This window comes from Triticum urartu, chromosome 2A, assembly GCF_056163025.1.
Source record: "Triticum urartu cultivar PI428250 chromosome 2A, HENAU_Tu73, whole genome shotgun sequence".
NCBI classification, from domain to species: Eukaryota; Viridiplantae; Streptophyta; class Magnoliopsida; order Poales; family Poaceae; genus Triticum; species Triticum urartu.
The window spans coordinates 396,468,348-396,540,436 of record NC_141874.1 but is presented as its reverse complement, the minus strand read 5'-3'; the positions used below and the strand labels follow the sequence as shown (position 1 = coordinate 396,540,436).

The 72,089-nt window shown below is 44.7% G+C and overlaps 1 pseudogene; it reads right to left on the bottom strand.

Moving 5' to 3' along the window:
* Window positions 1–20,864: 20,864 nt before the first annotated feature.
* LOC125536855 (putative carboxylesterase 7) lies at window positions 20,865–57,112 on the bottom strand (annotated as a pseudogene).
* Between the last annotated feature and the right edge of the window lie 14,977 nt (window positions 57,113–72,089).

Genomic DNA, 72,089 nt, shown 5'->3' with positions numbered 1-72,089 from the left:
GCTTCTACAACTGTCACTAACGCATAGTGATAAAGTAAAACAATTACATGGCGTTTGCATTTCATACAATAAAGTGACAATCATAAGGTTGCTGCCAGTTGCCGATAACTTTTACAAAACATGATCATCTCATACAATAACGTACTCCCTCCGTTCCTAAATATAAGTCTTTGTAGAGATTCTACTATGAATCATATACACATGTATATAGATGCATTTTAAGTGTAGATTCATTCATTTTGCTTCGTATGTAGTCCACCTAGTGGAATCTCTACAAAGACTTATATTTAGGAACGGAGGGAGTATATCACATCATGTCTTGACCATATCACATCACAACATGCCCTGCGAAAACAAGTTAGACGTCCTCTTCTTTGTTGTTGCAAGTTTTACGTGGCTGCTATGGGCTTCTAGTAAGAACCGTTCTTGCCTACGCATCAAAACCACAACGGTGATTTATCAAGTTTGCTGTTTTAACCTTCAACAAGGACCGGTCGTAGCCAAACTTGATTCAACTAAAGTTGGAGAAACACACACCTGCCAGCCACCTTTATGCAAAACTAGTTGCATGTCTGTCGGTGGAACCGGTCTCATGAACATGATCATGTAAGGTTGGTCCAGGCCGCTTCATCTAACAATACCGCCGAATCAAAATAAGACATTGGTGGTAAGCAGTATGACGATCACCTCCCACAACTCTTTGTGTTCTACTCGTGCATATCATCTACGCATAGACATGGCTCTGATACCACTGTTGGGGAACGTAGCTTGCAATTTCAAAAAAAATCCGATGCTCACGCAAGATCTATCTAGGAGATGCATGGCAACGAGAGGGGGATAGTGTGTCCACGTACCCTTGTAGTCCGAAAGCAGAAGCGTTTGACAACGCGGTTGATGTAGTCGAACTTCTCGTTCCGACCGATCAAGCACCGAACATATGGCACCTCCGAGTTCTGCACACATTCAGCTCGATGACGTCCCTTGAACTCTTGATTCAGCAAAGTGTCAAGGGAGAGTTTCATCGGCACAACGGCGTGGTGATGGTGATGGTGAAGCGATCCACGCAGGGCTTCGCCTAAGCACTACATGAATATGATCGGAGGCGTAAACTATGGAGGGGGTGTCGCACACGGCTAACAATCGTTGGTGTGTGTTCTAGCGGTGCCCCCCTCATATATATAGGTTGGAGGGGAGGAGAGGTAGCGAAGGGGGCGCCCCAAGTAGGAGGCCTACTTGGGGTCCTCCCAATTCGGCCTCCCCCTTTCCTATTTCTATTCGGAGTAGGAAGGCAAGAGGGGGAAGGGGGATCCTGTTCCCTTTTTCCATTCCTCCTTCCCCTTTTCTACTCCAATTTGGCCAGCTAATATGGGGGGCACACCAGCCCCTCTCTTGGCCCATTAGGCCCATATAGTTTGCCGGGGGTTGCCCGGAACCCCTTCCGGTGACCCGATACATACCCGGTATCCCCGGAACACTTTCGGTGTCCAAATACTATCGTCCTATATATGTATCTTTACCTCTCGGCCATTTCAAGACTCCTCGTTATGTTTGTGATCTCATCCAGGACTCCAAGAAACATTCAGTCACCAAATCACATAACTCATATAATACAAACCGTCATCGAACGTTAAGCGTGCGAACCCTACGGGTTCGAGAACTATGTAGACATGACCGAGACACCTCTCCGGTCAATAACCATTAGCGGAACCTGGATGCTCATATTGGTTCCCGAATATTCTACGAAGATCTTTATCAGTCAAACTGTAATGATAACATACGTCATTCCCTTTGTCATCGGTATGTTACTTGCCCGAGATTCGGTCGTCGGTATCTTCATACCTAGTTCAATCTCATTACTGGCAAGTCTATTTACTCGTTCCGTAATGCATCATCCCGCAACTAACTCATTAGTCACATTGCTTGCAAGGCTTATCATGATGTCCGTTACCAAGAGGGCCCAGAGATACCTGTCTGATACTCGGAGTGGCAAATCCTAATCTCGATCTATGCCAACCCAACAAACACCTTCGGAGATACCTGTAGAGAATCTTTATAATCACCTAGTTACGTTGTGACGTTTGATAGCATACAAGGTATTCCTCCGATATTCGGGAGTTGCATAATCTCATAGTCAAACGAATATGTATAAGTCATGAAGAAAGCAATAGCAATAAAACTTAATGATCATTATGCTAAGCTAACGGATGGGTCTTGTCCATCACATCATTCTGCTAATGATGTGATCCCGTTCATCAAATGACAACACATGTCTATGGCTAGAAAATTTAACCATCTTTGATTAACGAGCTAGTCTAGTAGAGGCTTACTAGGAACACTGAGTTTTGTCTATGTACATGTAACAAGTTTTCGATTAATACAATTCTGGCATGAATAATAAACATTTATCATGATATAAGAAAATATAAATAACCACTTTATTATTGCCTCTAGGGCATATTTCCTTCACATAGCGGCACATGGCTGCACATCCAAAGGCGGGTGAACGGGTACTCGCCTGTGGGTAGCCAGCGCGACTGGCTCGCCGTGAGCCACCCGCACAACAACACGTGGTTGCACCGCCGCAGTCGGCTCCTCCTAAGTCGAGTGGCGGGTCACCACCATCTGAGCCACCGGTGAAGTAGCTGGAGGATGCACGCTCGAGACCGGCTCCTCCTGAGCCGAGGGCCAGGTGGCCTCCACATGAGCCTCTGCCTGCTGCCACTCCAAAGATGCAATTGAGCGCTCCACCAGGCCGCCGGTGGCTTGTATCGCCGCGCGGGGCGGCAGTTGGCCAGAAAATGGCTTATTTTGCCCAAAGACAAGAATAAATTAGAAAGGATGTTGAGAGGGCATTTGGAGTTTCGCAGACCCATTTTGCAGTTTTTCGTGGACCTACTAAACAATGGGATCCGGGAATCTTCTGGGAGATGAGGACATGATGTGTCATCATGCACAACATGATCATTGAGGATGAGGGTGACGATGCTGCTACAGCTGTGGAATTTAGTCAAATGCATCAACAAATTTGGCATCGACCAAATCACAAGCAACTGAAAGGAAGATCTGATTGAGCATTACTGGGCAATGAAAGGGGGACAACAATGTTGGGATGTAATATTTGAATTTTTTAAAATTTGAACTAGTGTTGCATGCTGCTATTTGAACGTTTGTACCCTTCACATGCGGCCACTTGATCGTGCGGATTAGGAAAAAATTGAAAGACCAGATATATGTGACTATGATTGGATGACTGCCTCTCGCATGTGTCCATGGACTAGTCCCTCTATTCACGAATGGATACAGGAGTAAATATGCGGGTTGCGGTTGGAAATGCGTTTCGCATGAGTGCGTTGCATCCACGCTGTTTTGTGATGATTTATGACACACGCGGTAACCCTAAAAATGCTTATATATGTCCAAGTCCAAAACATGTGGAGAAAATCTATTGGATTCCAGAGCCAATGGATGGTACTAGTGCCAACATTATTGGTCTGAGCGAACCAACCTCTGGTTGAATGGTTAAAGGGACGGTGGTATCCCTAGCCCACCAGAGTTCAAATCCTGGATTTATTTCAGAATTTCTGGTGATGCGCATTCAGTGGGAGGAGACGTTCCCGTCGACAACAAGGCGCCTACGGTGACTTCATGATATGGCCAGTCCTAGCTCCAGTCGTAATGGCGTTGCACTTGTTCAAGAAATTGCTTTTGTGCATAATGAAATAAGATTTGAATACATGTGTGCTTGTTATCGCATGTTTGGCATGGACAAGGAGGCGCATGCATATGGTACTAACACATGCACGTACAAGTACTTGTTCAAAGAATTAACTGGTTCAGTACTATATACATCAGATTCGGGTCTTGTTTGGAACTCCATTAAAATAAAAGATAAGATGGATTCATTTGAGTTGCCGAGGCCACCAGAGTTAAATCTTATTTCGGATGGAAAAAGTAAAGAAGGAAATATTTGCTATTGCTTTGGAAGACCACGTACACAAGGAAATATTTGTTATTGCTTTGGAAGGCCACGTCCACTAGATCATGTTGATTCGAAGGAGCACTGCTTTGTTGGGATTAAAAGAATCTTAACCTGCTATTATTTCTCAAGATCAAGGCCGCCGGAAGAGCATAAGTTATCACGTATCAGGAGGGGTGCGCCATGGGACTTCCTATCCTTGTACGTGTCTGGCTGGGGGCCACCCAATCAAGTCATGTTGCACATGACCCACCAAATATTTGGGTTAGCTGTGTTCGATCTAATTATGAGGCGCGTTACTCTCTAGTATTTTTATTTCTATTATTTCAGCCGTGAGTTAGAGATAGATCAAAAGTTGAATTTATTCTTGTGAGTCAAGTTAGAAGGATCGGCTGCTACTATAAAGCCAAGCTGTGCGTCATGTAATAGATTAGGTTATTTTGTGATGAATTAGAGACCGTGTGTGTTTCGGCCATCGGCCATTATCGAGTTTAGAGAATTCTTTTCAAAATCTCTACTGGCGTGTGAGTTGCTGCGACGCGACGCGTAGGAGATTACAAGCTGAGCCTATACAGTTCGTCCATGTTATTCCTTCGGATTGAGGGGTTGGCGTGTTGTTTCCGTGGGATTTGCGAACATCTTCGTAAACCCGCGACTTGTTCTTGCTGCGATGGAGGTTTGTGTCGTGAAAGATCGGGCCAACAACGGATCGGCCGTCGTCTCGAGGTTCGCTCCTCGTCAAGTGGTATTCAGAGCAAGGTTGATCACGGTGCAATTTTTTTCTTGCTATTTGATTCAACTGTTTGAAAGATGGTGAACTCGCAGCATGACAAATCTGATCATGAGGAGGTCGATGAGCTTCCGGAGGGTCTGGAGATAAGTGATGATTTGCATATCCATCTGATGGCAATCAAGGGAGCCAACAAGAAGCTTGGGACAAGGGTTGAGGAATTGTCTGCAAATATTGTAGGCGTCGAGGACAGGTTGAACGAGCATTTGACTGCCAGCGACCGATAGCGCACTGATAATCTACAGGTGGTGACTGAGAGTCTTAATCGGCTCACGACGGCAGTTCAGCGCCTTTGGGCGAGAGATGTGGCACCCCGACAGTCCCACTCAACACGACAACATCGTGACCGCAACAACGACTATGATGATGATTTTTCTGAGGATTCTGATGCTCGTGGAGGCTTACCTCACTGAGCATGGCATGATGCTGGGGCTCACCACCATGCTGGGCGGCGCCATGACTATGGCGGCAATGGTGCCCACGAGGATGATGGTTTGGGTCGAATCAAGATAACCATACCTGAATTCTCTGGATGTTATGCTGATCCGGAAAAATATTTGGAGTGGGAGATGCGCGTAAATCAGATTTTTGACGGTCACAACTACTCCGAAGAGAAGAAGGTTCATGTTGCATCTATGGAATTTACAGAGTATGCTCTTGTATGGTGGGATAATAAGAACCGTACTCATGAGCGACCAGCGACATGGGCTGACATGAAGCGAATCATGAGGAAACGTTTTGTGCCTGCTTACTACAGTCGCCAGCTTCATAGTAGACTGCATCGTCTAGTGCAAGGTACAAAATCAGTTGATGAGTACTACAAGGAGATGCAAGTTTTGATGATCCGTACAGCTGTGCGTGAGTCTATGGAGGCGACTATGGTACGTTTCTTTGAGGGGTTAGAAGAAAAGATTCATGACCATGTTGATTTAATGCAATATAATGATATGCATGAGTTGCTTCATCAAGCGGAGCGTGCTGAACATTGGGTATTGGAGAAGCAAGCTTCAGAGACTCATCCAACTTACAACAGTGGGCGAGGTGGTTCTTCTCCTATTGATGGTAGGTTTAGTGCTAAACCGACTCCTTCTTATAAGTCGGGAAGCATTGAACAGAGCAAAGTGGCGGTTGCGCCTAAGAAGGTTTCTCAGGTTTCATCTAGTGCGACGTCATCTCATCATCGCAATATTATTTGCCACAAGTGTGGAGGACGTGGACACATGAAGCATGAATGTTCCAATCAACGAAGGTTTCTACTAGTTGATGCGGAATATATTTCAGAATCTGAAGATGAGACGCCTAAGTTAGAGGATGGAATTGAAAGAGGTCATGGTGATACCATATTATGTTATCCTCAAGATGATCCTGATATGGAGAGTTTGCTAGCACATAAGGTCCAGCGAGATGGCAAGACCATTGTTGAACAAGGACAACGACAGAGTATTTTTCAAACTGCATGTACCATCAAGGGAGAAGTTTGCAAACTGATAATTGATGGTGGCAGTGCTAGCAACATGATTAGCAAGGATGTGGTGGAGTCTCTTGTGTTGCCAACATGGGAGCACCCAAGGCCATACTATATGAAGTGGATAAATGATGTTGGTAAAGTGAAGGTAACTCACAGGGTGAAGGTTCCTTTTTCTGTTGATGGCTATGTTGATAAGGTGGAATGCGACGTTATGCCACTACATGTTTGTCACCTTATTTTGGGGCGTCCGTGGCAACATGATGTTAACGTTCTTCATCACGGGCGAACAAACATGTACACTTTTATGCATAAGGGTGAGTTCTATGCGATTCTTCCTAAGGATGCATAGAATATAAAGTGTTCGAGACGAGGGTCGATCTGTTGTTGGCCCGATCTTTCACGGCACAAACCTCCATCGCAGCAAGAACAAGTCGCGGGTTTACGAAGATGTTCGCAAATCCCACGGAAACAACACGCCAACCCCTCAATCTGAAGGAAAAATGTGGACGAACCATATAGGCTCAGCTTGTAATCCCCTACGCGTCGCGTCGCAGGAACTCACACGCCAATAGAGATTTTGACAAGAATTCTCTAAACTCGATAATTACCGATGGCCGAAACACACACGGTGTCTAATTCATCACAAAATAACCTATCCTATTACATGACGCACAGCTTGGCTTTATAGTAGCAGCCGATCCTTCTAACTTGACTCACAAGAATAAATTCAACTTTTGATCTATCTCTAACTCATGGCTGAAATAACAGAAACAAAAATACTAGATAGTAACACGCCTCATAATTAGACCGAACACAGCTAACCCAAATACTTGGTGGGTCATGTGCAACATGACTTGATTGGGTGGCCCCCAGCCAGACACGTACAAGGACAGGAAGTCCCATGGCGCACCCCTCCTGATACATGATAACTTATTCTCTTCCGGCGTCCATGATCATGAGAAATAATAGCAGGTTAAGATTCTTTTAATCCCAACAAAGCAGTGCTCCTTCGAATCAACATGATCTGGTGGACGTGGCCTTCCAAAGCAATAACAAATATTTCCTTGTGTGCGTGGTCTTCCAAAGCAATAGCAAATATTTCCTTCTTTACTTTTCTAATCCAAAATAAGATTTAACTCTGGCGGCCTCGACAACTCAAACGAATCCATCTTATCTTCTATTTTAATGGAGTTCCAAAAAAGACCCGAATCTGATGTATATAGTACTGAACTAGTTAATTCTTTGAACAAGTACTTGTACGTGCATGTGTTAGTACCATATTCACGCGCCTCCTTGGCGGGTGCGCACCACACCTTGGAATGCCTCCTCTCTTCCACCATTAGGCCCATGAGGCCCAATAACTACACGGGGGAGGGGGGAAGGTTCCGGTAAACCCCGGTACTCCGAAACTGATCTGAAATGACCCGAACCATTTCAGTGTCTGAATTTAGCCTTCCAATATATGAATCTTTATGTCTCGACCATTTCGAGACTCCTCGTCATGTCCGTGATCTCATCTGGGACTCTGAACAACCTTTGGTACATCAAATCACATAACTCATAATACATATCGTCATCGAACGTTAAGCGTGCGGACCTTATGGGTTCGAGAACAATGTAGACATGACCGAGACACATCTCCGGTCAATAACCAATAGCGAACCTGGTTGCTCATATTGGTTCCTACATATTCTATAAAGATCTTTATCGGTCAAACTGCACAACAACATACGTTGTTTCCTTTGTCATTGATATGTTACTTGCCCAAGATTTGATCGTCGGTATCACCATACCTAGTTCAATCTCATTACCAGCAAGTCTCATTACTTGTTCCGTAATGCATCGTCCCGCAACTAACTCATTAGTCACATTTCTTGCAATGCTTGTAGTGATGTGCATTACCGAGAGGGCCCAGAGATACCTCTCCGACAGTCGGAGTGAGAAATCGTAATCTCGATCTATGCCAACTCAACTAACACCATCGGAGACACCTGTAGAGCATCTTTTTAATCACCCAATTATGTTGTGAAGTTTTATAGCACACTAAGTGTTCCTCCAGTATTCAGGAGTTGCATAATCTCATAGTTATAGGAAAATGTATAAGTCATGAAGAAAGCAATAGCAATAAACTAAACGATCATAGTGCTAAGCTGATGGATGGGTCTTGTCCATCACATCATTCTCTAATGATGTGATCCCGTTCGTCAAATGACAACACATGTCTATGGCTAGGAAACTAAACCATCTTTGATTAACAAGCTTGTCAAGTAGAGGCATACTAGGGACACTTTGTTTGTCTATGTATTCACACATGTACTAAGTTTCCGGTTAATACAAATCTAGCATGGAATAAACATTTATCATGATATAAGGAAATATAAATAACAACTTTATTATTGCCTCTAGGGCATATTTCCTTCATGCACGTGCTTACCTCATCTCGAGAGCCAGCGGGTTGGTGCCCGGAGCGGCTGAGGCAACTCACCACTACGACGAGGGCACCCACGATGCGGAGGCCTCGCCCTCTTCCATGTCCAAGGAGCCAATCGTCATCGATATCTCCAACAATGAGGAGTAGCTTGTATTATTACCTCACTATAAGGACCCATGTTCAGTTTGCTAGCTACTGCCTTTCCTTAACAAATTCTAGTGGATTGTGCTATCTACTTTTACCATGCAATCTTCTACTCTAGAGTATATGTTCTATATGTCGTGCAATGTGGTGTTCAGTTAACTGTTTGGTTCAATTCTGCAAATGTGATATTCAATTCTTCAGGGTGCAATTTTCCAAGTTGTCAGGCATGCGTGGGTTGGTTAACTATTCGATCTTCTATTAGGAGTATGTTATATTGTGCAATGTGGTGCTCAGTTAACATTTGGTTCATTTGTTGTGGTGTTTAGTTAACTGGTTGGTTCAATTCTGTAATGCGATGTTCAATTGTTGTGGGGTCATTCTGTTATTGTATACCATGTGAGAAATAAATCTAATTTGGTTGTACTAAATACATGAGAAACAAATACAATTGCTATATTTCCAAGTTGTTAAGCATGCTTGGTTTGGTTAATTGTCTGATCTTCTATTAGGAGTATGTTATATTGTGCAATGTGGTGCTCATTTAACGTTTGGTTCATTTGTTGTGGTGTTTAGTTAATTGCTTGGTTCAATTCTGCAATGTGATGTTCAATTGTCGTGGCTGCATTCTGTTATTGTATACCATGTGAGGAATAAATCGAATTTGGCTGTACTTAATACATGAGAAACATATACAAGTCCTATATTTCCTAGTTCTTAATCATGCTTGGTTTGATTAACTATATGATCTTCTATTAGGAGTATGTTATATTGTGCAATGTGGTGCTCAGTTAACGTTTGGTTCATTTTTTGTGATGTTTAGTGAACTGCTTGGTTCAATTCTGCAATGCGATGTTCAATTGTTGTGGCTGCATTATGTTATTGTATACCATGTGAGGAATAAATCGAATTTGGCTGCACTTAATACATGAGAAACATATACAAATGCTATATTTCCTAGTTCTTAATCATGCTTGGTTTGAATAAATGGGTTTTCCATGTGGCTTGAATTAATCTGATGAATCTGCAATGTGCTTATTTATCATCAACATATTTTACTGATAGCATGCGAACCCTTACTTAACCTGATGACTAACTACCTTATATGTGTTGCAGGGAAACAATGAAAAGCAGTGAGGTTTACAAGATGGTACTAACTATTATACCTTGCCTTTTTTATTCCTTTACCCCATTTCCAATATAGAGAATATATTTATGCACATCCTTGTTTTCAGACCTTTCCAAAGCAGTTCACTGATGATTACCTCTCAAACCACCTCTGTGGTCAGGAGGCGAGGAAAGTTTTCATACAACACCTACGGTTCAATATTGAAGTGTTCCTGAAGAGGTCGAAGGATGGACAGTCAATCATCCACAGGCACTGGCCTAAAGTTGCAAAGACCTTCAACATGAATGAAGTCTCAATATTCGCCTTCCACTTCAGCAATTTTCGAGATGAGATGCATCTGTCTATGTACCGTATATGATGCTAATTTCAAAAGGTTCTAGATGTTGCATGTCAAACTTGGTGCTGGTGTAGTTGTGTAATGGGGTAGCTGAGTGCTGAAGCTATATCATGTTGTACTTTGATGTATTTCAATTATGAAATCCTGCTTCCTTAATATGGAAATGAAATATATTATGTGCTTAATATGAATGTCAAATAGATTAGTAAATAGATTAATAATAATAGGGCAATTAGCCTGCTAATTGGGTTTTCCTATTGCAAACGGTTATTGAGAAAACACCGTGGGCGATGACCTCAGACAAAGTACACAGTTTATAGGAATAAACCGTGTTGGATCAATGAACAATCACACATGACATTCTCTTGAAAACTGTTTGCGTTACACCACCTTGTACAAACGTTTTCCTTGGAGTGACTATGTGGGATGTATATACGAACGGAAACGTTTAGCGGGGATTGACTGTGTGGGATGTATTTATGACCAGAAATGATTTCGCATGTATAATTGTATTTTTTTAACACTACTATACGTATAACCGTATTTCATCGCTCGCCGGTCGCACACGACCTTATTTTGCCGAGCGTGTGTGTCACGAGGGCATATCCCCCACAGTTTCTAGGTCGTGTGGGAAGGGGCCTCCTATCGCAGTCACTCACTAGGTGACGGTTCCGAACGCCGTCGCGGAAAGGGGTTAAAAACCGTTTGTATAGCACCGACGCATACCAATGGTACTATACCAACTAAAAGATGAACTGTAAGAAATACTAGTATGTACATACTGGAGAGTTAAAGTAACGAGAAGGAACAAAACATACTTCTGCTGGGGGATCACCACAATACACCCCTCAAATGAAACTAAGCACTCCTGAAATTGAACTAAGCAACTAATCCGGTAGACACTTCATTAGAACCACCATGAGCAACGACACTGCCACCTTACTCGAACTCCTCGTGCACGTGCTCGACTCCGTCCTTGCCCCTCGTCCTCTTGGTCGATACTTCTTTGCTTGAACCACACACTTGGCTCTTGCTCTTCATCCAACCCTTGTAGATATTGAAAGAAAGGTAGGCATCCATTGCAGCGAACTAGATGTGGTCTAAATCTAGTACATTCCACTGCCGTGCATGATGATGAAACTTGGGTGGAGGTTTCTTCAGTTTACCGTACGAAGGATGAACCATGGCTCCTACCAGGGTCAGCATTGAAGGCTGATCACGAGAGGACACCATCCCATTCTTTTAGAGGTCGAAGGGCTCGCCTACAACGAGGCATATCTGACCCAGGACTATTCTGTCGTTCATAAAGTCTACAGTAACGAATTTGACTAGGCATGACTGCCGCCGAGGAGTACATCGCCGCCCTCATCGTCGCCGTCTCGCTCTTTCACATACATTGCCACATGGCCCTCATCGTCCTTGAAATCTCCCACTCATTGTCAAACCAAGTAAGGATCTCCTTCAACCTGGCTAACTTTGCCTGGTCGCCGCCGGTGGTTTGCCCGATTCGCTGATGCATCCTCTCCATAGATGTCCTTCTGAGAGGTCCGGTACTAGCTTTGGAAGATGGGAGGAGAGACGGTGGTCTTTCAATAGAGAAGAGGGAGAGGCGAGACGGTGGTTTTGAAATGGAGAAGATGGAGAGGAGAGGGGGTGGTTTTGCAATGGAGAAAGGGGAGAGGCGAGACGGTGGTTTTGGGATGGAGATGATGGAGAGGAGAGGAGGTGGTTTTGCAATGGAGAAGAGGGAGAGGAGCATGCGGCAGCGATTTAGGATTGGATGAGAGGGCCGGCACGCTGTGACTGGATCAAAATCAAAATCAATTTATCCTTCAATTAAGAAAGCGACCCCACATTAACTAGTCCCCCTTTTATTCTGGATCATAATTGACCATGATTTTCAAAAATAAAATATATGTTATACATTGAAAAAATAATATAATTTGAAAGTACATTCAGATAAGAACCAAACGATACAATTTTTTGGTGACATGCATTCACATTTTTCTTGTCAAATATAGTACGTGGTCAAACTTTGACCCAAAATACGCAAAACAAAAAAAATACTTCCAAGACCAGTGTTGCTCCTCTCCTCCTAAACCACCGCCACTCCTCTCATGTTCCAATCTAAATCCAGCGCTGCTCCTCTCCTCTTCCATTTCAAAACCTCCGCCCCTCCTCTCCTATTCAATCCAAAACCAGCGCCGCTCCTCTCCCGTTCTAATCCAAAACCAATGCCGCTCCTCTCCTCTTCCATTCAAAAACCACCGCTGGTGAGTGAAGGTGCTGTGGAGAAGTAGATCGATGGAGGAGAACAGCCGATACATGAGGATCGCAGACGACGACCCTGTGAAGCTATCTAGGATGTTGGAGATATAGTCTTGGTTTGATAACAAGGACCAACTAGCGGCGACGGCGACATCCATGGCCAAACATCTGCAACAGAGCAAAAAGGCGGTGATACTCCTGAAGGGAGTCGCATCGGAGTACATAGAGCTGCTCCTCTGGGCCATGGAGCAAACAGATTCACCGAATCCAATCGTGAGGCAGCGGTGGTGGGAGTATCGATCCCAGATGGAGCATCCACCAGAGATTGAAGGATCGAGCATCTACAGGGTGTCGTTTGTGAGGGTGTCGTGCTAGAGCGAGCCGGTGGAGTCTTGGTCAACCAAACCCAACTGCAAGAGGAGAAAAGCAGTTGGCCCGATGACGCTTCCCCACCATCCTCTCACGGGGCGGCTGTCTGTCGCCGAGGAATAGGAGGGGACTGCCCCCCTGAGGGAGTCTTGGACTAAGGGGTCCTCGGGCGTCCGACCTATTGGACATGGGCCGGACTCATCGGCTGTGAAGATGCGAAGACCGAAGACTCTACCCGTGTCCGGATGGTACTCTCCTTGGCGTGGAAGGCAATCTTGGCGTCCAAATATGAAGATTCCTTTCTCTGTAACCGACCTTATGTAACCCTAGATCCCTCGGGTATCTATATAAACCAGAGGGCTAGGCCCGTAGACAGATCTCCTCATAATCATAGTCAGACATGCTAGACTTCTAGGGTTTAGCCATTACGATCTCGTGGTAGACCAAATCTTGTAATAGTCATATTCATCAAGATCAATCAAGCAGGAAGTAGGGTATTACATCCATAGAGAGGGCCCGAACCTGGGTAAACATTGTGTCCCTTGTCTCCTATTACCATCGACCTTAGACGCATAGTTCGGGACCCCCTACCCGAGATTCGCCAGTTTTGACACCGACATTGGTGCTTTCATTGAGAGTTCCGTTGTGACGTCGAAAGATAGGATCGATGGCTCGCTTTGTTCTCAAGGACAACGTCACCTCCGGAGGAACACTGGCCCCAAGCCAAACCCTCCGGCTGGGCGGCTTCATCATGACCGCCCGTTTGGCCGTTAAGCCGATGATGACTTCTCGGGTCATCGAAAATCCCCTCCCTATTGACTCCAAGTACTCCAAGCAGATGGATTCAGCGGAGCTATCATCTTTAAATGAGCTCCTAGATCGCATTGCCGCCCTGGGGGTCGTCACAGACTATGATCGGATTGGCCTTCAACCCGACCAGAGAGAAATTAAAACTCCGTCGATCACCCATCAAATAGCGGTAGTAGAGGAGCAAGACAACAACTCTTCCTCTATATTGAGGACGAACTACATTCGGATCTCTGAGGTTGAAGAGCCAGACACCTACCTGCAGAAAGACATGTCTTGTCCTCCGAACATACAATCAGACGACAAGCCCAAAAAATCAGTTGACATCCCGGAGCCCGAACTACTAAGTTCGGAAGTTCTTCAAACTCCGGATCCTAAACCGGGTCAGGGTTCGGATTTCAAACCACCCACCCACCCAGATATAAGCACTCTCATGGGCATACGACAACAGTCTCAGGAAACGGTCCACCACTTCTGGGCCAGATTGTCAAAGATAAGATTGAAGATTGCCATGACGAAGACGCGATCTCAGCATTCCACAGCAATTGCATTGATGAAGGAATCCTCAACGCCATCATCCGTCGTCGCATATCACGCTTCGCATACTTGGCAACCATAGTATACAAGTATTGTGCAATGGAAAGCGTCTGGAAAACTCGGGCAGCTCGCTGGGAACCGCCGGTTTCCACCCAATCCCTCGTTTAGGTGAAAAGGACGCACCCTCGTAGCACGCCCGACCCGATGATAAAGAAATATAAGCCCGTTACGGGACACATAACCGTTCTGGAGGGATGGCTCGATGGACCATGCAAGTTACACACAACACCGGATACTATATCAACCCACAGCCTTAGAGCATGTTGGATACTCCGGCAGGTGGCCAAGAGCGGCGAGGATATCCTCACCAAAAATAACCTAGAGCAATATCCCCCAGAAGACGACGACCTCAGAGTACTGACGGTCTTCAAGACTTTCGCTTCAAACAATAAGCGCAAAAGGGCACTCCGCGACCTCGCCGAAGTCTGCCAAATCGCAGGAACAAACCCTTGGAACGACACGGCCATAAATTTCAATGTCGATGACGAACCAAAATTCAAGACAATCCAGGCACCAGCCGCCTTGGTCCGCAGTTCAATTGTGGACGGCTTTCGGCTCACCAAGGTTCTCATGGACGGCAGCAGCGGACTAAACCTCATTTACGAGGATACACTCGGCAAAATGGAAATAGACAGGAGCCTCATCAAGCAAAATAGCACGACCTTCCGAGGAATTATTCCTAGTCGGGAGGCGCGATGCGCGGGAAAAATCACGCTCGACGTGGTATTTGGCACACCGAAGAATAATCGGACCGAAGAACTAACCTTCCAAGTGGCCCCTTTCAACAGTGGATATCACACCCTATTGGGGCGAGATGCATTTACACGCTTCCAGGCTATACCCCACTATAGGGTATATGAAGCTCAAGATGCCGGGGCCCAACGGCATAATCACTCTCGCTAGTGATCCGGACATAGCACTCCGCGCCGAAAATAAAACCGCATCCCTGGCCCTTGAGGCATTATCTGAAGCCCTTGCGACCGAAGAATTAACCGCATTACGCTCCATGGTGGATAGGGACAATGTAATCCTGGTCAAACGACCCAAATCCACCTCCTTCAAACCAGCAAAAGGAATAGTCAAATTCCAAGTCCATCCAATGGACCCTAAGAAGACAGCATCTACCGGGGCACAACTAGACCCAACGGTCGACACCGTGCTACGAGAGTTTCTGCGTGAGAACAGGGATATATTCGCCTGGCACCCTTCTGATATGCCAGGAATCCCACGCAGATTGGCCGAACACAGCCTCAATATATTGAAGGGATGTAAACCGGTCAAGCAAACATTGCGATGTTTTTCCGAACCCAAACGTCAAGCTATGGGGGAGGAGCTAGCCAAGCTAATCGAGGCCGGTTTCATTAGAGAAATAAAATACCCGGACTGGCTAGCAAACTTGGTGATGGTGCCAAAGAAGGATAAATCCTGGCGCCTGTGCGTCGATTTCAAAGACCTCAATAAGGTCTGCCCTAAGGATCCCTTCCCCCTCCCCCGCACCGACCAGATTATTGATGCCACCGCAGGACACGACTCACTGTGCTTCCTCGACGCATATTCCAGATACCATCAAATTAAAATGAAGGAGTCCGATCAAGCCGCAGCGGCATTCATTACCCCATATGGGTCATTCTGTTTCAACACCATGCCCTTCGGGCTCAAAAAACGCCGGGGCCACCTACCAACACATGATTCAAACATGCCTGGAGAAACAGATCGGCAAGATAGTTGAAGCATACGTGGACGACGTCGTCATTAAAACTAGGCACGTCGACTCACTAATAGACGATTTACGTCTCACATTCGACAACCTCTGAGCATATGACATCAATCTCAATCCGAAAAAGTGTGTTTTCGACGTCCCTGCTGGAAAGTTGCTGGGCTTCATCGTTTCCAATAGAGGAATTGAAGCAAATCCAGCCAAAATCCAGGCGTTGTCACAATTGGCTATGCCAACGGACCTTAAACAGGTCCAAAAACTCACAGGATGCGTGGCAGCTCTAAGCTGCTTTATCTCCAAATTGGGAGAAAAGGCATTGCCACTGTATCGCCTCCTCCGGTGCACCGATCACTTCGAGTGGACGGATGCGGCAACAGCCGGATTGGAAGAAATAAAACCCCTTCTTGCGAGCAACCCAATCCTGGCCGCGTCGAACGTCGGCGAACCCATGTTATTATACATATCAGCAACACACCAGGTGGTGAGCGCCGTGCTCGTCGTTGAGCGAGAGCAGGACGGACACAAATTCCCACTTCAGACGCCGGTATATTATGTATCCACTGTCCTCACACCATGCAAATCCCGGTACCCTCATTATCAAAAGATAGCATACGCTGTCTTCATGGCATCCCGGAAGCTACGACATTACTTCCAAGAATGTTCTATCACGGTGGCTTCCGAAGTACCACTCAATGATATAATAAACAACCGCGATGCTATGGGCCGGATAGCCAAATGGGCCATTGAGCTCCTTCCATTCGACATAACATACAAACCGCGTCGAGCCATCAAATCCCAAGTACTGGCGGACTTCGCCGCCGAATGGACAGAGGCCGAACTCCCTAAGGAGTACGGCACATATTCCAACTGGGTTATGTATTTCGATGGTTCCAAAATGCTGGCAGGATTAGGAGCGGGCGTCGTTTTAACGTCCCCCACTAGAGACGTAGTCCAGTACGTGCTCCAAATATTATACACAGACTCCAATAACGCAGCCGAATACGAGGCCTTATTGCATGGTCTCTGGATTGTTGTCTCCGTGAGCATACAACCCCTGGAAGTGCACGGGGACTCAAACCTCGCAATATCTCACTTAAATGGAGATTTTGATGCCAAAGATCTGAAGATGGCGGCTTATCGCAACGCTGTCCTAGAAATGTTGGCTCTGTTTAAGGGGCTCAAGTTTCATCACCTGGCTCGAGAAAGTAATCAAGTGGCAGACGTCCTTGCTCGCACCGGCGCTAAGCGCGACCCCGTCCCACCTAACATCTTTCTGGAAAGGATTTTTAAGCCGTCCGTGGTGTGGCAAGGGGAGAGCGGCAACACCAGTCCGGATCCGAACACAACCCCAGATTCCGAACACAACGATATCGTCGGGGGCTCCGCCACCGAAATAACACCGTCGCCCATCTCATCATGGCAGTCATTGCCCCATGGACCAAACCCTTCTTGGCCTACCTTAATAGGAGAGAACTCTCGAAGGATCAGAATGAGGCTCGCCGCATTGTCCGGCATTCGAAGGCCTACAAGGTCCACGACGGAGAGCTCTACAAGAAAAGCGCTACCGGAGTTCTTCAAAGATGTATCTCCGAGGAAGAGGGGCGGCATCTCTTGGCTGAAATACATGCCGGTCTCGGCGGGCACCACGCCGCACCTCGGGCCCTTGTTAGCAAGGCCTTCCATACAAGTTTTTACTGGCCGACGGCCCGAGCAGATGCACAAGACCTTGTCCAATGTTGCGTCGGATGCCAGCTCTTCGCCAACCAAAGCCATATGCCCCCACCACTCTACAAACGATCCCCATCACTTGGCCTTTCGCGGTCTAGGGGCTCGATATGGTTGGACCCCTTAAAGGAGGAAGCCATAAGAGAAAGTATCTGCTGGTCATGGTGGATAAATTCACTAAGTGGATACAGGCCAAACCAGTTAAAACGGCCGAGGTGGGGCCAGTGATAGAATTCATATCCTGCGTGGTGCACCGTTATGGTGTTCCACACAGCATCATCACCGATAACGGCTCCAATTTCATGGTCGATGAGGTGAAAACTTGGTGTGCTAATCTGGGCATTAAGCTCGATTACGCCTCTGTCTATCACTCGCAAAAAAACGGTCAAGTCGAATGGGCCAATGGTCTTATTATGAGCGGCATCAAACCCAGACTAGTGCGGTCTTTGAGAGAATCAGACAAGCACTGGGTTGAGGAGCTCGACTCTGTACTCTGGGGGCTGCGGACCACGCCCAACCGCACTACTGGATATACACCTTTCTTCATGGTGTATGGCGCGGAAGCTGTGTTGCCTTGCGATATTATTCATAACTCACCTCGAGTGCGCATGTACAAAGAGAGAGAGGCCGAGCTTGATCGGCAGGACAGCCTAGACGCCCTGGAGGAAGAGCGAGATGTTGCAAAAGCCCGTTCCACATTTTATCAACAACAGGCCCGCAGATATAAAAGCAGAGAAGTATGGGCCAAGACTTATAATGTTGGTGAACTCGTTCTACGCTTGCCGGAGAAGAAAAAGGACAAACTCAAGACCAAGTGGGAAGGTCCCTTCATCATTGACGAAGTTTTCACTGGAGGAGCATACCGCCTGCGTGCTGCATCAGACAATCGCCTAGAGCCGAACCCCTGGAACGCAGCCAGACTCCGAAGATTCTATGCCTAGCGCCGAACTATTCGTTCGTCTCCTTCTCCCTATTGTTTCCTTTATTTTTTCCTCCCTTTTCGTTCTTCTTTTTTTCTAAGCCTTAAAGCTTTCGCACGGCTAAAATGTGCACCTGTGATGTACACATCCTCGAACATTTATGTCCATTATACATGGGGGCTTCCCGGACAGAAGCTTATTTTCCGAGCATCAAGCTCATCACATATGCGTTTTTCCCATATGTACCTTTTCTTCGCCATTATATGCATCGATATGACTTAAGTTTTGGCCAAGCTGGGTTGTCTGGCTCCTGTGCTTATGCCCTACGTTCCCATTAGTCCGGATGTGTACTTCAGACTGGGTGAAGCCGAAAGCTAGTGTTCTTAAGGAATATTTGGTCAGCGGACTAAAGATGTTTTATATTCCTTCCACTATGAACCCCCAGATGATTACCTATACTGTGATGTTACCAATCACAGTTCGGACCTGCATTTTAATGCAGGCACACCCAGGGAAAGGAACCCTTAACGGAACTATTCTCTCTGGAAGATGTTTCTTACAATCATGATGTAATATAACATAACTAGCCGGATACAACTTGTCTTTTCAAGCAACTATGACCCCTACGCCTGGTTTCCACGCATACCCCGATCTACTTTACCGCTCAGGTATTTAGAAACACTTCGTACCTTCGGGTCCAGAGGCCGAAGCGAAAAGGTCTGCCATGATAATCGTTTTTATAATTCAGCTAGAGTTACATATGTCAAGGAAAGTACATAGTCACTAGGACTCAAAAATTTCCTCCTCTATACCGTCCAGCAGGCGGTCTAACTTACAATCCTGCTAGGAATACTTGGTGGCTACTTCTACTTGGTCATATATCAAATTAACGGGAACTTCTTTTCCATCTGACCCTAGAGGTCCGACCCGAGCCATATGATTCGGATCAAGCTTGGTATACCGTGTTTTCACCATGGCCCAGGCTTCTCGTGCACCTTTCCGGCAGGCCGATATCTTCCATAGTCGAAAGCGCCGCCGCGCTCCCTTGAATAGATGTATAAGCTCCTCCATCTTTCCTAGAGGGGAGGCGGATGGCCATAAGTCCTTGGCAACACTTCGCATCGCCTGCCGAGCCTGCTCGTGCACTTGCGACAGCTCTTGTAGCAGATCGCTCGAGAATCCGGACATCTCCTCTTCGGGACGACCGGTCAGCATACCTGCAGACATAACTCTGTCAGTCCCCCATATCTCCGAATTATTCAAAGGTAAGTTCGACCACATACTGAATATGCCGCCTCGCAGCCTTTTATTCTCCTTTACGGAGTCAGCCAGCTGGGCCCGTACATCTTTCAGTTCCTCACCCAGTTGGGTATTCCAATTCTGGAGCTTGTTTTTCCCCATCACGACTTTTTTTAGCACACGCTCGCCCGCGGCTAGCAGTTTTTTGGCTTCTCATTCTCCGTCTTGAGCGGCCTTCAATTGCTCTTACAGTTAATCTAATGATCCTATTAAGAGGTGAGAAACCGTGTTAGCATTATTGCTATGTCATTATGTTTTCTCGATGGAGGGGAACATTACTAGGAGACGCCTTCTTGGATTTCTCCAGTTCGGCATTGGCAGCAGTTAGCTGGGTCCGATACTTTTCTAGTTCCTGAGATAACAGACTGTTCTTCTCCGTAAGCACCTGGTTATACAATGATCCTTAAATCAGTTGTATCAACTGCTTTAATTATCGGGGGCTACATGTGTATGACTATTAAATCTACACTTACCCGCATATCTTTTAGATGCTGGTCCGTGGCTCTGGCAAGCCCATCCCGAGCAGCTTGGATGTACGCATCGTCTGAGCTGAAGGCATCAAATGCCTCCTTCGAAAAGTCGGGGTCACGAAGAGTGGCCCTCCGATGACGATGATTCATGGCGCTCTCCACTTCAGAGTTTGGGACGGACATATCGTCTGAATCCTCTGTGGAAGGACAGTTCGGCGCCACTACCGTGCCAGCCCCCGTCCTTAGGGCAGGGTCCGGAACCTGACTAGTGGAGGCACGTCCGGCTGGATCCCCGTACACAGTCCGACGGATACTTTTCCTGATAGAATTCGGCGAATGGCATCATGATTTGATGTGGGATTAGAAGGTGTATTCTTGAAAAGAAAGCCTTACCTCTTTAACGAGGGCTCTGCCGTGTTATCATTTGCCTTCCTCTTCGAAGATATGCTCGGCGCGGGCGCCGTTCTCCTCGGACGCTTCTGGTGCACGTTGTGGCATCGAGCGCCTCCCCTTTGAAACACGAAATAGTGTGGTGGGTGAGGCATAGTACGGAAACTCTTTCGAAGAAGGTGTCTTTTAAATTACTCACATGCGAAGCAGGGAGGAGACCGGGGTAATTGGCAATGATGGGTACTTCCATACCATCGTAACTCGTCTGATAGAATACTCCATCCTCGAGCTCCACAAATATGTTCGGATCATCTTCGAATCCAGGGTCAAGGTCCCGGCTATGACCCTCTGGCTGGGGAGCGTGGCTATGGATCCCCTCGATAGCCTTCCGCCATTCCTGTAGCGAGTGGATAGGTTACTGTCCATTGAAAATAATTCAGGGAGAGGAGTAAAATGGTGGGATTGGAGCTTACCCAGCTGGGAGGATTATACATGAAAAATCCATCTCGACATTGGAGGCGAGTGAACTCCGCCTTCTCCGCTTTGTACAGTTCGGCTAATATTTTGACCAAAATGGCGGCGGTTTTCGGACCGTTCCGACCGTAGCGTGAGGCGTCATCTTTCCCATTATAGTGCCACATGGGAAGCCCTCTGTATTGGAGTGGTTGGACCCCCCGCACTATGGAGATCACCATTACCTCAACTATTGACAATTCGGACTGGGCGAGCATCTTAATCTTTCCCATCAATAGACTGATGATACGTCTCCAACGTATCTATAATTTTTGATTGCTCCATGCTATATTATCTTCTGTTTTGGATATTATTGGGCTTTATTATACACTTTTATATTATTTTTGGGACTAACCTATTAACCGGAGGCCCAGCCCAGAATTGTTGTTGTTTTGCCTATTTTAGGGTTTCGAAGAAAAGGAATATCAAACGGAGTCCAAACGGAATGAGACCTTCGGGAACATGATTTTTGGAACGAACAAGATCCAGGAGACTTGGACCCTACATCAAGCAACCAATAGGGAAGCCACAAGGTAGGGGGCGCGCCTACCCCCCCCCCCCCCAGGCGCGTCCTCCACCCTCGTGGGCCCCCTGTTGCTCCACCGACGTCTTCCTCCTATATATACCTACGTACCCCCAAACGATCAGATACGGAGCCAAAACCCTAATTCCACCGCCGTAACTTTCTGTATCCACGAGATCCCATCTTGGGGCATGTTTCGGAGCTCCGCTGGAGGGGGCATCGATCACGGAGGGCTTCTACATCAACACCATAGCCTCTCCGATGAAGTGTGAGTAGTTTACCTCAGACCTTCGGATCCATAGTTACTAGCTAGATGCCTTATTCTCTCTTTTTGGATCTCAATACAAAGTTCTCCCCTCTCTTGTGGAGATCTATTCGATGTAATCTTCTTTTGCGGTGTGTTTGTTGAGACCGATGAATTGTGGGTTTATGATCAAGTTTATCTATGAACAATATTTGAATCTTCTCTGAATTCTTTTATGTATGATTGGTTATCTTTGCAGGTCTCTTCGAATTATCAGTTTGGTTTGGCCTACTAGATTGATCTTTCTTGCAATGGGAGAAGTGCTTAGCTTTGGGTTCAATCTTGTGGTGTCCTTTCCCAGTGATAGTAGGGGCAGCAAGGCACGTATTGTATTGTTGCCATCGAGGATAACAAGATGTGGTTTTTATCATATTGCATGGATTTATCCTTCTACATCATGTCATCTTGCTTAAGGCGTTACTCTGTTCTTATGAACTTAATACTCTAGATGCATGCTGGATAGCGGTCAATGTGTGGAGTAATAGTAGTAGATACGGGCAGGAGTCGGTCTACTTGTCTCGGACGTGATGCCTATATACATGATCATACCTAGATATTCTAATAACTATGCTCAATTCTGTCAATTGCTCAACAGTAATTTGTTCACCCACCGTAAAATAATTATGCTCTTGAGAGAAGCCACTAGTGAAACCTATGGCCCCTGGGTCTATCTTCATCATATTAATCTTCCAATACTTAGTTATTTTCATTGCTTTTATTTTACTTTGCATCTTTATCATAAAAATACCAAAAATATTATCTTATCATATCTATCAGATCTCACTCTCGTAAGTGACCGTGTAGGGATTGACAACCCCTTATCGCGTTGGTTGCGAGGATTTATTTGTTTTGTGTAGGTGTGAGGGACTCGCGCGTAGCCTCCTACTGGATTGATACCTTGGTTCTCAAAAACTGAGGGAAATACTTATGCTACTTTGTTGCACCACCCTTTCCTCTTCAAGGGAAAACCAACGCAAGTGCTCAGGAGGTAGCAAGAAGGATTTCTGGCGCCGTTGCCGGGGAGGTTTACGCAAAAGTCAACATACCAAGTACCCATCACAAACCCTTATCTCCCGCATTACATTATTTGCCATTTGCCTCTTGTTTTCCTCTCCCCCACTTCACCCTTGCTGTTTTATCCGCCCTTTCTTTTTCTCGCTCGTCTTTCTTCCTCCATGTCTGAATCAAAAAGGGTTGGGGGTTCTCTCCCGAGATATAGTACTTTGGACAACCCTTCTATTCTCGCTAAGCTTATAAATAAGGATACTATGGAAAAACCTACCGGAGTTATCAATTAGAATCTTAATAATTTTGATGAAGATGATTCCGTAATTTTTCGTTATTTACTTGATGAATCTTTGAAAGATTCTTGGTATAGACTATAAAGGATCAGGGCTAGCTATGTGCCTCAATACCAAATTGAAATTTACTTAAAAAGCTTTTATATTACCCTTCCTTCTTCTTTTAAGCATGTCTTAGATTCCATATTTGAAGAAGGCTTTCTTGAAGGGCATGCCGTAGACACTTATGAGAAGATGAAAACCATATTTGGGCACCCCATGAATGACAAAGTTGAATCTACATCTCTTTTGCTCTCTTACCAAAACGAATCTATCAAAGAGATGAAGGCTAGCTTAGATACAAATTTCCGTAACATACTTAATCTTTATTCTACCATCAATGGCCATGTGCTTTACCAAAATAGAAAGATTAATTCCATAGATAGCAAGTTTGCTCTTTTATTCCCTAAAACCAAAGATGGCAATACCTAGATCTATCCTTACTTTTTATGCGTAGCTAGGGGCGTTAAACGATAGCGCTTGTTGGGAGGCAACCCAATTTTATTTTTATTCCCTGCTTTTTGCTCATGTTTAGTAATAAATAATTTATCTAGCCTCTGTTCTGGTTGTATTTTTTGTGTTTAATTAGTGTTTGTGCCAAGTAGAACCGTTGGGAAGACTTGGGGAAAGTCTTGTTAATCTTGCTGTAAAAAACAGAAACTTTAGCTCTCACGAGAACTGCTGCCATTTTTATTTGGAAAGTGCTATTTAGTTAATTCTTTCTGAAGATGATTAATAGATAAATTACTCACGTCCAGAAATTTATTTTAGAATTTTTGGGGTTCCAGATCTTGCGCTAGCTACAGATTACTTCAGACTGTTCTGTTTTTGACAGATTCTGTTTTTCGTGTGTTGTTTGCTTATTTTGATGAATCTATGGCTAGTAAAATAGTTTATAAATCATAGAGAAGTTGGAATACAGTAGTTTTAACACCAATATAAATAAATAATGAGTTCATTACAGTACCTTGAAGTGGTCATTTGTTTTCTTTCGCTAATGGAGCTCACGAGATTTTCAACTTTAAGTTTTGTGTTGTGAAGTTTTCAAGTTTTGGGTAAGGATTTGATGGATTATGGAACAAGGAGTGGCAAGAGCCTAAGCTTGGGGATTCCCATGGCACCCCCAAGATAATTTAAGGACACCAAAAAGCCAAAGCTTGGGGATGCCCCGGAAGGCATCCCCTCTTTCGTCTACTTCCATCGGTAACTTTACTTGGAGCTTTGATGAAAAACAGAAACTTTTGCGCCTAGGAGATTAATTTTCATTTTTAGCAGAATTGCGACAAAATACTGATTCCTTTTGAAGAATATTAATAAAAAAATTGCTTTGGATGTCCAAAATTTTCAGAATTGTTGGAGTTACAGAAGTATTAGAAATATCCAGATTTCAACATACTATTCTGTTTTTGACAAATTCTGTTTTCTTTTTGTTGTTTGCTTATTTTGATGAATCTATGGCTAGTATCGGGGGTACGAACCATGGAAAAGTTGGAATATAGTAGATATTACTCCAATATAAATAAAGAATGAGTTCACAACAGTACCAAAAGTGGTGATTTATTTTCTTATACTAACAGAGCTTATGAGATTTTCTGTTGAGTTTTGTGTTGTGCAGTTTTCAAGTTTTGGGTAAGGATTTGATGGACTATGGAATAAGGAGTGGCAAGAGAATAAGCTTGGAGGTGCCCAAGGCACCCCAAGGTAATATTCAAGGACAACCAAGGCGTCCCCTCTTCCGTCTTCGCCTATCAGTAACTTTACTTGAGGCTATATTTTTATTCACCACATGATATGTGTTTTGCTTGGAGCGTCTTGTATGATTTGAGTCTTTGCTTTTTAGTTTGCCACAATCATCCTTGATGTACACACCTTTTGAGAGAGACATGCATGAATTGTGATTTATTACAATACTCTATGTGCTTCACTTATATCTTTTGAGCTAGGCAATATTGCTCTAGTCCTTCACTTATATCTTTTTAGAGCACGGTGGTGGTTTTATTTTATAGAAATTGATGAACTCTCGTGCTTCACTTATATTATTTTGAGAGTCTCTAAACAACATGGTAATTTTCTTTGGTTATAAATTTAGTCCTAATATGATAGGCATCTAAAAGGGATATAATAAAAACTTTCATATAAAGTGTATTGAATACTATGAGAAGTTTGATTCCTTAGGATTGTTTTGATATATGAAGATGATGATATTAGAGTCATCCTAGTAAGTAATTTTGAATTTGAGAAATACTTATGTTAAAGTTTGTGATTCCCGTAGCATGCACATATGGTGAACCTTTATGTGATGAAGTCGGAGCATGATTTATTTATTGATTGTGTTCCTTATGAGTGGCGGTCGGGGACGAGTGATGGTCTTTTCCTACCAATCTATCACCCTAGGAGCACGCGTGTAGTACTTCGTTTCGATAACTAATAGATTTTTGCAATAAGTATATGAGTTCTTTATGACTAATGTTGAGTCCATGGATTATACGGACTCTCACCCGTCCACCATTGCTAGCCTCTCTAGTGCCGCGCAACTTTCGCTAGTACCATAGACCCACCATATACCTTCCTCAAAACAGCCACCGTACCGATCTATTATGGCATTTCCATAGCTATTCTGAGATATATTGCCATGCAACCTTCAACTGTTCCTTTATTATGAAATGCTCCATCGTTGTCATATTGCTTTGCATGATCATGTAGTTGACATCGTATTTGTGGCAAAGCCACCGTTCATAATTCTTTCATAGATGTCACTCTTGATTCATTGCACATCCCAGTACACCGGCGGAGGCATTCATATAGAGTCATATTTTGTTCTAAGTATCGAGTTGTAATTCTTGAGTTGTAAGTAAATAAAAGTTTGATGATCTTCATTATTAGAGCATTGTCCCATGCGAGGAAATAATGATGGAGGCTATGATCCCCCCACAAGTCGGGATGAGACTCCGACGAAAAAAAAGAGGCCCAAAAAATGAGAGAAGGCCCAAAAAATGAGAGAAAGGAGAGAAAGGGCAATGCTACTATCACTACACAAAAAGACACATCCGTGACATTTTGGGCCGAACGAATTTTTTTCCTGTCATGCTTTTCACTTCTATGACGATAATTGTGACAAAACCCGGTATCATCATAGATGTGGTGGGCTCCTACTTCTATGACAAAAAATCATGACAGAAAATGGGCTTTTCGTCCTGGGCGGGCCGGAGACGCAGCTGCATGACATTCTTTGGGCCATCCATGATGGGAAAAACCGTGGTAGAAGCGAGGGCGAGGAAAATATCGGTAAGTTCCCAGTTACACTGGGTGGTCGGGGCTGAGCGGTACGCCACACCCCTCCCGTTGAACAGAACCCCCGTTTCGACCGTAGCGCTCCAACACAAGTCTGTTTCCTCCGTTTTGCGGTATGCCACACCCCTCCCGATCAACAGGACCCCGTTTCGACTGTAGGCACTCAAACGCAAGTCCGTTTCCTCCGTTTTGCGGTATGCCACACCCCTCCCGATGAATAGGATCCTGTTTCGACCGTGGCCGGTCGAACAGAAGGCCGTTTCCCTCGTTCTGCGATACGTCAGGCCTTGTTTCGATCGGTTGTTCCGTCCGAGTCAGTTGGTTCCCGACGAACACGACACAGTTTCTCCATTCTGACCCAGTCGGTAGGCTGCCGATGAACAGGACGCCGTCGCTGCCTCTCCATGCACACGAGCCCTGGCCGTACGTATGCGCGAGTAGGTGTTCGAGACCCCGCCAGTATGTACATATGTGGCCGTATTTACTTTCTTGCACCCTGGTTGTACGTACGTGTACATGCTACGTGCACGCCTCTACTACGACACGTTCCCTTCCTTACTCGGCCACGGTTTATCACTGCAGCCTGTAGGCAGATTGATCGACCAGTATGTACGTACACGTTCGCGACCAGAATGACAACGCTACGTACGCTTCTACCAGGTGGGTCCTGACTATCAGGGAGGATAAGGAGGCACTTCCTTGCGTGCGAAGATGTAGCTTGTGGGTCCCATCAGTCAGGGGTGAAACATATTTTTTTCATGAAATACAGTGGCCCGTTCGGTGGGTCCCTGCTGTCAGGTGGAGGAAAGATTATTTTGTGTGTAATAAGGAGGCACTTCCTTACTGTGACCGTGGACCCAGCTGTCAGCCTCTCCATGTACAATACTCTTTTGATGGAAGTTGTTCCTTGACCACATTGACCACGCCATGCCGAGAGCACCAAGGAGATGGAAGACAGCGAGGCCTAGGTAGGGGACGATGCAGAGCTAGGAAGACGCGGTAGTGGATGCCCACGCGGAGAGGAGTACGAGGGTTGACTGGTTTGGCTGTGGTGTGAGGCTACCATCGCCACGGAATAATAAGGGGTGTGGGTGAGTAGGGCGATGGCCTGGCCAGCGATGGGAGTAGTAGGGGGCGGCGAGGCCTCCACGGCAGCACAGCTGGCCACGGGAGGCAGGAGCAGGCGGCACGACCGGCGCTGGTTTGGGCGGGGGAGCAAGAAGACCAGAGGTCGAAGAAGCACTACGGCCGTTGGATGGACATCGTACGGTTACTGGAGCTAGAATCATTCATATTGACTAAGTTAACAAAACCCTCCGTTCTCGTCAACTTAGTAGGCCCACAAGACAGCCTCCCACTATGGTGGTTCCCAGCTAGCGGGTGGGGTATTAATTTTTTTTGTGTGTTGACCATGCCGCGCCGAGCGCATCCAAGGTGGTGGACGAGGGCGAGGCCCCGGATAGCAACGAGCCAGATATGGGAAGACGCGGGAGTGGATTCGCAGACGGAGAGGTGTACGAGGGTTAACTGGTTCTGGTGCGGTGTGGTTTGGCAGTCAATGGAGAAGAATAGGAGGTGTGAGGGGTGAAGGGATGGCCTAGCTGGCGGTGGGGTAGCGCTTCATAGTGAAGCATGCTAAGCAGAGCTGCTAGTAGCACGAGGCTGGAGTAGATGGTCCCGGCGGCGCTGAAGGAAGAAGATGAGAGATTGAAAATGGATGCAGGTCATTGGATGTCAATCCAACGGCTAACAATGTCAGAATCATTTGTTGACTAAGTTTACAACGGCTTACGTTCGCTTAGACTTATTGGCCCACATTTCAGCCTAAAAAATTGTGCCACATATTCAACCCATTTTTTCAGAATTTACAGTCAAGTTGATCTCTTTTTTTGAGAATTACAGTCCATTTGCTTGGCTGGGTGAACAAAAAATGTAGTGTCCATGCGGCCCATTTTTTGAAACTACAGCCTATTTTCACTTTCTCGAAATACACGAATCTGCTGCCTGGCTGAACAAATTGTGTAGTGTCCGTGCGGCCCATTTATTTTTTTCTAAAAAATTACAGGCCATTTGCACTTTCTCGAAATACACGATTTTGCTGGGATGGTTCTAATTATAATGTTGGATTGGGCGCAACAATGTTATCAAAAAATAAACAGGGCCTGAGCATTTTGTTATAAATATATTTAAATACTAAGTGATTTATTATTACATTGGTCCTTAAATCTTACCAAGCTTTTGTACACAATCACCAGAATTTTCGTTGCCTTAATGTAAAAATATCTAGGATTTTATTGTTAAGAAATTATTTTTATATGTTAATAAGATGTGGGATATTGTTTTCTTATATATGTAAGTATCTGTTAAATATATGATGACAATAACAATAATATATAATAACATATAAAATAATTTAAATATATATAATATAATTAGAAGGGAAACATAAGTGGGACCTTCTTATATACAAAAATAGAACAGACCTCTGTGTTTTCTTTAAAAAATACATAAGTTGGGCTGCCGATGTTTTAGGAAAAAAAAACCTCGGATGGGAGGTCCATAGGCCGGTCGATACATGAAGACCCTTAAGGAAATACAAACGGGCATGTCGTGGGCTGTTCATGTTAAAAAAGAAAGATTAGACGGGGCAGCCCACAACCCAGCTGATACTTGTTGCCCCACTGATAATAAATGATACCTGCCAGCTCCCCGGCTTCGTTGTAAATTTATCTCCTTTAGTAACTACGTTCAAGCACCTCAAAAAAATGTAACTATGTTGACAAACCCGTGGGCCCCAACATCAGTATAGCATTAGGATGAAGTATTTTTTCAATGAGGCATTTGCTTGCGTACGGCCATAGACCTGGTGGGTCCCAACTGTCTGCCTCTCCACGTACAATCCTCTCTAGTTTCCTCTCGTTTGTTCAGCATGTTCACAATGGTAGACAGCGGCACCGTGGCGAGCACAAAAAGGTGCAGGACAAGATCGAACCACCTGAGGCAGTGCCTTATTTCTACCGAAACTACTGAACTAGCCCAGTTGCCAAGTGACACTACCCGACCGCTATTCCACCCGGGTTCGATTCCACCTGATGTAGGGAAAATATCTCCATTTTTTGCCTCTGCCATTACTGACATGTGGGTCTCCATTGTCATCTACGCGCACCACGTCCAACACTTGCAAAAACTTCGTCACTCGTTTTCTCGGATTTTTCGCACACTCGACATTGCGTGGGCATTTTGAAAATAGCAAATCTTTTTGACTATGCATCACATGAAGATGTGTTATGCATAAATGTTGACCTGCATGATGTTAACTGGCTGGTAGTTCCATTTTCGACCATGAATAAAACTTCCAACATGATGTTATCCATGTTTGAAAAGGGCGTGTTAATATAAATGCTTTGCCTCTGAAACTTGCAGTTTCTTATCTGAAACTGAACTTGTAGTTTCTTATCTCAAACTGAAACTTGCAGTTTCTTCTATGAGAATCACATTGTCTGCACTTTTATACTCCTATGAAACTACATTTTGAAGTGCTAAAAATACATCTCTAGAAGTCAAAAAATACTTCATATGCTCAATACTACAAATCTGAAATTCAAAAGACATTCATATCTGAAAGTAATCTCAAAATACACAACATAAAACACAATTCACAACCTGCGAATACTGACAACCCTAAGCTCCTTCTGACAATTCACAACCTGCCCGACTATTGGGCTGGGGGGTGTCAGTGTCAAAACCGGCGGATCTCGAGTAGGGGGGCCCGAGCTGTGCGTCTAAGGTCGATGGTAACAGGAGACAAGGGACACAATGTTTACCCAGGTTCGGGCCCTCTCTATGGAGGTAATACCCTACTTCTTGCTTGATTGATATTGATGAATATGAGTATTACAAGAGTTGATCTACCACAAGATCGTAATGGCTAAACCCTAGAAGTCTAGCCTGTCTGACTATGATTATGAGGAGATCTGTCTACGGACCTAGCCCTCTGGTTTATATAGATACCGGAGGGATCTAGGGTTACATAAGGTCGGTTACAGAGAAAGGAATCTTCATATTTGGACGCCAAGCTTGCCTTCCACACTAAGGAGAGTCCCATTCGGACACGGGTAGAGTCTTCGGTCTTCTCATCTTCACAGCCCATGAGTCGGGACCATGTCCAATAGGTCGGACGCCCGAGGACCCCTTAGTCCAAGACTCCCTCAGTAGCCCCCGAACCAGACTTCAATGACGAGGTGTCCGGCACGCAGGTAGTCTTCGGCATTGCACGGCGGGTTCCTCTTTCAACGATTTCAATGTGATGTATTCGGCCTTCCATTTAATGTCATGCCCTTCGGCTACCATGCCTTCCTGACTTCAGCTTCCATGTGGCGAGCGAATACGAGAGGTCGGGGTATTTTTGCACATACCACCCTAACCATACAAGAGAGGTGCCTATTTAAAGAGAATAGATCTCACATCCATTCCACACCCCGCGGAAAAATCCTCAGAGCTTGCTAGGCAGAACCACCCCAACATGGCTAACGCTCCCAGCTCTTCCTCTCGTCCCCACAGCTCCGAGAAGGGTGATTGGGAGAGATGCTCCGTGTCTTGCAGTCAGCTGTCGAAGCTGCAAAAATAGGGCTTTCTTCCCCCCGCGGATCTAGTCCCTGTACGAGCAGGGCTGACCTCCTTCAATGGCGGGGTTCAGGCGGAGGACTTTCCCAGTCTGTCTAGGGGGAACGAGTATGCTTTGTACCCTTCTTGCTAAGAGGCGTCGGATTTCCAATCCATCCCTTCCTCCGAGGACTTCTAGAGTATTATGGCCTCCAACTGCATAGTTTCAGCCTGCCTCCATCCTGGACATTGCGGGTTATGTTGCTCTATGCGAGCTATTCCTAGGTTGCGAGGCCCATTTTGATTTATGCAGAAGACTGTTCTGCCTCGTCCCTCGTAATCAAGGGGGGTCAATATTCGAAGTGGGAGGAGCCAAAGTGTGGTGCATCGTCGGGACAAGATACCTGTCTGGCACGCCGAAGAAGGCTTCCGAAGAGTGGCCTTCCGAATGGTTCTATATTGACGACGTCGCTCTACCTGACCCAGTCCGAATGGGCCTCCCCGAGTTTTCAAGTGCTCCATTGAAGAAACGCCATAGCTGGCGTCCTCAAAGCCTCGAGGAGGAGGATAGCGCAGAAGTCAGTTGCTACCTCTTGAGCACTTGTGTTAGTTTTCCCCTGAAGAGGAAAGGGTGGTGCAGCAAAGTAGCGTAAGTATTTCCCTCAGTTTTTTAGAACCAAGGTATCAATCCAGTAGGAGGCTACGCGCGAGTCCCTCACACCTACACAAAACAAATAAATCCTCGCAACCAACGCGATAAGGGGTTGTCAATCCCTACACGGTCACTTACGAGAGTGAGATCTGATAGATATGATAAGATAATATTTTTGGTATTTTTATGCTAAAGATGCAAAGTAAAATAAAAGCAATGAAAATAACTAAGTATTGGAATATTAATATGACGAAGATAGACCCGGGGGCCATAGTTTCACTAGTGGCTTCTCTCAAGAGCATATGTCTTTTACGGTGGGTGAACAAATTACTGTTGAGCAATTGACAGAATTGAGCATAGTTATAAGAATATCTAGGTATGATCATGTATATAGGCATCACGTCCGAGACAAGTAGACCGACTCCTGCCTGCATCTACTACTATTACTCCACACATCGACCGCTATCCAGCATGCATCTAGAGTATTAAGTTCATAAGAACAGAGTAACGCCTTAAGCAAGATGACATGATGTAGAGGGATAAATTCATGCAATATGATAAAAATCCCATCTTGTTATCCTCGATGGCAACAATAGAATACGTGCCTTGCTGCCCCTACTGTCACTGGGAAAGGACACCGCAAGATTGAACCCAAAGCTAAGCACTTCTCCCATTGCAAGAAATATCAATCTAGTAGGCCAAACCAAACTGATAATTCGAAGAGACTTGCAAAGATAACCAATCATACATAAAAGAATTCAGAGAAGATTCAAATATTGTTCATAGATAAACTTGATCATAAACCCACAATTCATCGGTCTCAACAAACACACCGCAAAAGAAGATTACATCGAATAGATCTCCACAAGAGAGGGGGAGAACTTTGTATTGAGATCCAAAAAGAGAGAAGAAGCCATCTAGCTAATAACTATGGACACGAAGGTCTGAGGTAAACTACTCCCACTTCATCGGAGAGGCTATGGTGTTGATGTAGAAGCCCTCCGTGATCGATGCCCCCTCCGGCGGAGCTCCGGAGCAGGCCCCAAGATGGGATCTCGTGGATACAGAAAGTTATGGCGGTGGAATTAGGGTTTTGGCTCCGTATCTGATCGTTCCGGGGTACGCAGATATATATAGGAGGAAGAAGTACGTCGGTGGAGCAACAGGGGGCCCACAAGGGTGGAGGGCGCGCCTGGGGGTAGGCGCGCCCCCTACCTTGTGGCTTCCCTGTTGGTTGTTTGACGTAGGGTCCAATTCTCCTATATCTTGTTCGTTCCAAAAATCATGTTCCCGAAGGTTTCATTCCATTTGGACTCCGTTTGATAGTCCTTTTCTTTGAAATCCTAAAATAGGCAAAAAACAGCAATTCTGGGCTGGCCCTCCGGTTAATATGTTAGTCCCAAAAATAATATAAAAGTGTACAATAAAGCCCAATAATGTCCAAAACAGAAGATAATAGCATGGAGCAATCAAAAATTATAGATACGTTGGAGACGTATCAAGCATCCCCAAGCTTAATTCCTGCTCGTCCTCGAGTAGGTAAATGATAAAAACAGAATTTTTGATGTGGAATTCTACTTGGCATAATTTCAATGTAATTCTTCTTAATTGTGGTATGAATATTCAGATCCGAAAGATTCAAGACAAAAGTTTAATATTGACATAGAAATAATAATACTTCAAGCATACTAACTAAGCAATTATGTCTTCTCAAAATAACATGGCCAAAGAAAGTTATCCCTACAAAATCATATAGTCTGGCTATGCTCTATCTTCACTACACAAAGTATTTAAATCATGCACAACCCCGATGACAAGCCAAGCAATTGTTTCATACTTTTGACATTCTCAAACTTTTTCAATCTTCACGCAATACATGAGCGTGAGCCATGGACATAGCACTTTAGGTGGAATAGAATGGTGGTTGTGGAGAAGATAAAAAGGGAGAAGATAGTCTCACATCAACTAGGCGTATCAACAGGCTATGGAGATGCCCATCAATAGATATCATTGTGAGTGAGTAGGGATTGCCATGCAACGGATGCACTAGAGCTATAAGTATATGAAAGCTCAAAAAGAAACTAAGTGGGTGTGCATCCAACTTGCTTGCTCACGAAGACCTAGGGAATTTTGAGGAAGCCCATCATTGGAATATGCAAGCCAAGTTCTATAATGAAAAATTCCCACTAGTATATGAAAGTGATAACATAGGAGACTCTCTATCATGAAGATCATGGTGCTACTTTGAAGCACAAGTGTGGTAAAAGGATAGTAGCATTGTCCCTTCTCTCTTTTTCTCTCATTTTTTTATTTTTTTTATTTGGGCCATCTCTTTTTTATGGCCTTTTTTATTTGGGCTTCTTTGGCCTCTTTTTTTTCATCCGGAGTCTCATCCTGACTTGTGGGGGAATCATAGTCTCCATCATCCTTTCTTCACTAGGACAATGCTCTAATAATGATGATCATCACACTTTTATTTTCTTACAACTCGACACTTAGAAAAAATATGACTCTATGTGAATGCCTCCGGCGATGTACCAGGATATGCAATGAATCAAGAGTGACATGTATAAAAGAATTATGAACGGTGGCTTTGCAACAAATACAATGTCAACTACATGATCATGCAAAGCAATATGACAATGATGGAGCGTGTCATAGTAAACGGAATGGTGGAAAGTTCCATGGCAATATATCTCGGAATGGCTATGGAAATGCCATGATAGGTAGGTATGGTGGCTGTTTTGAGGAAGGTATATGGTGGGTGTATGATACCGGCAAAAGGTGCGCGGTATTAGAGAGGCTAGCAATGGTGGAAGGGTCAGAGTGCGTATGATCCATGGACTCAACATTTGTCGGGACCCCGATTCTAAGTCACACTGATCTAGCATGTAACACCTCATATCACTTTGCAGCCTCACGCACGGTATTCCCACGGGTGTCGCCTTACCATGGCTCGGGACCGTTTGCGCCTTTTGGCTCACGTATATGATAGTATCGCTAGCATCCGTATGACAGAGAACCCGGGCCGACATGACAAGTCGTGAACCCAAAGTGGCACTAACTTACGGGGACAAGCATACATGAATCAACATCGAGCATGTCGGTCAGCAACGTGCGAATCCGAGCTGTAGCACTGGGCTAACAGACTCCGGTGAACCGGGCTGTAGCAGGCTAGGCAGGACTCCAGATATCACCGCATGACATTTCCCCGAAGGGACAAACACATGAACGAAGTGAATCACATGCCGGCCAGTCTACGTGTTCCGGAGCAGTAGTGCTGGGCTAGCAGGACTCCGGTAAACCTGGCTGTAGTGGACTACCATGGCTCGGTGGAAGCACTAGACTACATTTCCCCATAAGGGAGGCTACCAAGGATAGACAACTAGGTTGTCGGATCCCACACATAGCAATACACGTTACACGTACGCATAACATGCAAGTATGTGCTGTACAACATGGCATCACAACATAACACAAACTCATAGATAAAGGCCCAGAAGAGCCACATAGCTTTAAATACAAACAGGGGTCACATGACCCATCATTCAGAGCATACAAGCAACGGAAGCATTACATGTCTGAGTACAGACAACTACAAAAGAAAAAGGCTGAGAAGCCTGACTATCTACAAGTCCCTCCCAAGGGTACAAGATCATAGCTGAGGTAACAAGCTACTCGTCGAAGTCCAAGCGGTACTACTAGTGAGACAGATGTCTCACCTGCAAAACATAAATAAAGCAAACATGAGTACAAGAGTACTCAGCAAGACTTACATCAGATCCTATCATACATGCATTAGTATCAAGAAGGCAATGTGGGGTTTAGTTGCAGCAAGCCAGCTTTGACTCAGTGGCTATCCTGTTCTACGACAACGAGAAACTTCTTTGAGGTGAGGCAGCGCACACGAGTCCACTAATCACCACATCAATACACTACAATGGATTCATCCCCGTCTCTCTACGAGAAGGCCATCCATAGCACTCACACTTGTCTTGAGTATTTTAGAGTATCCACTTTAAGTTGTCTATGTACCACGTAAGCATCCAAGAAGTCCATAACCGAGGACACGGCTATTCGAATAGATCATGAGAACCCTGCAGGGGTGTACTTCTTCACACACACTCTCACCACTTATCACCATGTACACGTCATGTACCTCGGCAAACTTCAAGCGGAAGCCTGGCGAGGGTGTCGGCCACGACCTGACTAACCACACAAGTCTCTCATCTAGGTTTATCGCCTATTCGGGTTCCATCCGCAAGGAGATCCGACCGGGGTGTCTCTCACGGCCCCAAACGATGTGAGAAGGGTTCCCAAGCCCACCATCCGGGTGCCACTTGGTACACCGTGCCACTGTGCCTAGTCTGTCCCAAGCCCACCTGGCCGGGTGCCACTTGGTAGACTACTAACACTACCTACAAACACCAGAAACTAGTTGCAACTCCTGGACAAAGATCAAGTCGGTTAATAAGTCGAGTGGGGTCGAGTTACCGGAACCAAATGTGTGGTAGTAGCTATTCATTGGACAACTTACACGGAACTCAGTGCTTAAGGACGGTTCCAGTGAGACAACCCACCATGTACTCCTACATGGCCTCTCACCGCTACCTTTACCAAATCGTGTTCACATGCTTAACTCTCAGCACGAGAACATATCGTACCACTCCAATTCATTCCCGATGAATCAGACCTGACACAACTCTAAGCAATAGCAGGCATGGCATGGCAGGAACACAACATGTCTCAATCAACTCCTACACATGCTAGTGAGTTTTAACTATTTACTGTGGCAATGACAGGTCATGCAGAGGAATGGGTTCAACTACCGCAACATAAAGTAGCAGTTGAATCGTTGTTGTCCTAATGCAATAAAAGAGAGCAGGAGAGAGAGGGTAGGATTGTATCGAAATGAACAAGGGGGTTTGCTTGCCTGGTAGATCAACAGGGGCACTGCTCCTCAGAAAGGTACTCTGGAGCACTCTCCGGAGTGGGACCTATCGAGAGGGAACGGTGTCAGAAATCAATACACAAGCATATGCAACAATATGATGCATGAACATGGCATGAAGATGTGATGTTGTTTGATTTAATGCAACTATCATTTAACTTGGAAGAGGTCCATTTGAACCAAAGGTTCAAATGCAACTCTAATTAAAATCCCTTTAAATGCCATAAGTGTGTTATCATATATACAGCATGTATAGGTTGGTTTATCATGCATGAAAATGGTACAGATGGATAGATTGAATTTTTCTGATCATTTTTCATATATAACTTATTTCAATCTGAGCTACGGTTGAATTTCTATGAATTTTTGAAGTTTATATCATTTTCTGGGATTTCCTGATTTATTTTTAAACCAGAAAAATGATATATTGCGTCAGCATGACAGCAGCATTGCGTGAGCAGGTCAAAGGCGGCTGACCAGGTCTAACCTGACGTGTGGGGTCCACATGTCAGTGTCTGTGGCTAAGCCTAAATTAAATTAAACCTGAACTGGTTTAGTTAATGGGGTTGGGTCCACGCGTCAGTGACCCAATTAGTTAACATGGTTTAATTAGTTGTTAAACTAATCCTAAATTAGAAATTAGCAGGGCCGGGCCCCACATGTCATTGACCCACAAGGGTCAAAGCTAGGTCAGCAGGGGGGTTGGGCCCGGTCAATCCCGCCGGCGTTAAGCCGCCGGCGAGGCAGAACGCAGCGGAGGGCTCGGGATCGTCGCTCCGGCGACCATTTGGGCGGCAGAGACCACCCACGCGAAGCCTAGGCTCGCGCACATCTAGGGAAGGCGACGGGAGGACACGGGGTAGCCGAAGACGACCGCGACGAGGTCATCCGCGGCGGCCGGAGCATGGCTACGGGCGGGAGCGGGCTGCGGGGCATGGGGAGGCCACCCGAGGGGCTCTGCGGCACCCTCGTGGCACCAGGAGCACGACTGGGTGGTCGGGGCGGCTGGCTCGGGCTCTGGCCACGGTGGCTCCATGATCGGCGGCGAGGAGCTACGACCGTTGTGGGGAAAAGGAGCTACGGCGCGAGAACGGCGGAACAGAAAGTGGGGAACGGAGCAGAAGCTCATTGCGGACTCGACAGGCTTGACGGCGAGCTCGGGGACGCACTGGAGACGGCGGGGCGGCGAAGACGATCTCCGGTGGCCGGGGATGAAGACAACGTCGATGGAGATGCTCTAGGGCCTCCCGAGGCGCGTTGCTTGACGGAGAGATGGCCAGCGACGTGGCGGAGCTTGCAGACACAAAGAGAGGGCGAGGGGGAGGCGGTGAGAGTGACAACGGCGAGCGGCGGCGACGAAGCTGTTCGGGGGGTGAGAGAGAGAGGTCCAGGGGAGGGGATGAGCATGGGGGAGAGTGGGAGAGGGTCGAGGGGAGTGCGTGGCGTCGCTTGGACACATCTGGGATGAAGCAGGCAGGGAGGAGGTGGCCGGGCGCGTGCTCGCGCGCTCCCATGCACTCGTCCTCCTGGCGCGAGCTAGGAGATGACTGGCGCGGCCAGTTGGCTGGGCCGGCCTGCTGGGCCGCATAGTGCCAGGCCGCAGGTAAGGTCCAGGTAAGCGTTTTCCTTTTTGTTTTCTTTTCTATTTTTCTGACATTTGTTTGTTTTAATAAAAATACTAAACCATTTTATTTTCTTATGCCAATTTTTGCAGGGGCTAGTGGTATTATTCCAGAGCTCCTCAACTAATGGCATAATTTTTGGACAATATTATATATATATATATAATAATATATATCCAGAGCAAATAATTACTCCATTAATTCCAAATGCCCAAAATAAATACTTATGAGCTCCTGAAAATGTTGGTTTGATTTTTATCTCTGTCCAATATTTTCAGAGAGCAACATGAGCATTTTCTTGGACCTTTTTGGAGCAATTTTTTTATTTGGGTCATTTCTAGAATGATTCTGAGGGTTTTAGAAATCCCTATTTCAAATTTCAATGAAATTTAAACATGATGCAAACATGAAGGCTAGCCTAGGTCATACCAGAACTAGGGATGTGACAACTCGCCCCCACTCAAAAGAATCTCGTCCCGAGATTCAGGAGTCGGCGGAAAGAAAGTGGGGTACTCAAGTCAAAGACGATCTTCACGCTCCCAAGTAGCTTCTCTCTCGGAATGATGAGACCACTGAACCTTGAGAAACTTGATGTTATGACGTCAAGTGACACGCTCTGCTTGATTAAGAATGCGAACAGGGTACTCTCGATATGCAAGGTTATCTTGGAGATCAAGTGTTTCGTGGTCCACTTCACGGATGGGATCCGAGAAGCAACGCCCGAGTTGAGAGACGTGGAAGACATCACGTACTCGAGACAGATGTGGGGGTAGTTCCAACTGGTAGGCAACCTCTCCTTGTTTAGCGAGAATGCGAAAAGGACCAATGTAACGAGGAGCCAACTTGCCCTTGATACCGAAACGATGGGTACCCTTCAAAGGAGTAACCCGAAGGGAAGCCTTGTCACCAACTTCATAAGCCACTTCCTTATGACAACGGTCATACTGGCTCTTTTGAAGAGATTGGGTTGTTTTCAAATTCTCACAAATGATGCGAACTTGCTCTTCTGCCTCCTGGATCATGTCCGGTCCAAAGAATTGTCTTTCACCGGTTTCTGACCAGTTCAAAGGTGTTCGACATCTTCGTCCATACAGAATCTCAAAAGGAGCTTTCTTGAGGCTGGATTGGTAGCTATTGTTATAAGCAAACTCAGCGAAAGGAAGGCACTTCTCCCAATCCATACCAAATGAGATAACGCAAGCTCTGAGCATGTCTTCGAGAATTTGGTTGACCCTTTCCACATGACCACTTGATTGAGGGTGGAAAGCGGTACTGAAGGAAAGATGGGTACCCATGGCAGTTTGGAAACTCTCCCAGAAATGAGAAGTGAAAAGACTACCACGGTCTGAATTGATCTCTAGTGGGACACCATGAAGTGAAACTATTCGAGAAATATATAAGTCAGCGAGCTGACTAGCGGTGATACTCTCTCTAACAGGTAGGAAGTGAGCCACTTTGGAAAGACGATCAATGACTACGAAGATAGCATTATTCCCTTTCTTGGTCCTGGGAAAGCCAGTGGTGAAGTCCATACCAACTTTATCCCATTTCCATTCAGGAATAGCTAAAGGCTGAAGGGTGCCAGCAGGTCTTTGATGTTCAGCCTTAACGCGACGACAAACGTCAGAGTTAGCAATGAACTCAGCGATTTCTCTTTTCATCCTAGTCCACCAGAACCTCTGGCGGAAGTCCTGATACATCTTAGTACTACCGGGATGAATCGTGAGAGGAGATTCATGAGCCTCCTTAAGAATCAGTTGCCGAAGATGCTGCTTCTTGGGGACCACCAGGCGATTCCCGAAGAAAACAACACCTCGATCATCTATAGAGAAACTACCAGCAATGCCCTTGGCAATGTTTCTCTTGATTCGGGTAATCTCCGTATCATGCTTCTGGGCTTCTATGATATCATCCACAAGAGTAGGTTTCGCCACCAAGGTAGAAGGAATCCGTGAGGAGCAATGTGAAGGTTGAGCTTACATAACTCCTCATGGAGAAGTGCTTGGCCCTGTTGCAACATGAGATTGTTGCAATAGGACTTACGACTTAGTGCATCAGCCATGACATTTCCCTTGCCTGGGGTGTAGGTAATCCCTAAGTCGTAATCTGAGATCAACTCCAACCAACGCCTTTGCCTAAGGTTCAAATCTGGTTGGGTGAAGATATACTTGAGACTCTGGTGATCGGTGTAAATCTCGCAACGCTTACCAAGAAGGTAATGTCGCCAGGTCTTAAGTGCATAGACTACGACTGCAAGCTCTAGATCATGTGTAGGATAATTCTCCTCATGTGGATGCAACTGTCGAGATGCATAGGCAATCACATGGCGATCTTTCATAAGAATGCAGCCTAGTCCTTGTCGTGAGGCATCACAATAGATAACAAAGTCCTTAGTGAAATCCGGTGGCACAAGTATGGGAGCAGAAGTCAGGCGTCTTTTCAGTTCCTGAAAACTGTACTCACACTGTGGGGACCACTCAAACTTTTTATCTTTCTTGAGAAATTCCGTGAGAGGTTTGGCCACTTTGGAGAAGTTCTCAACGAAGCGGCGACAATAACTGGCTAGACCAAGGAAACTCCTAACTTGCTTAACTATTTCAGGCGGAGTCCAATCAAGAACGGCCTGAACTCTCTCGGGATTGACAGCAATGCCCTTACCAGAGATCACGTGGCCGAGATAGGTCACTTCTGGCAACCAAAATCCGCACTTAGAGAACTTGGCATACAGGCGGTGCTCTCTGAGTTTTTCTAACACAAGTCTAATATGTCCGGCATGCTCTTCCTCGTTCTTCGAGTAAATAAGGATATCATCAAGGTAAACCACGACGAACTTATCTAAGTACTCCATGAAGATCGAGTTCATCAAGCGGGAGAATGTAGCTGAAGCATTGGTTAGACTGAAGGACATGACGGTGTACTCGTACTGGCTATAACGAGTAACAAAAGCCATCTTAGGAATGTCCCCATTTCTGATCTTGATTTGGTGGTAGCCTAACCTCAAATCCATCTTTGAAGAGACCAAGGATCCAGCGAGCTGAGCATACAGGTCGTTGATCCTGGGGAGCAGATACTTGTTCTTTATCATGACCAAATTAACGGGACGATAATCTACAACCATTCAGTCCGTACCATCCTTCTTCTTGACGAAGAGGACGGGGCAAGCCCAGGGAGAAGAACTAGGACGGATGAAACCCTTTAGCAAGGATTCATCGAGTTGTTTCTTAAGCTCAGCTAGCTCTAAGGGTGCCATCTTGTAAGGTCTCCTAGAGATTGGGGTGGTTCCTGGGATAAGATCTATGACAAACTCTACATCTCTGTCAGGTGGAATACCTGGCAGTTCCTCTGGAAAGACATCCAGAAAGTCACGGACTACCGGGATATCTTCAAGGTCTGGAAGAGGGCTGGCATTAAGAGAATAGAGTTGGCGCTTTGCAACTCTAGTGGAGACAGTGACTATCTTGCCAGATGGGTGTGTAAGCTGAACAGACTTAGTGTAACAATCAATCTTGGCATAATGAGCTTTCATCCAGTCCATACCCAAGATGATGTTAATATCTGTAGACTTGAGGGCTATAAGTGATGCAAGAAATACAAGTCTGTCAACAAGGATTTCATTACCATGGCTTACACTAGAAGTTTGCCATTTGGATCCAGGAGTTTGAATGACTAGTGGAGAGGGCATATCACAAAATGAAATGTTGTGCAAGTTAGCATAGCTTTCAGAAATGAAGGAGTGAGATGCTCCAGTGTCGAACAGAACCGATGCTGGATGGCAGTTGACAAGGAGTGTACCAAGAACGACATCCGGATCATCATGAGCGTCTTTAGCTGAGACGTGATGCACACATCCACGTTCAGTGGGAGCTAACTTGACACTGATCATCTTGCGTGATGGCTTACCACGGCCAACAGACTTCTCAGGCGGGGGTGGAGCATAGTTGGTTTGGGAGCAGTCATGTGCATAGTGTCCTGGCTCTCCGCATGTGAAACAAGTCCCTGAAGTAGGACGTGGACCCGCTTTGACAAGCGGTCTACCAATAGGACTGGGTGGAGCATGTAACTGAATTGGGTGAGGTGCCACACAAGAAGGCCTCGGTGTATAACCGGGTGGAAGAGCGGAGTTCGGAACCCAAATCCAGCGCTTCTGCGAGGTAGAACCGGAGGAAGAACCCAAATCACGGGTGTGCTTACGAGACTCCTCTTAAGTGAGTTGAGTTGTCTCTGCATTAATGGCCTTGTTCACAAGAGCTTGGAATGTATTGCAATGATGCAAGTGGAGATCACGACGCAACTTGGGGTTGAGACCCTTCCGGAACCTAGCCTACTTCTTGGCGTCCGTGGACACCTCTTCCGTAGCATAACAGGCGAGGTTCTCAAACTCTCTACTGTAAGCATCAACAACCATCTTACTCTGGGTGAAACTACATAACTCTTCTCTCTTGCGGTCAATGAGAGCCTGAGGAATGTGATGCTCGCGAAAAGCCTGAGTGAAATCTCTCCAGGTGGTTATCTGGCCAGCTGGAAGCATAGCCTCATAGTTCTCCCACCAAAGACAAGCAGGACCTTCCAGATGATAAGCAGCGTAGGTGACCTTGTCACTTTCAGCTACGTTCACAGAACGCAGCTTGTGAGTGATACTACGAAGCCAGTCATTTGCATCGAGCGGTTCAATGGAATGATGGAAGATAGGTGGTTTCAGACCAATGAAATCATAGATGGTCGCTGACTCTTTGCACTGGGGTGCGGTGTTCTCCTCAATACGTGCTAACAAGCGGTTAGACTCACGCTTGTTCCTCTCCATCTCTAACATGAACTCTGCTAACGAAGACTGATCGGGAGGATCCTCATCCCTACCATCTCCGTGGTTCCGACTACGAGCAACAGAACTTCGGTTAACTGACGACATCCTGAAGAACCAACCAAGGAAACAAGGATGGATTCAGCATCATCATAAGGATGTAGAATATAGTACAAGGAAAATACTATCTCTTGAACTCCTAGGACAATTCCGGCAGCATAACGGCAGTAAAATGCTCAAAATGAGACATTCTGCAAAAGACTTGGTAGCACCAAACTCAACATCATCACTCAAGGTTCTGAGATATTACTAAACAGGATACACCGGAGGTACTCGAACTGGGATATGACTCTGATCAACCAATCCTTAGATACTACGGAGAAGTAACACGTGATCCTGATAGACGGAAGAGAAAGCCTAGTTCCTTAACCCTGTAGGAAAGATAGGATGACACAGATCAGAAGGCATGAGGTATAAGGAGTAAAAGAGCCTTACGTTCCCTTCCACAATAAATTCCCTTATATAACTAAAGAGTTTCTAGACTCAACTTCGACCAGGTTGGCTTGGAAATCCTACAGGCAGTTAGGCTCTGATACCAAGGCTGTCGGGACCCCGATTCTAAGTCACATCGATCTAGCATGTAACACCTCATATCACTTTGCGGCCTCACGCACGGTATTCCCACAGGTGTCGCCTTACCATGGCCCGAGACCGTTTGCGCCTTTTGGCTCCCGTATATGATAGTATCGCTAGCATCCGTATGACAGAGAACCCAGGCTGACATGACTAGTTGTGAACCCAAAGTGGCACTAACTTACGGGGACAGACATACATGAATCAACATCGAGCATGTCGGTCAGCAGCGTGCGAATCCGGGCTGTAGCACTGGGCTAACAAGACTCCGGTGAACCGGCTGTAGCAAGCTAGGCAGGACTCCGAATGTCACCGCGTGACATTTCCCCGAAGGGACAGACACAGGAACGAAGTGAATCACATGCTGGCCAGTCTAAGTGTTCCGGAGTAGTAGTGTTGGGCTAGCAGGACTCCAGTAAACCGGGCTGTAGCGGACTACCATGGCTCGGTGGAAGCACTAGACTACATTTCCCCATAAGAGAGGCTACCAAGGATAGACAACTAGGTTGTCGGATCCCACACATAGCAATACACGTTACAAGTACGCATAACATGCAAGTAGGTGCTGTACAACATGGCATCACAACATAACGCAAACTCATATAGATAAAGGCCCAGAAGAGCCACATAGCATTAAATACAAACAGGGGTCACATGACGCATCATTCAGAGCATACAAGCAACGGAAGCATTACATGTCTGAGTACAGACAAGTACAAAAGAAAAAGGCTGAGAAGCCTGACTATCTACAAGTCCCTCCCAAGGGTACAAGATCGTAGCTGAGGTAACAAGCTACTCGTCGAAGTCCAAGCGGTACTACTAGTGAGACAGATGTCTCACCTGCAAAACATAAATAAAGCAAACGTGAGTACAAAGGTACTCAGCAAGACTTACATCAGATCCTATCATACATGCATTAGTATCAAGAAGGCAATGTGGGGTTTAGTTGCGGCAAGCCAGCTTTGACTCAGTGGCTATCCTGTTCTACGACAACGAGAAACTTCTTTGAGGTGAGGCAACGCACACGAGTCCACTAATCACCACATCGATACACTACTATGGATTCATCCCCGTCTCTCTATGAGAAGGCCATCCATAGCACTCACACTTGTCTTGAGCATTTTAGAGTATCCACTTTAAGTTTTCTATGTACCACGTAAGCATCCAAGAAGTCCATAACCGAGGACACGGCTATTTGAATAGATCATGAGAACCCTGCAGGGGTGTACTTCTTCACACACGCTCTCACCACTTATCACCATGTACACGTCATGTACCTCGGCAACCTTCAAGCGGAAGCCTGGCGAGGGTGTCGGCCACGACCTGACTAACCACACAAGTCTCTCATCCAGGTTTATCGCCTATTCGGGTTCCATCCGCAAGGAGATCCGGTCGGGGTGTCGCTCACGGCCCTAAATGATGTGAGCAGGGTTCCCAAGCCCACCATCCGGGTGCCACTTGGTACACCGTGCCACTGTGCCTAGTCTGGCCCAAGTCGGTTAATAAGTCGATAGGGGTCACTTGGTAGACTACTAACACTACCTACAAACACCAGAAACTAGTTGCAACTCCTGGACAGAGATCAAGTCGGTTAATAAGTCGAGAGGGGTCAAGTTACTGGAACCAAATGTGTGGTAGTAGCTAGTCATTGGACAACTTACACGAAAACTCAGTGCTTAAGGACGGTTCTAGTGAGACAACCCACCATGTACTCCTACATGGCCTCTCACCGCCACCTTTACCAAATCGTGTTCACACGCTTAACTCTCAGCACCAGAACATATCGTACCACTCCAATTCATTCCCGATGAATCAAACCTGACACAACTCTAAGCAATAGCAGGCATGGCATGGCCGGAACACAACATGGCTCAATCAACTCCTACACATGCTAGTGGGTTTTAACTATTTACTGTGGCAATGACAGGTCATGCAGAGGAATGGGTTCAACTACCGCAGCATAAAGTAGCAGTTGAATCGTTGTTGTCCTAATGCAATAAAAGAGAGCAGGAGCAAGAGGGTAGGATTGTATCGAAATGAACAAGGGGGTTTGCTTGCCTGGTAGATCAACAGGGGGCACTGCTCCTCAGACAGGTACTCTGGAGCACTCTCCGGAGCAGGACCTATCGAGAGGGAACGGTGTCGGAAATCAATACACAAGCATATGCAACAATATGATGCATGAACATGGCATGAAGATGTGATGTTGTTTGAGTTAATGCAACTAGCATTTAACTTGGAAGAGGTCCATTTGCACCAAAGGTTCAAATGCAACTCTAATTAAAATCCCTTTAAATGCCATAAGTGTGTTATCATATATACATCATGTATAGGTTGGTTTATCATGCATGAAAATGGTACAGATGGATAGATTGAATTTTTTGATCATTTTTCATATATAACTTATTTCAATCCGAGCTACGGTTGAATTTCTATGAATTTTTGAAGTTTATATCACTTTGTGGGATTTCCTGATTTATTTTTAAACCAGAAAAATGATATATTGCGTCAGCATGACAGCAGCATTGCGTCAGCAGGTCAAAGGCGGCTGACCAGGTCAAACCTGACGTGTGGGGTCCACACGTCAGTGTCTGTGGCTAATCCTAAATTAAATTAAACCTAAACTAGTTTAGTTAATGGGGTTGGGCCCACGCGTCAGTGACCCAATTAGTTAACAGGGTTTAATTAGTTGTTAAACTAATCCTAAATTAGAAATTAGCAGGGCTGGGCCCCACATGTGATTGACCCACAAGGGTCAAAGCTGGGTCAGCAGGGGGGTTGGACCCGGTCAATCCCGCCGGCGTTAAGCCGCCGGCGAGGCAGAACACGGCGGAGGGCTCGGGATCGTCGCTCCGGCGACCATTTGGGCGGCGGAGACCACCCATGCGAAGCCCAGGCTCGCGCGCATCCAGGGGAGGCGACGGGAGGACGCGGGGTGGCCGGAGACGACCGTGGCGAGGTCATCCACGGCGGCCGGAGCACGGCTACGGGCGGGAGCGGGCTGCGAGGCACGAGGAGGGCACCCGAGGGGCTCTATGGCACCCTCGTGGCACCAGGAGCACGACTGGGTGCTCGGGGGCGGCTGGCTCGGGCTCTGGCCACGATGGCTCCATGATCGGCGGCGAGGAGCTACGACCGTTGTGGGGAAAAGGAGCTACGGCGTGAGAACGGCGGAACAGAAAGAGGGGAACGGAGCAGAAGCTCACTGCGGACTCGACGGGCTTGACGACGAGCTCGAGGACGCACTGGAGACGGCGGGACGGCGAAGACGATCTCCGGTGGCCGGGGATGAAGACGACGTCGATGGAGACGCTCTAGGGCCTGCCGAGGCGCGTGGCTTGACGGAGAGATGGCCGGCGATGTGGCGGAGCTTGCAGACACGAAGAGAGGGCGAGGGGGAGGCGATGAGCGTGACAACGGCGAGCGGCGGCGACGAAGCCGTTCGGGGGGGTGAGAGAGAGAGGTCCAGGGGAGAGGATGAGCATGGGGAGAGTGGGAGAGGGTCGAGGGGAGTGCGTGGCGTCGCCTGGACGCATCTGGGATGAAGCAGGCAGGGAGGAGGTGGCCGGGCGCGTGCTCGCGCGCGCTAGCCACGCGCTCGTCCTCCTAGCGTGAGCTAGGAGATGACTGGCGCGGCAAGTTGGCTGGGCCGGCCTGCTGGGCCGCACAGTGCCAGGCCGCAGGTAAGGTCCAGGTAAGCATTTTCCTTTTTGTTTTCTTTTCTATTTTTCTGACATTTGTTTGGTTTAATAAAAATACTAAACCATTTTATTTTCTTATGCCAATTTTTGCAGGGGCTAGTGGTATTATTCCAGAGCTCCTCAACTAATGGCATAATTTTTGGACAATATTATATATATATATAATATATATCCAGAGCAAATAATTACTCCATTAATTCCAAATGCCCAAAATAAATACTTATGAGCTCGTGAAAATGTTCGTTTGATTTTTATCTCTGTCCAATATTTTCAGAGAGCAACATGAGCATTTTCTTGGACCTTTTTGGAGCAATTTTTTATTTGGGTCATTTCCAGAATGATTCTGAGGGTTACACAAATCCCCATTTCAAATTTCAATGAAATTTAAACATGATGCAAACATGAAGGCTAGCCTAGGTCATACCAGAACTAGGGATGTGACAACATTAGTTATAAAGAACTCATATACTTATTGCAAAAACTACAAGTTATCAAAGCAAAGTATTACGCGCATGCTCCTAGGGGGATAGATTGGTTGGAAAATACCATCACTCGTCCCCGACCGCCACTCATAAGGAAGACAATCAATAAATAAATCATGCTCCGACTTCATCACATAACGGTTCACCATACATGCATGCTATGGGTATCACAAACTTTAACACAAGTATTTCTCAAATTCACAACTACTCAACTAGCACAACTTTAATATCACCATCTCCATATCTCAAATCAATTATCAAGTATCAAACTTCTCTTAGTATTCAACACACTCATAAGAAAGTTTTTACTAATCTTGTATACCTAGCATATTAGGATTATTGAAGCAATTTACCATGCTATTTAATACTCTCAATATAATCTAAGTGAAGCATGATATTTCAATAGTTTCTATAAAACAAATCCATCACCGTGCTCTAAAAGATATAAGTGAAGTACTAGAGCAAAACTATATAACTCAAAAGATATAAGTGAAGCACATAGAGTATTCTAATAATTTCTGAATCATGTGTATCTCTCTCAAAAGGTGTCTACAACAAACATGATTGTGGTAAACTAAAAAGAAAAGACTCAAATCATACAAGACGCTCCAAGCAAAACACATATCATGTGGTGAATAAAAATAAGATCAAATCAACTATCACCGTAAGCTATCCCAAAGGTCTTACTTGGCACAAACACTAATTAAAATATAAAAAACTACATCTAACCAGAGGCTAGATAAATTATTTTAATTAAAAAAAGAACCTAAAAAGCAAAAACAGAAATAAAATTGGGTTGCCTCCCAACAAGCGCTATTATTTAACGCCCTTAGCTAGGCATAAAACACAAATAGATCTAAGTATTCTCATCTTCAGTATGCAATTCTTTTCTCATCAAATCCTCCAAAACTTGTCTTAGCAATTATATTGTTTCCTTTATTTCCTTCCTAGTAGATGAACTTAAATCATGAAAAGGACTTTGATTGGTAATTTTAACATTCATAAACCCATAGTCTGGATCATCACCGTATATATCATAATATAAAATATGTAGCCCGTTTCTAACGGGTTCCTTCATCATTTTATTCAAACAATCTCTATTAAATCCTACATAAATTCCTCTATTTATCCAATCAAACTCCTCAAAAGTCTTAAGATACAAGGATTGATATATTTCTGAATGGGGAACTCTCCGTCTAAGATTTTCACTATAAGATTGATAATCCCTAGATTACAAATTACGCATAGTTTCTTTATCATGGAGGATATCTATAATTGGAGGGTGTTCAACATCCTTTTTATAGAAAGCGAAAATATCCCTAGCTTCTTGTACTATAAAATCGAATTCACGCAAAAGGATAATAGTAGCAATCTTTTAGCTATTGGATGATTAATATTAGGAAGTCCATAAAACACTTTTTCCAAAGCAGGATGAAGATGCACAGATTTTCTTTCTAATTTCTCAACAAGCATAACAATAGCATATACATAACAATTTGTCTCGAGAAGAATAGATCTTTTATTAATAGGCATGGATCCCATATAATCAAAGAATTCTTGGATGATACTCTTTCCAATAATATTACCGTCCCCCACACAAAAGATTTTTGTTTTGTAATTAGGAGGTTTTTTAGTTTCATGATCCAAAAACAAGATTCAAGTTTCTCCTCAAGATTTTCAGCGGTAACCTCCCCAGTTTCAGACATGGTGGCAGCAAATAGATCTAGCAGATGAACAACCCAAAAGGCAAACGAAGAAGACAAATGGAAGAGTGGCGAAGAAAAGGCAAATCTTTTCAAAAATTGTTTTAGAAGTGGGGGAGAGGAAAATGAGAGGCGAATGGCGAATAATGTACTGCAAGAGATGAGAGTTTATAATGGGTACTTGGTATGCCTTGACTTGGCATAGATCTCCCCGGCAATGGCACCAGAAATTGGCAAGTTGATGGGAGACAAATCTTTACTCTTGACTTGGCGTAAGTCTCCCCGGCAACGACGCGAGAAATTGGCAAGTTGACGGGAGACAAATCTTGACTCTTGACTTGGCGTAAATCTCCCTGGCAACGATGCCAGAAATTGGCAAGTTGACGCAAGACAAATCTTGACTCTTGACTTGGCGTAAATCTCCTCGGCAACGCCGCCAGAAATTCTTCATGCTACTTCTTGAGCTTGCGTTGGTTTTTCCCTTGAAGAGGAAAAGGTGATGCAGCAAAGTAGAGTAAGTATTTTCCTCAGTTTTGAGAACCAAGGTATCAATCCAGTAGGAGACAACACACAAGTCACCGAATACCTGCACAAACAAACAACAACTTGCACCCAACGCGATAAAGGGGTTGTCAATCCCTTCACGGTTACTTGCAAAGGTGAGATCTGATAGAGATAGATAAACGATAAAGTAAATATTTTTGGTATTTTTGGTTTATAGATCGAAAAGTAAAAGATTGCAAAGGAAGTAAATCGGAAACTAATACGATCAAAAATAGAAGATTATATGATGGAAAATAGACCCGGGGGCCATAGGTTTTACTAGAGGCTTCTCTCAAGATAGAAAATATTGCGGTGGGTGAACAAATTACTGCCGAGCAATTCATAGAAAAGCACAAATTTATGACGATATCTAAGTCAATGATCATGAATATAGGCATTAGGTCCGTGAGAAGTAGACCGAAACGATTCTGCATCTAGTACTATTACTCCACACATCGACCGGCTCCTGCCTGCATCTAGAGTATTAAGTCCATGAAGAACAGAGTAACGCATTAAGTAAGATGACATGATGTAGAGGAATACTCAAGCAATATGATATAAACCCCATCTTTTTATCCTCGATGTCAACAATACAATATGTGCCTTCTGTCCCTACTGTCACTGGGAAAGGACACCGCAAGATTGAACCCAAAGCTATGCACTTCTCCCATTGCAAGAAAAACCAATCTAGTTGGTGAAACCAATCGATAGTTCGAAGAGACTTGCAAAGAAATCAAATCATGCATATAAGAATTTAGTGGAGATTTCAATAATATTCATAACTAAGTTGGTCATAAATCCACTATTCATTAGATCTCGGCAAACACACCGCAAAAAAGTATTACATCGAATATATCTCCAAGAACATCAAGGAGAACATGGTATTGAGAATCAAATAGAGAGAAGAAGCCATCTAGCTACTAGCTATGGACCCGTAGGTCTTTGGTAAACTACTCACGCTTCATCGGATGGGTAATGATGTTCATGTAGAAGTCCTCCGTGATCAAATCCCCTCCGACAGGATGCCGGAAAAGGCCCCTAGATGGGATCTCACCGGTACAGAAGGTTGCGGCGATGGAAAAGTGTTTTCGTGGCTCCCTTGGTTGTTTTGGGGATATATAGGAATGTATAGGTGGAAGAAATAGGCTGGTGGAGTCATGAGGGGCCCACAAGGGTGGGGGCGCGCCGTACCCCCCTGGGCGCGCCCACCATCCTTGTGGCTGCCTCGTGGCTTCCCTAACATGCACTCCAAGTCTTCTGGATGTCTTCTAGTTCAAGAAAAATCATCGCGAAAGTTTTATTCCGTTTGGACTTCGTTTGGTATTCCTTTTCAGCGAAACTCTAAAGCAAGGAAAAAATAGAAACTGGCACTGGGATCTAGGTTAGTAGGTTAGTCCCAAAATCATATAAAATAGCATATTAATTCATATAAAACATCCAAAACAAATAATATAATAGCATGGAACAATCAAAAATTATAGATACGTTGGAGACATATCAAATTCTTATTCAAGTATCCTTTTATGCTATCCAGAAATTCTATAGCATTTCTAATCAACAATATGTCATCCAGATATAATATCAGAAATGATGCAGAGTTCCCACTCACTTTTTTGTAAATACAGGCTTCATATAAGTCTATATATACCATATGCTTTGATCACCTAATCAAAGCGCATATTCCAACTCCGAGATGCTTGCACCAGTCCATAGATGGATCGCTAGAGTTTGCACACTTTGTTAGCACATTTAGGATCAACAAAACCTCCTGGTTGCATCATATACAACTCTTCTTTAAGAAATCCAATAAGGAATGCAATTTTGACGTCCATTTGCCCGATTTCATAATTATAAAATTCGGCAATTGCTAACATGATTCGGACTAACTTAAGCATCGCTACGGGTGAGAAGGTCTCATCATAGTCAACCCCTTGAACTTCTCGAAAACCTTTTGCGACAAGTCGAGTTTTGTAGATGGTGACATTACCATCAGCGTCTATCTTCTTATTGAAGATCTATTTATTCTCAATGGCTTGCCAATCATCGGGTAAATCCACCAAAGTCTACACTTTGTTCTCATACATGGATCGTACCTCAGATTTCATGGCCTCAAGCCATTTATGAGAATCTGGGCTCATCATAGCTTCTTCATAGTTTGTAGGTTCGCCATAGTCAAGTAACATGACTTCCAGGACAAGATTACCGTACCACTCTGGTGCGGAACGTGCTCTGTTCGATCTACGAGGTCCAGTAGTAACTTGATCTGAAGTTTCATGATCATCATCATTAGCTTCCTCTCTAGTTGGTGTAGGCATCATGGGAACGAATTTCTCAGATGTGCTACTTTCCAAATTGAGAGAAGGTACAATTACCTCATCAAGTTCTGCTTTCCTCCCACTCACTTCTTTCGAGAGAAACTCCTCTAGAAATGTTCCATTCTTGGCAACAAAGATCTTGCCTTCAGATCTGTGGTAGAAGGTGTACCCAATTGTTTCCTTAGGGTATCCTATGAAGACGCACTTCTCCGATTTGGGTTCGAGCTTATCAGGCTGAAGCCTTTGGACATAAGTGTCGCAACCCCAAACTTTAAGAAATGATAGCTTAGGTTTCTTGCCAAACCATAGTTCATATGGTGTCATCTCAATGGATTTAGATGGTGCCCTATTTAATATGAATGTGTCTGTCTCTAATGCATAACACCAAAACGATAGTGGTAAATCGGTAAGAGACATCATATAACGCACCATATTCAATAAAGTACGGTTAACACGTCCAGACACACCATTACGCTGTGGTGTTCCAGGTGGCATGAGTTGTGAAACAATTCCACATTGTTTTAAATGAAAGCCATATTCGTAACTCAAATATTCGCCTCTGCGATCAGATCGTAGAAACTTTATTTTCTTGTTACTCCATTGTTCCAAAGAATGGAGTTTTAGTCAACTTGCCCATGAGGCATGATTCGCAAGTATCAAATGATTCATAATCAAGTGATTTCAAAAGTCCATCTGCATGGAGTTTCTTCATGCACTTTACACCAGTATGACCTAAACGGCAAGTGATTTCAAAAGTCCATCTGCATGGAGTTTCTCCACTTCACTCTGAAATTCTTTGACTTTTTAAATGTTTCGAACTTGTGTTTCATCAAGTAGATATACCCATACCTACTCAAATCATCTGTGAAGGTTAGAAAATAACGATACCCGCCCCATGCTTCAACACTCATCGGACCGCATTCATCGGTATGTATTATTTCCAATAAGTCATTAGCTCACTCCATTGTTCCAAAGAATGGAGTTTTAGTCAACTTGCCCATGAGGCATGATTCGCAAGTATCAAATGATTCATAATCAAGTGATTTCAAAAGTCCATCTGCATGGAGTTTCTTCATGCACTTTACACCAGTATGACCTAAACGGCAGTGCCACAAGTATGTTGCACTATCATTATCAACTTTGCATTTTTTGGCATCAATATTATGAATATGTGTATCACTACGATCGAGTCAATAAACCATTCACATTGGGTGTATGACGATAGAAGGTTTTACTCATGTAAACAGAACAACAATTATTCTCTGACTTAAATGAATAAACGTATTGCAATAAACATGATCTAATCATATTCATGCTCAAGGCAAACACCAAATAATATTTATTTAAGTTCAACACTAACCCCGAAGGTAGAGGGAGTGTGCGATGGTGATCATATCAACCTTGGAATCATTTCCAACACACATCGTCACCTCGCTTTGAACTAGTCTCTACAACTCCTGTTTTGAGTTACTAATCTTAGCAACTGAACCGGTATCAAATACCCAAGGGTAATTTTGAACACTAGTAAAATACACATCAATAACATGTATGTCAAATATATCTTTGTTCACTTTGCCATCCTTCTTATCCGCCAAGTATTTGGGGCAGTTCCACTTCCAGTGACCATTTTCTTTACGGTAGAAGCACTCAGTTTCAGGTTTGGGTCCAACTTTGGGCTTCTTCACGAGAGTAGCAATTTGCTTGCCATTCTTCTTGAAGTTCCCTTTCTTTCCCTTGCCCTTTTTCTTGAAACTAGTGGTCTTGTTAAACCATCAACACTTGATGCTCTTGCTTGATTTCTACCTTCACCAATTTCAGCATCGTGAAGAGCTTAGGAATCGTTTTTTTCATCCCTTGCATATTATAGTTCATCACGAAGTTCTAGTAGCTTGGTGATAGTGACTAGAGAACTTTGTCAATCACTATCTTATCTGTAAGATTAACTCCCACTTGATTCAAGAGATTGCACTACCCAGGCATTCTAAGAACATGCTCATTGGCTGATCTATTCTCATCCATCTTGTAGGCAAAGTACTTGTCAAGGGTCTCATACCTCTAAAACACGGGCATAAGTCTAAAATACCAATTCCAGCTCTTGGAACATCTCATAAGTTCCATGGTGTTCAAAATGTTTTTGAAATCCCGGTTCTAAGCCGTAAAGCATGGCGCACTAAACTATTATGTAGTCATCATATCGAGCTTGCCAAACATTCATAACGCCTGCATTTGCTCCTGCAATAGGTCTGTCACCTAGCGGTGCATCAAGAACATAATTCTTCTGTGCAGCAATGAGGATAATCCTCAGATCACGGACCCAGCCCGCATCATTGCTACTATCCTCTTTCAATTTAGTTTTCTCTAGGAACATATCAGAAATATATAGGCGCTATATCACGAGCTATTGATCTACAACATAGATATGCAAAACTATTAAGACTAAGTTCGTGATAAATTAAGTTCAATTAATCAAATTACTAATGAACTTCCACTTAAATAAACATCCCTCAAATTTATCTAAGTGATACATGATCCAAATCAACTAACCCATGTCCGATCATCACGTGAGATGGGGTAGTCATCAATGGTGAACATCTTTATGTTGATCATATCTACTATATGACTCATGTTCGACCTTTCGGTCTCCAGTGTTCCGACACCATGTCTGTACATGCTAGGCTCATCAAGTTTAACCCAAGTATTCTGCATGTGCAAAACTATCTTACACCCGTTGTATGTGGACGTAGAGTCTATCACACCCGATCATCATGTGGTGTCTCCAAATGATGAACTATAGCAACGGTGCATACTCAGAGAGAACACTTTTTTCTTGAAATTAAGTGAAGGGATCATCTTAGAATGCTACCGCCGTTCTAAGCAAAATAAGATGCATAAAAGATAAACATCACATGCAATCAAAACATGTGACATGATATGGCCATCATCTTATGATTTTGATCTCCATCTCCAAAGCATCATCATGATCTTCATCGTCACCGGCTTGACACCTTGATCTCCATCCTAGCATCGTTGTGTCAAGGTGGTCACGCCAACTATTGCTTCTACAACTATCGCTAACGCATCTTTATTACCTAATATTAAAGGATGGAGGCTTTCGTAGTTCTCCATACGTCATCCTATTGTGTCCGTTGATTTTATGTTAATCATAGAGATTGATGGACGAGATTTAAAAGTAGATCTATCCCAGCGATCGATCTGATTTGGTCGGTCTAGCGATCGATTCGTTTTTTAGGAACCCTAGAGATGGATCTTTCATTAGCCCAGGCTAACTCGATCTAATGGACCAGCCCAAGCCCAACTAGCGTTCTAATTGGATCTCCCACGTTACGCTAGATGCATTTCCCAAAAAAAGACGTTCCACTCGATGGGATAAAAAGATAGAAACGACGACATACGCCACCATGGCGAGGCGGCGAGCTCCTTGACAGCATTCTCGGAGTCACGACATAACCCTCACCCTTGGCCTCGTGGTACTCCAGCTCGGCGTCCCACCCGCACGCCTTGATCCCCTCCGCGTACGCGCGCACCCTCTCCACGAACTAGCAGTGCTCCGTTGTGTTGACCAGCACACAACCGCTCCCAAGCTGCCTCCACTCCCCCGGAGGCGCCACCTGGTTGATGTACGGGCGGTCAAAGCCGAACTTGCCACTGCAGATGACCTCCCATGCGCGATCGAAGAAGCCGCGGTACCCAGCGTCGGTGGGCTTCCCGCCCACCAGCTCTTTCCCCAGAAGTAAGGGTTCAGGAGTGCCACACTGCTGACCTTGTCGCCGTAGCCACCCATGCGCTCCTTCCCTAGCCGTATCGTCGTGGCGTGCACCATGTTGGCTCCGGTGTTGTCGCCCTTGAGGACGACACGGGAGGCATCGCCGTGCGCGGCGAACCAGGGCTTGGCGCCGTTGTATGCGGCTGGAATGTGGTACTCCGGGGCGAGACGGTAGTCGACTGAGAGGACGACGGCGAGGACGGCTGCGGCGAGGGAGGTACAGTACCTGTGGTAGAGCGGAGACGCGACGGTGTGGACGAAGAACGCGCCACCGTGGAAGAAGATGACTACGGGGAACTTCTTGTCGGGCTCCGAAGCGACGGTGAAGGGGAGGTAGATGCGGGCATGGATGTTGGCCACAGGGTCAAGGATGACGTCCTTGGAAGCGATGCCGTTGGCGGGGTCCCCGGAGGGGGAGGGCGGCACGGTCTCGACGTCGTTGAAGCGCTCGACACGGCCGCCGCCGATCAGATACGCGAGAGGCTCTCGCAGAGAGCTGTTCATAAGGGTGCAGGGGGTGTTGTACAGATCGAGAGCCTGACTACGTTTCCCGCCACCGTGGGCAAGTAGACAAGCAGCTAGATGGATATGTCATATACTCATATATGCCTTCCGGCCGGAAGGAATCAATCGATGCAGAGATTGTGATCCGGCGGAACCAATCAGTAAGTGCTCAGATCTTCTCTCCAATAATGTGATAGGTAGAATATTAGTTCACGCATGCAGAAACTCTCCGTGATATGTTTTATCTGAAGCCACAATACATCCAAACATAGTTTGTTCGCAGGAGTGCGGACCATCTAACAGAGAGCTAACAAATTGTCCACCAACGTGGAAACTTCATCAATGTAGTACAGTGTGCGTGTGCATTCACATTTTACACTGCATGCTTGTGCTCATATATCAGCATGTGTAGACAATACACGGCCGTGTAAAAGAAAATTGTGTGTTTGCCATGGAAGAGTGATTTCATGCTGCTAAGGTAAACTCTAATTCATGCAAGTTTATCTAGAGCTTGGGTGTCTGATTCACTAAACTTAATTGTAAATTTGGGATAAAACTTACTATTTCCGCACTCCTTATCTATACCTACCTACTAATAGAGTAATTTATACATGTAATTTGACCAGAAAAATGATTAGTTTCCAACCGTGCTATTAGTCGTTTATGTTAACTAAAAACTACCCCTCACTTACAAAATAGTTTATTCATTTATAAAATGTTCATGCATTTCAAAAATATGTTCGTTAAATACAAAAATTGTTCGTGAGTTTCAAAAATTCTTCTTTCCAAATTGTTCGTCGATTCTAGAAATGTTCACTGATTTGAGAAAATTGTTTAGAAAAATGATCGCAATTGTTAGAAAAAATGTTTGCAAACAGTATAAAATGTTCATGAATCCAATTTTTTCTTAATTTAAAAAAATGTTTGAAAATTTATAAAAGTGTACATGAATTTGAAAAATGTTCACAATTTCAAATATGTTCATGGTTTTAAAAAGTTTTCATGATTTAAAATTGTTCATGATTTTAAGAAATTGTGAGTGATAGTGTATCTCGGTGATGCACTAAAATGTGGTCAAAGCGATTGGAGATTATGATATTTTTCCCCGTTGCAACGCACAGGCCCTTGTGCTAGTAGTGATAAAGTAAATAAATTACATGGTGCTTGCACTTCATACAATAAAGAGACAACCCTAAGGCTCCTGTCGGTTGTCGATATTACAAAACATGATCATCTCATACATCAACATATATCAAATCATATCTTGACCATATCACATCACATCATGCCCTGCAAAAACAAGTTAGATGTCCTCTACTTTGTTGTTGCAAGTTTTACGTGGCTGCTACGGGCTTCTAGCAAGAACCGTTCTTAAGTAGACAAAAACCACAACGGTGTTTCATCAAGTTTGTTGTTGATGTAGAAGCATTTAACAAAGCGGTTGATGTAGTCGAACTTCTTCGTGCTCCAACCAATCAAGTACCGAACATACGACACCTCCGCGTTCTGCACACGTTCAGCTCGGTGACGTCCTCCGCATTCTTGATCCAGCAAGATGGCGAGGTAGTAGATGAGATCCAGCAACACGACGGTGTGGTAATGATGATGGTGAAGTGATCTCCGCAGGACTTCGCCTAAGCACTATGAAAATGTGACCGGGGGTGTAAACGGTGGAAGGGGCACCGCACACGGCTAGGCAATTGTCTGTTGTGTGCCAGGCGCCCCCCTCCCACATATATATAGGTGGGAGGGAGGGAGGAGCATCCAAAGGAGGCGCCCAAGTAGGAGGAATCCTACTTGGGGTCCCTCCCAAGCCGCACTCCCCTTTCCTTATTTGGAGTGCGGGGAAAGGCGGGGGAGGGTGGCGCCCCCCCCCCTTTCCTTTCTCCCATGAGAGGGAAAGGCAGGAGGGGCTAGCCCTCCCCCTTTTCCTTCCCTAGGGCTGGGCAACCAAGGGAGGGGGCGCACCAGCCCCCTTGTCGGCTGGTCTGTCCCCTCCTTTGGCCCATAAGGCCCATAACTTGTCGGGGGGTGCCCAGAACCCCTTCCGTTGACCCGATTCCTTCCCAGTACGTCCCGAAACAGTTGTGTCCAAATAACATTGTCCTATATATCAATCTTTACCTCTCGACCATTTCGAGACTCCTTGTCATGTCCGTGATATCATCCGGGACTCCGAACAACATTCGGTTACCAAATCATATAACTCATATAACACTATATCATCAACGAACGTTAAGCGTGCGGACCCTACGGGTTCGAGAACTATGTAGACATGACCGAGACACCTCTCCGGTCAATAACCAATATCAGAACCTAGATTCCCATATTGGCTCCTACATATTCTACGAAGATCTTTATCGGTCGAACTGTTATGACAACATACATTATTCCCTTTGTCTATCGGTATGTTACTTGCCTGAGATTCGATCGTCGGTATCTTCATACCTAGTTCAATCTCGTTACCGGCAAGTATCTTTAATCATTCTGTCATACATCACCTCGTGACCAACTCCTTAGTCATTTTCTTGCAAGCTTATGATGTGTATTACCGAGAGGGCCCAGAGATACCTCTCCGATACTCGGAGTGACAAATCCAAATCTTGATCTATACCAACTCTACAAACACCTTCGGAGATACCTGTAGAGCATCTTTATGACCACTCAATTACGTTGTGACGTTTGCGAGCACACATGGTATTCCTCTGGTATCCGGGAGTTGCATAATCTCATAGTCGAAGGAATATGTATTTGACATGAAGAAAGCAATACCAATAAACTGAACGATCAATATGCTAAGCTAATGGATGGGTCTTGTCCATCACATCATTCTCCTAATGATGTGATCCCGTTATCAAATGACAACACATGTCTATGGTTAGGAAACCTTAACCATCTTTGATCAACGAGCTAGTATAGTAGAGGCTTACTAGGGATATGATATTTGTTTATGTATTCACACATGTATTTAAGTTTTCGATCAATACAAATCTAGCATGAATAATAAACATTTATCATGATTTAGGAAATATAATAATAACCAATTTATTATTGCCTCTAGGGCATATTTCCATTATATTCACCCCCAACGCCTCCAGCTGGCCCCGGCGGAGGCGACAGAGTAGGAGTCCATCATCGTATCCATCCAGTTGGAGGCGGAGGCCAACCGCCGCTTCCTCCACCAACGAAAGGTGGAGATCGACTAGCTTTTCACCGATCTAGAGGTGGAGGCCGACGCAATGGCAGAGGCCGACACGAAGGCGGAGGAGAAGTCGGAGGAGCGGGAGTTACGGCTGCCGACCATGTACCTGGAGCCCGTGGACATCTCCGACGACAACGAGTAGTGTAGGCTAGGTTATAGTTGATCTACATAGTACATAGGTTTTTATTTTGCATGATTTCTGGATGTAACATTTGAAATATGAGGTATTCAGATGGAGAGAAAGAAATCTTAGGGCTGCCCAGTTACTGCCCGCGGACGCGCCCATACACATTCCCAGGCGTTTGAGGGCTCGAATTTGGTGTCTGCGGGTGTAGGTGCTCTTATTTGAGGACAAAGGCAATGCATCCATAGTGCAAAGTATCATAAAACTAGTATCATACTAGATGGTTGTATTTATTAGGTTGTGACTCATTTTGCTTAGGGTTGCGTTACAAACAGATCTATCCTCATTAACTACTTGCAATATAAATAAACTTGTATTAGGGTGCGTTATGTTACTCAGAGCATGGTTAGAGCAAGTACAATAGATCTGAGTCAGGTGGCTATAAGAAATAAACTAGTATATTCTTACTTAGTTGGAGGAAAGAAAAGAGGAGAGACAAGGTAAGCGGGCTCTTGGTGAAGAGCCAGCTCTAGCACGTGCTCCTAGGCACTTTGTGAGAGTGAAAGATGGGTCATATAATAAAAAAGTAGTACACTCTTCTAATTAACTATTTTACATATTGGCTATAAGATGGGCTACAGATGACATGGAAATGGCTTATAGCCAACAGTTCTATACTATTAACCATGCTCTTAATAATATAGGCAGCTACCAGCTCATGTCATGTCACCAAGAGTTAGCATTATTAATTACTCACATAATAGAGTTGGCTATAAGTTCATATTTATTTTACTTTCTCTATGTCTTCTTATTAAATGATTTTACCTAGGAGCATGCGTAGAGGAAGGTTCTTGCATTAGAGTAAATACATAGGGGTTTACAGCCCGCTTAAATGTCATTTTTGTGAGTGCGGAGAAGAGATGTGAAAACGTAAGGGGGTGGGCTCTCATGCAAGAGCCTAATTATATGCATATTCCTAGGCACATACAATTAATGTGAAGAAAGAGAAAGAGAGAGAATAGAAAAATATACTAATGTATAGCCTACATTATAGCACAGACTATTGTATGAGTGAATATAAATGATGGCTATATATAACATGGCAGTTTTATATAGCCAGTAGTTAGCTATAGGATAACCCACAAGTATAGGGGATCGCAACAGTTTTCGAGGGTAGAGTATTCAACCCAAATTTATTGATTCGACACAAGGGGAGACAAAGATGAAGGAATGCCCTAGAGGCAATAATAAAGTTATTATTTATTTCCTTATATATCATGATAAAAGTTTATTATTCATGCTAGAATTGTATTAACCGGAAACATAATACATGTGTGAATACATAGACAAATAGAGTGTGACTAGTATGCCTCTACTAGACTAGCTTGTTAATCAAAGATGGTTATGTTTCCTAACCATGGACAAAGAGTTGTCATTTGATTAACAGGATCACATCATTAGATGAATGATCTGATTGACATGACCCATTCCTTTAGCTTAGCACCCGATCGTTTAGTATGTTGCTATTGCTTTCTTCATAACTTATACATGTTCCTATGACTATGAGATTATGCAACTCCTGTTTGCCGGAGGAACACTTTGTGTGCTACCAAACGTCACAACGTAACTGGGTGATTATAAAGGAGCACTACAGGTGTCTCCAAATGTACATGTTGGGTTGGCGTATTTCGAGATTAGGATTTGTCACTCTAATTGTCAGAGAGGTATCTCTGGGCCCTCTCGGTAATGCACATCACTTAAGCCTTGCAAGCATTGCAACTAATGAGTTAGTTGCGGGATGATGTATTACAGAACGAGTAAAGAGACTTGTTGGTAACAAGATTGAACTAGGTATGGGATACCGACGATCGAATCCCGGGCAAGTAACATACCGATGACAAAGGGAACAACGTATGTTGTTATGCGGTCTGACCGATAAAAGATCTTCGTAGAATATGTAGGAGCCAATATGAGCATCCAGGTTCCGCTATTGGTTATTGACCGGAGACGTGTCTCGGTCATGTCTACATTGTTCTCGAACCCGTAGGGTCCGCACGCTTAAGGTTACGATGACAGTTATATTATGAGTTTATGCATTTTGATGTACCGAAGGTTGTTCGGAGTCCCGGATGTGATCACGGACATGACGAGGAGTCTCGAAATGGTCGAGACATAAAGATTGATATATTGGAAGCCTATGTTTGGATATCGGAAGTGTTCCGGGTGAAATCGGGATTTTACCGGAGTACCGGGAGGTTACCGGAACCCCCCGGGAGGTATATGGGCCTTAGTGGGCCTTAGTGGAAGAGAGGAGAGGTGGCCAGAGATGGGCCGCGCGCCCCTCCCCCCCTTGGTCCGAATTGGACAAGGAGAGGGGGCCGGCCCCCCTTCCTCCTCTCTCTCCTCTTTCCCCTCCCCCCCCCTCCACGAATCCTATTCCAACTAGGAAAAGGGGGGAGTCCTACTCCCAGAACCCTACGCGCCTCTCCTGGCCGGCCGGCCCCCCTCCCTTGAACCTTTATATACGGAGGCATGGGCACCCCCTAGAGACACAAGTTGATCCACGTGATCATATTCTTAGCCGTGTGCGGTGCCCCCTTCCACCATAGTCCTCGATAATATTGTAGCGGTGCTTAGGCGAAGCCCTGCGACGGTAATACATCAAGATCGTCACCACGCCGTCGTGCTTACGGAACTCTTCCTCAACACTTTGCTGGATCGGAGTCCGGGGATCGTCATCGAGCTGAACGTGTGCTAGAACTCGGAGGTGCCGTAGTTTCGGTGCTTGATCGGTCGGGCCGTGGAGACGTACGACTACATCAACCAAACGCTTCCGTTGTCGATCTACAAGGGTACGTAGATCATACTCTCCCCTCTCGTTGCTATGCATCACCATGATTTTGCGTGTGCGTAGGAAATTTTTTGAAATTACTATGTTCCCCATCAGTGGCATCCGAGCCTAGGTTTTATATGTTGATGTTATATGCACGAGTAGAACACAAGTGAGTTGTGGGCGATATAAGTCATACTGCTTACCAGCATGTCATACTTTGGTTCGGCGGTATTGTTGGACGAAGCGGCCCGGACCGACATTACGCGTACGCTTACGCGAGACCGGTTCTCCCGACGTGCTTTGCACATAGGTGGCTTGCGGGTGACAGTTTCTCCAACTTTAGTTGAACCAAGTGTGGCTACGCCCGGTCCTTGCGAAGGTTAAAACAGCACCAACTTGACAAACTATCGTTGTGGTTTTGATGCGTAGGTAAGATTGGTTCTTGCTTAAAGCCCGTAGCAGCCACGTAAAACATGCAACAACAAAGTAGAGGACGTCTAACTTGTTTTTGCAGGGCATGTTGTGATGTGATATGGTCAAGACATGATGCTAAATTTTATTGTATGAGATGATCATGTTTTGTAACCGAGTTATCGGCAACTGGCAGGAGCCATATGGTTGTCGCTTTATTGTATGCAATGCAATCGCGCTGTAATGCTTTACTTTATCACTAAGCGGTAGCGATAGTCGTGGAAGCATAAGATTGGCGAGACGACAACGATACTACGATGGAGATCAAGGTGTCGCGCCGGTGAGGATGGTGATCACGACGGTGCTTCAGAGATGGAGATCACAAGCACAAGATGATGATGGCCATATCATATCACTTATATTGATTGCATGTGATGTTTATCTTTTATGCATCTTATCTTGCTTTGATTGACGGTAGCATTATAAGATGATCTCTCACTAAATTTCAAGATAAAAGTGTTCTCCCTGAGTATGCACCGTTGCCAAAGTTCGTCGTGCCCAGACACCACGTGATGATTGGGTGTGATAAGCTCTACGTCCATCTACAACGGGTGCAAGCCAGTTTTGCACACGCAGAATACTTTGGTTAAACTTGACGAGCCTAGCATATGCAGATATGGCCTCGGAACAGTGAGATCAAAAGATCGAGCGTGAATCATATAGTAGATATGATCAACATAGCGATGTTCACCATTGAAAACTACTCCATTTCACGTGATGATCGGTTATGGTTTAGTTGATTTGGATCACGTGATCACTTAGATGATTAGAGGGATGTCTATCTAAGTGGGAGTTTAAGTAATATGATTAATTGAACCTAAATTTATCATGAACTTAGTACCTGATAGTATCTTGCTTGTTTATGTATGATTGTAGATTAATGGCCCGTGCTGTTGTTCCGTTGAATTTTAATGCATTCCTTGAGAAAGCAAAGTTGAAAGATGATGGTAGCAATTACACGGCCTGGGTCCGTAACTTGAGGATTATCCTCATTGCTGCACAGAAGAATTACGTCCTGGAAGCACCACTAGGTGCCAAGCCTGCTGCTGGAGCAACACCAGATGTTGTGAACGTCTGGCAGAGCAAAGCTGATGACTACTCGATAGTTCAGTGTGCCATGCTTTACGGCTTAGAATCGGGACTTCAACGACGTTTTGAATGTCATGGAGCATATGAGATGTTCCAGGAGTTGAAGTTAATATTTCAAGAAAATACCCGGATTGAGAGATATGAAGCCTCCAATAAATTCTATAGCTGCAAGATGGAGGAGAACAGTTCTGTCAGTGAGCATATAATCAAAATGTCTGGGTATAATAATCACTTGATTCAGATGGGAGTTAATCTTCCAGATGATTGCGTCATTGACAGAATTCTCCAATCACTGCCACCAAGCTACAAGAACTTTGTGATGAACTATAATATGCAAGGGATGAATAACACTATTCCCGAGCTCTTCGCAATGCTGAAAGTTGCGGTGGTAGAAATCAAGAAGGAGCATCAAGTGTTGATGGTCAACAAGACCACTAGTTTCAAGAAAAAGGGCAAAGGGAAGAAGAAGGGGAACTTCAAGAAGAAAAGCAAGCAAGTTGCTGATCAGGAGAAGAAACCCAAATCTGGACCTAAGCCTGAAACTGAGTGCTTCTACTGCAAGCAGACTGGTCACTGGAAGCGGAACTGCCCCAAGTATTTGGCGGATAAGAAGGATGGCAAGGTGAACAAAGGTATATGTGATATACATGTTATTGATGTGTACCTTACTAGAGCTCGCAGTAGCACCTGGGTATTTGATACTGGTTCTGTTGCTAATATTTGCAACTCAAAACAGGGACTACGAATTAAGCGAACACTGGCAAAGGACGAGGTGACGATGCGCGTGGGAAATGGTTCTAAAGTCGATGTGATCGCGGTCGGCACGCTACCTCTACATCTACCTTCGGGATTAATATTAGACCTAAATAATTGTTATTTGGTGCCAGCGTTGAGCATGAACATTATATCTGGATCTTGTTTAATGCAAGACGGTTATTCATTTAAATCAGAGAATAATGGTTGTTCTGTTTATATGAGTAATATCTTTGATGGTCATGCACCTTTGAAGAGTGGTCTATTTTTGATGAATCTCGATAGTAGTAACACACATATTCATAATGTTGAAGCCAAAAGATGCAGAGTTAATAATGATAGTGCAACTTATTTGTGGCACTGCCGTTTAGGTCATATCGGTGTAAAGCGCATGAAGAAACTCCATACCGATGGACTTTTGGAACCTCTTGATTATGAATCACTTGGTACTTGCGAACCGTGCCTTATGGGCAAGATGACTAAAACACCGTTCTCCGGTACAATGGAGAGAGCAACAGATTTGTTAGAAATCATACATACAGATGTATGTGGTCCGATGAATGTTGAGGCTCGTGGCGGATATCGTTATTTTCTCACCTTCACAGATGATTTAAGTAGATATGGGTATATCTACTTAATGAAGCATAAGTCTGGAACATTTGAAAAGTTCAAAGAATTTCAGAGTGAAGTTGAAAATCATCGTAACAAGAAAATAAAGTTTCTGCGATCTGATCGTGGAGGAGAATATTTGAGTTACGAGTTTGGTCTACATCTGAAAAAATGCGGAATAGTTTCGCAACTCACGCCACCCAGAACACCTCAGCGTAATGGTGTGTCCGAACGTCGTAATCGTACTTTACTTGATATGGTGCGATCTATGATGTCTCTTACAAATTTACTGCTATCATTTTGGGGTTATGCTTTAGAGACGGCCGCATTCACGTTAAATAGGGCACCATCAAAATCCGTTGAGACGACACCTTATGAACTGTGGTTTGGCAAGAAACCAAAGTTGTCGTTTCTTGAAGTTTGGGGCTGTGATGCTTATGTGAAAAAGCTTCAACCTGATAAGCTCAAACCCAAATCGGAGAAATGTGTCTTCATAGGGTACCCAAAGGAGACTGTTGGGTACACCTTCTATCACAGATCCGAAGGCAAGACATTCGTTGCTAAGAATGGATCCTTTCTAGAGAAGGAGTTTCTCTCGAAAGAAGTGAGTGGGAGGAAAGTAGAACTTGACGAGGTAACTGTACCTGCTCCCTTATTGGAAAGTGGTGCATCACAGAAAACTGTTTCTGTGACACCTACACCAATTAGTGAGGAAGCTAATGATAATGATCATGAAACTTCAGAACAAGATACTACTGAACCTCGTAGATCAACCAGAGTGAGATCCGCACTAGAGTGGTACGGTAATCCTGTTCTGGAAATCATGCTACTAGATCATGATGAACCTACGAACTATGAAGAAGCGATGGTGAGCCCAGATTCCATAAAATGGCTTGAAGCCATGAAATCTGAGATGGGATCCATGTATGAGAACAAAGTATGGACTTTGGTTGACTTGCCCGATGATCGGCAAGCAATTGAGAATAAATGGATCTTCAAGAAGAAGACTGACGCTGACGGTAATATTACTGTCTACAAAGCTCGACTTGTCGCAAAAGGTTTTCGACAAGTTCAAGGGGTTGACTACGATGAGACCTTCTCACCTGTAGCGATGCTTAAGTCTGTCCGAATCATGTTAGCAATTGCCGCATTTTATTATTATGAAATTTGGCAGATGGATGTCAAAACTGCATTCCTGAATGGATTTCTGGAAGAAGAGTTGTATATGATGCAACCGGAAGGTTTTGTCGATCCAAAGGGAGCTAACAAAGTGTGCAAGCTCCAGCGATCCATTTATGGACTGGTGCAAGCCTCTCGGAGTTGGAATAAACGCTTTGATAGTGTGGTCAAAGCATTTGGTTTTATACAGACTTTTGGAGAAGCCTGTATTTACAAGAAAGTGAGTGGGAGCTCTGTAGCATTTCTGATATTATATGTGGATGACATATTACTGATTGGAAATGATATAGAATTTCTGGATAGCATAAAGGGATATTTGAATAAGAGTTTTTCAATGAAAGACCTCGGTGAAGCTGCTTACATATTAGGCATAAAGATCTATAGAGATAGATCAAGACGCTTAATTGGACTTTCACAAAGAACATACCTTGACAAGATTTTGAAGAAGTTCAAAATGGATCAAGCAAAGAAAGGGTTCTTGCCTGTGTTACAAGGTGTGAAGTTGAGTCAGACTCAATGCCCGACCACTGCAGAAGATAGAGAGAAAATGAAAGATGTTCCCTATGCATCAGCCATAGGCTCTATCATGTATGCAATGCTGTGTACCAGAACTGATGTGTGCCTTGCTATAAGTCTAGCAGGGAGGTACCAAAGTAATCCAGAAGTGGATCACTGGACAGCGGTCAAGAACATCCTGAAGTACCTGAAAAGGACTAAGGATATGTTTCTCGTATATGGAGGTGACAAAGAGCTCATCGTAAACGGTTACTTTGATGCAAGCTTTGACACTGATCCGGACGATTCTAAATCGCAAACCGGATACGTGTTTACATTAAACGGCGGAGCTGTCAGTTGGTGCAGTTCTAAACAGAGCGTCGTGGCGGGATCTACGTGTGAAGCGGAATACATAGCTGCTTCGGAAGCAGCGAATGAAGGAGTCTGGATGCAGGAGTTCATATCCGATCTAGGTGTCATACCTAGTGCATCGGGTCCAATGAAAATCTTTTGTGACAATACTGGTGCAATTGCCTTGGCAAAGGAATCCAGATTTCACAAGAGAACCAAGCACATCAAGAGACGGTTCAATTCCATCCGGGATCTAGTCCAGTTGGGAGACATAGAGATTTGCAAGATACATACGGATCTGAATCTAGCAGACCCGTTGACTAAGCCTCTTCCACGAGCAAAACATGATCAACACCAAGGCTCCATGGGTGTTAGAATCATTACTGTGTAATCTAGATTATTGACTCTAGTGCAAGTGGGAGACTGAAGGAAATATGCCCTAGAGGCAATAATAAAGTTATTATTTATTTCCTTATATATCATGATAAAAGTTTATTATTCATGCTAGAATTGTATTAACCGGAAACATAATACATGTGTGAATACATAGACAAACAGAGTGTCACTAGTATGCCTCTACTAGACTAGCTTGTTAATCAAAGATGGTTATGTTTCCTAACCATGGACAAAGAGTTGTCATTTGATTAACAGGATCACATCATTAGATGAATGATCTGATTGACATGACCCATTCCTTTAGCTTAGCACTCGATCGTTTAGTATGTTGCTATTGCTTTCTTCATAACTTATACATGTTCCTATGACTATGAGATTATGCAACTCCCGTTTGCCGGAGGAACACTTTGTGTGCTACCAAACGTCACAACGTAACTGGGTGATTACAAAGGAGCACTACAGGTGTCTCCAAAGGTACATGTTGGGTTGGCGTATTTCGAGATTAGGATTTGTCACTCCGATTGTCGGAGAGGTATCTCTGGGCCCTCTCGGTAATGCACATCACTTAAGCCTTGCAAGCATTGCAACTAATGAGTTAGTTGCGGGATGATGTATTACAAAACGAGTAAAGAGACTTGCCGGTAACAAGATTGAACTAGGTATGGGATACCGACGATCGAATCTCGGGCAAGTAACATACCGATGACAAAGGGAACAGCGTATGTTGTTATGCGGTCTGACCGATAAAAGATCTTCGTAGAATATGTAGGAGCCAATATGAGCATCCAGGTTCCGCTATTGGTTATTGACCGGAGACGTGTCTCAGTCATGTCTACATTGTTCTCGAACCCGTAGGGTCTGCACGCTTAAGGTTACGATGACAGTTATATTATGAGTTTATGCATTTTGATGTACCGAAGGTTGTTTGGAGTCCCGGATGTGATCACGGACATGACGAGGAGTCTCAAAATGGTCGAGACATAAAGATTGATATATTGGAAGCCTATGTTTGGATATCGGAAGTGTTCCGGGTGAAATCGGGATTTTACCGGAGTACTGGGAGGTTACCAGAACCCCCCCCCCCCGGGAGGTATATGGGCCTTAGTGGGCCTTAGTGGAAGAGAGGAGAGGTGGCCAGAGATGGGCCGCGCGCCCCTCCCCCCCTTGGTCCGAATTCGACAAGGAGAGGGGGCCATCCCCCCTTCCTCCTCTCTCTCCTCTTTCCCCCCCTCCACGAATCCTATTCCAACTAGGAAAGGGGGGAGTCCTACTCCCAGAGGGAGTAGGACTCCTCCTGGCGCGCCTCTCCTGGCCGGCCGGCCCCCCTCCTTTGAACCTTTATATACGGAGGCAGGGGCACCCCCTAGAGACACAAGTTGATCCACGTGATCATATTCTTAGCCGTGTGTGGTGCCCCCTTCCACCATAGTCCTCGATAATATTGTAGCGGTGCTTAGGCGAAGCCCTGCGACGGTAGTACATCAAGATCGTCACCACGTCGTTGTGCTGACGGAACTCTTCCCCGACACTTTGCTGGATCGGAGTCCGGGGATCGTCATCGAGCTGAACGTGTGCTAGAACTCGGAGGTGCCGTAGTTTCGGTGCTTGATCGGTCGGGCCGTGGAGACGTACGACTACATCAACCAAACGCTTCCGTTGTCGATCTACAAGGGTACGTAGATCATACTCTCCCCTCTCGTTGCTATGCATCACCATGATCTTGCGTGTGCGTAGGAAAATTTTTGAAATTACTACGTTCCCCATCAAAAGAATACTCTCAAGTATTAGCAGCTGAGTTGTCAATTCAACCACACCTGGAAACTTAATATCTGCAGCAAAGTGTTTAGTAGCAAAGTAATATGATAGTAGTGGTAAGGTAGCAAAAGTAATATTTTTGGTATTTTGTAGTGAGGATAACAATAGCAACGGAAAAGTAAATAAGCGAAGAACAATATATGGAAAGCTTGTAGGCAATGGATCGGTGATAGAGAATTATGGCAGATGCGGTTCATCATATAACAGTCATAACCTAGGGTGACACAGAACTAGCTCCAATTCATCAATGTAATGTAGGCATGTATTCCGAATATAGTCATACGTGCTTATGGAAAAGAACTTGCATTTCATCTTTTGTCCTACCCTCCCGTGGCAGCGGGGTCCTAGCGGAAACTAAGGGATATTAAGGCCTCCTTTTAATAGAGTATTGGACCAAAGAATTAACACATAGTGAATACATGAACTCCTCAAACTACGGTCATTACCGGAAGTGGTCCCGATTATTGTCACTTCGGGGTTGCTGGATCATAACACATAGTAGGTGACTATAGACTTGCAAGATAGGATCAAGAACTCACATATATTGATGAAAACATAATAGGTTCATATCTGAAATCATGGCACTCGGGCCCTAGTGACAAGCATTGAGCATATCAAAGTCATAGCAACATCAATCTCAGAACATAGTGGATACTAGGGATCAAACCCTAACAAAACTAACTCGGTTACATGATAAATCTCATCCAACCCATCACCGTCCAGCAAGCCTACAATGGAATTACTCATGCACGGCGGTGAGCATCATGAAATTGGTGATTGCAAGTACTAAAATAAGTGGTAACAGATAGTTTTGTGATACGATAATTTGTGACGAGCAACAAGTAAAAAAGTAAATAAAGTGCAGCAAGGTGGCCCAATCCTTTTTGTAGCAAAGGACAAGCCTCGACAAACTCTTATATAAGGAAAAGCGCTCCCGAGGACACATGGGAATATCATCAAGCTAGTTTTCATCATGTTCATATGATTCGCGTTCGGTACTTTGATAATTTGACATGTGGGTGGACCGGTGCTTGGGTGATGTTCTTACTTGAACAAGAATCCCACTTATGATTAACCTCTATTGCAAGCATCCGCAACTACAACAAAAGTATTAAGGTAAACCTAACCATAGCATGAAACATATGGATCCAAATCAGCCCCTTACGAAGCAACGCATAAACTAGGGTTTAAGCTTCTGTCACTCTAGCAACCCATCATCTACTTATTACTCCCCAATGCCTTCCTCTAGGCCCAAATAATGGTGAAGTGTTATGTAGTCGACGTTCACATAACACCACTAGAGGCTAGACAACATACATCTCATCAAAATATCGAACGAATACCAAATTCACATGACTACTAATAGCAAGACTTCTCCCTTGTCCTCAGGAACAAACGTAACTACTCACAAAGCATATTCATGTTCATAATCAGAGGGGTAATAATATGCATAAAGGATCTAAACATATGATCTTCCACCAATTAAACCAACTAGCATCAACTACAAGGAGTAATTAACACTACAAGCAACCGACTAGCACCAATCCCGGACTTGGAGACAAGAATTGGATACAAGAGATGAACTAGGGTTTTGAGATGAGATGGTGCTGATGAAGATGTTGATGGAGATTGCCCTCTCCCAATGAGAGGAGCGTTGGTGATGACGATGGCGATGAT